Source organism: Vicia villosa, linkage group LG6, assembly GCF_029867415.1.
Source record: "Vicia villosa cultivar HV-30 ecotype Madison, WI linkage group LG6, Vvil1.0, whole genome shotgun sequence".
In the NCBI taxonomy this organism is placed as follows: Eukaryota; Viridiplantae; Streptophyta; class Magnoliopsida; order Fabales; family Fabaceae; genus Vicia; species Vicia villosa.
In genome coordinates, this window is record NC_081185.1 from 97498033 (window position 1) to 97570121 (window position 72089).

Sequence of the window (72089 nt, forward strand, 5' to 3'; positions counted from 1 at the left end):
AATTGGCCGGTATTCAAACAAGTCTTGCGGATTCGTCTTTTTAGGAATAAGAGCAAGGAAAGAAGAAGTGATGGATTTAACAAGAGTACCTTTATGATAAAAGTCATTGCAACACTTCATGACGTCTCCTTTAATTAGATACCAATACTTTTTGTAGAACTCCAAAGAGTATCCATCCGGCCACGGGCTTTTGTTTCCGTCACACGACCAAATAGCTTCCTTCACTTCATCTTCCTCGAAAGGTTTCTCTAAGGCCGATGAGTCTTCCGAAGATAAAGAGTTAAAGTTGATCCCTCTAGGCTCCGGCCTAATAGGAATTTCTTCTTTAAAGAAGTTTTCGAAATGCTTGAATGCGAACTCTTTAATGTCTTCTACTCCTTCCAATCTTCCCTCCGATGTGGCAATGGAGCAAATAGAGCTTCTTCTTCTTCTTCTATGTTTTAAGGAGTTGTGAAAGTAACGAGTGTTGTCATCACCTTCGGAAAGCCAAAGTTGTCTCGACTTCAATCTAAGCATGCCTTCTCTCTTATTAATCTTATCCCAAAAATCCTCCGCCACTTTTATTCTTTTTACTACTACATCTTCCGGAACGTTACCTGCAAAATGAACAAACATGTTATCTAAAGAATGCAACTCTTTCCCATCATTGTTGATTTTGAGGTCTATCCACCCATAGACATTCTTGTTCCACCAAGTTAACCGGTTTTTGAGAGTTTTCAACTTTTCTACCAAGCAATAATCACCTCTTCCTTTGATAACAATCTTCTTCCACTCCTCTTCCACAAAGGTATCCAATTCCTCATGTTTGAACCACATATTGTTAAACTTAAAAGGTTTGAGTCCCCAATCCTTTCTATTGTCTTTCAACCAAATAGGAGCATGATCGGACACATCCCTCTCACCAATATATTGGCCCTCCACCTTCCAATCTTCAACAAAACAATCCGATAGAAGAAATCTATCAATCCTACTCATAAATTTTCCATTACTCTTTATCCAAGTAAACTTGCCTCCTATAGTAGGAATATCCACCAACTCCATGTCCTCTATAAACTCTTAAAAGCTCGATATCTCCCTCCTATAGCTACGAGTAGATATCCCAATTCTTTCTTCTAAATAAGTGATAGAGTTAAAATCTCATCCAATGCACCAAGAGCCTTTAAAGTTGTTGTTTTTGAACTCACATAACCTATCCCAAGACCTTTTCCTCGTGATTATATCACAAGAAGCGTAAACATTCACAAAGTAAATAAGTTTTCCTTCCTTCTCCACGCAAAGACCTAGGAAACCCTCGCCTCGGAAACTAAAGTTTAGGTTGAAGAGATCCTTTTTCTACATCGTTAGAATGCCTCCCGACGCCCCGTTGGCATCCAAATGCGACCACTCCACTTGGTTATCACCCCACATTTCTTTTACAACATTAAACTCTATGCCACTTAACTTTGTCTCTTGAATGAAGCAAATATCAACATCCCCTTTTTGAACGTCGTATCCAACTCTCTTCCTCTTGGGTTGACTTCCTCCTCCTCTCAAGTTTAAGGAAAAAATAATCATGGGGGTGATCAAATATTGGTCCCCATCGTCACTACATCCCCTTTGGTGTCCCTATATTCCATTTCCTTTACTTTTGCTATTGGATCGAATTTGTCGGAAATGTTCTTGATGCCCAGTTTAACCATTGAATTCCACAGCCCCTCCGTCGCCTTGTTCAGCACTCCATTAGATATTCTTTTGTTACAATTTGTGATATCGGTACTTGAAATTGAATCACAAGTTAAAGGTAAGCCTCCTGACAAATAATTCGGCTTCAAAAAAAGCTTGTTCAGGTTGGATTGAGAAGAGGCTCCTACCATACATGTATCCTTCCCTTCTTGTAGTCGAATCTCAACTGGGTAGATGAAATTTTCTGCTCGTTCCCCTATATCCAACACCTCTCTATTTTTCTTCCTTTCCTTCTTGCAATTCTTCACCCTTTGACAATGCTCATCAAAGCATAAAACCTGTTTTCCTTTGTTCATATGGTCATTCTTCTTGAAATTTTTAACAACTTTCCTGATGGGCACAACAAATTTTTTTGATGCTTTTGTGTTGTTTTTGAGGGTTTGTGTCCGACCTTGCATGCATGCATAATCTGTTTCCGTAAAGCTTTTGGTATCATTCTCGCTCTGGCCCACCTTTAAAGATAAAAGGCCCATCTCCTCTAAAGGTACTTTGAAAATTGTACCTCCTCTTTTGTCGTTTTTCCCTTAACCATGGGGTCCACTTCATTTTCCAACATTTTTAATCTGTCTCTCTCTATTTCCACTTCCTTATTATTATTATTCTCCGCCACCTCATCAAAATATGAATCGTTTTTTTAATTGATTATTTAAAATAATCAATCCTCCCGGTCCCACCCTATCAACTTCTTTGTTAAAAGGGCTTTCCACACTTACGGCTTGCATCGTCTCAATCGTCTCCTTCACTCTGCAGATCATGTTCACTGAAATAGGATTTGAAGTACTGTGCTTGTCCGAAAGACTAAGGAATTTCTCCCCTAAAAGCTCTTTGCATTTAAAGTTTGCTGCAATTCCTCTTCTTCTCTGAAAACCGTCGCTTTCCTTTTGCAGGTTTTCCTCTCTGTTGTCAACATCACATTTATTACTTTGGTTCAGATTCCTAGGTATACTGATGTTCTGGTTCGTCCGGCACCGTGGTGATTCGTCTTCTCCGCCGTGGGATCCCTGATGTGAGGCTGAGTCGTCTCCGATCGTCGATGTGCTGCAAGAGGATATGGTATCTTCCGATTCTCCCGATGCCCAGGTCTGATCTTCAATAATGAGTATGTTGTACCAATCTCCATCTATACAAACCCTAGCTCTACTTCTAATTGATTCCAGATGGTCTGTATAAATCATAACTCTGAAAACATCCAAACGGTTCTCCTTTTGTTTCAGGGTTTGAGGGTTCAACATTTTCCCGTAATCTGCTAACAGGGTGTTCAAGAATCTTTCATTTCTGGTAAAACAGGGTACACCATAGATGGACACAGAACCTACTCTTGCACATTCAACATCAGATTTCTTCCACCTCCGCACTTCTTCAAACCAGAAGTCCAACCAATCTCTCCCTTCAAGAATCAATGTATCAAGCTCTCCTTCAGCAATCTCCTCTAGCAGACAGAGGCTTGGACCTAGTGTTGTTGCCGACACGGTGAAGATACCTTCCTCCAATAAGCTGTTTGCCACTGCGTAAGCATCTCCTACCCTTCTGGTGACGCCAACCTTTGCTTTGTTGAATCTCATCTTCTCTGTTTCATTATATGTGAAGAATAATGTTTGACTGGCTGTTTTTTCCTCCACAGGATTCGTCTCTTTGTTTCCTTTGATGATATCTGCGAAAGTTTTCGAAGAACCCTCACCTCCCCCAACCTTTGTGACCATAGAGATGGTTCTAGCAACATTAGTAGAAAAGCTTACCCATTTAGGTAATAGGTTCATCTCCTGGATCTTAGAATTAACAGGATTGTTGTTGTTCTTCAGTTCTTTCCTTTTAATCCTTGAAATGTTGGTACTTAGTTTAGAACAATCAAGCCAAACATTATCCATTTTTGTCTCCAAGTTCTTCTCGTCTGCGACATTTACGAATCTAACAAACCCGAATCTTTGACCGCGGCAATCTCTTTTTGGAGGGATCACAATTTCTTTAATCACACCCAAATCCTTGAATTCTATGAACAGGTCTCTAGCACACCATTTATCCCCGAAATTAGTAATGAAAATGGTTAGCACATCCTTCCTGTTTGACTCTATCTCCTTTCTCAGAATGTCCCATATAGGTCTCTCCACATTTCTGTTCCTCTTCCCTGTTACCCTGCGCCATTCTCCTTCCATGATTAAGCTGATAGAAAAGATAGAAAACTCAAAGAAAACCAATGCTTGGTGGAACTCTCTCACACTCTCTCTCTCTCTCTCTCTCTCTCTCTCTCTCTCTCTCTCTCTCTCTCTCTCTCTCTCTTGTTTCTCTCTCATTGTAAATTGCATGCATTTTATATCAAACAACAAATTAAATTTTATATCTTAAATAAGGAATATATGCAGGGTCTGTTTGATAAAAATAGCAGTTGACTGATAAACTAGTTGATAGCTTATAGCTTATGACTGATGGCTGATGACTAATGGCTTATAACTTATAGTAGATGGTTGAGAGTAATAGCTTATAAGCTAATTGAAGTGTTTGGTAAAATTAGCGGTTCAATTAACTTATAAATATAGAATGACATAAAAGATATTTAATATATAATTATTTTATTTTAAATTAAAATAAATTATAAGGGTTAAAAATGAATTTTAATTAAAATAATAACGATAAAAAAGGAAGAAAAAATAATAAGTTATAAGACATAAGCTAAAACACTATTTTAAATAGCGTTTGGAAAATAAGCTATAAACTAGTAAAATTAGCTATAAATTCGTGATGAAAAGATCACTATCAAACGAGTCTAAATTATCAAATGAGCTTATAAGACATAAAACATAAGCTATAAACTCGAAAAACATGTCTTACCATACAGAGCCGTAATCTCTAAAAATAAGTTTTAAAAAATCAAATCTAAAATTAACATGGTAACATTAACCGTTAAAAATAAAATAAAATTTAAAAGAATCTTTAATCAATCTTAAAAAATCAAATCTAAACTAATTTTAATTTGAATCTATACCTATATATGGAAGCGTATAATATGTCCATGGTTTAATGTTGAACCTAACTTTTTTATAATTAAGAAAATATTTTTTACTCTAAATATTTTATTATTATAAAATCCTAGTCTTTTATTTAAAGTAGTAAGGTTTAAAAGACTATATTTTAAGCTTTATATTATCTTTCATTTTAAATCCGTTTTTTTAAAAGACATTTTTAAGATAATCAAATATTATCTAGCTAGCTCGAATTTAAGTTTTTAGTCAAATTAAATCATATCTAATTTTTAAATAAATAATAACAAATTAATTCAAATTCAATTTCAAATTCAAATAAAAATACAGAAAATAAGATTTAAATCATTAAAATAAATAAATGATAAGATTTCATTCAAAACTTTAAAATTAACTTATATTATAATAATGACCAGCAATAATAATTATTTCAGAAAAAAATAAGATACAGAAACTCGTCATGTGAACATACCTACTCGAAGTAAATATAATTTCAATACTTATGTCCAGAAAGTAATAAACTCAAAGCATTATGATATTTATATCAAAATATAATTTGCACATGCAAATATAAGAAAGATGATAAAATGTAACCTTACCTAAAAATTAATAAGACTAATAAAGTATATAACATGATTAATTTATAATATTTTCGATATATTGATATATAATAAAATCTTCAATACTTTCACTAGACGAATAACAGACTTACAGAAACAAAATAAAAAACAAGAAAACCCTATAATAAAAAAAGAAGCCTTCCAATCTCAAAAGAGATAAAAGCATCGAGACATGCATATTCAACTTTCTTAAGAGTAAGTGGAAAATTACTCCAATCACTCAAAGTAATTTTCTTTGGTTTCTCAATCTCTATACCAGCAACACGAAGAGCTAATGTTTTAAGCCCTGAAAAATTCAAAACTTTGTCATTCATCTTTTTAGCCGCAAATGTGCGATGATCAACAAAGCTTGCAAGAAGTCTCTAAGAAGCTTGTCCACGTTGTCTTTGATTCCAACACCGACAAACTTGTAGTTTTTATTGCCCAAAAAATTAATGAGTGATTTTGGAATAAATGAGGCGTGTAAAATTTGAAAAATAAGACATTCTCCACCGACAAGTTGAAGGACAGCAGCCGTATTTGACATTGTCATTGTCGTTGAGGTAAGGCTTGATGCTTAAAAGCCATTTGTCGACCATGGAAGGAACATATTTGTAATCATTGTGTAAAGAGTTGAAAAAAACATTGTACTTGTTGTGTGTTTTGCAAGGAAGAGCGTAATCGAAATCGGTGATGGACATTTTCAATTTGTAAGGTATGTTATGCCCTAGATAGCTATTGAATTTCTAATCAATACTAGTAGTATATATAAGGCGATTTAGTCAAAGTATCATTTAGTATTTCTGATTTTTTAAAAATTAACATAAATATTTTAACAATTTATTTTGATACTATTCATTAATTGTTATGTCAAAAAGATATCTATTAATTGTTTTTCTAAATTTTTAGTCAATCCTAGGTTATTTTTAGAAATTCTTTATTTTTTATGAAATTGACATAAATATTTTAACAATTTATTTTGATACTATGCATTAATTGTTATGTAAAAAATATATCCATTAATTGTTTTTCTAATTTCTTTGGTCAACGTATCATTTGATAATTTTTTTTGAATTTGACATAAATATTTTAACAAACTATTTGTATTACTTTAATGCTATTCATTGGTTATTTTTCTAATTTTAAATTTTTTATTTAAATTTTAAAATTGTCATCAATTTTGAATTTATTATTTAAATTTTCCCGACAATGAACAAAATATTGGTTATATCCATTAAATATTTTATTTTATGTTTTATATTTTCTTTATTATTATTTTATTTAATTGAAATCATTTTTATTATATATAAATATGACCGATCTTATCCATAAAATCTTTAATTTAGATTTTTTATTTTTTGAATTGGTTTTATAACAAAACTTTTTCTACAAATTATAAATCAATTAACTAAATAACTAGTAAATAAAATTATAATATATTTTTTTAGGGTAATTAAATAAAAATTCAGTATTGATATTTTAAAAATAGAAGTCAAAGTATAATTAAATACTTTTGTTTTTTAAAAAATAGAAATAAATTAAATAGGCATTAAAATTAAATAGAAATCAATTTAATAGTAAATCAAATTACAAAAGTTTTTAATATTAATTGAATCATAGAAGTTTATTCTTGTTTTTATAAATTGAAATCAAGTGGTAATCAAGTATTTCTGTTTTTAAAAATAGAAATTAATTTAATAGTAATTTAAATTACAACAATTTTTTACATTATTCAAATATTGTTTTTTAATAGAAATAAAATAGTAATCAAATATTGTTGTTTTCAAAATTAGAGGTCAATCACATAGTAATTTAAACTAAATATTAATCAAATAAATTGAAATTGAAATTACAATATTTTTTATTGTAAGTAAATAGTAATTTAAATTAAAAAATAAGTAACTAAAAAGTAATAAATATTGTTGTATGATGATTTGGCAAAGGAATTATCCTTAGCAAGACTTTGTTTTTCTTTTCTTGTAGTGTTTTATTCTTTTGTCATTCTATATTTTGTACATTTTTTTATTTAGTAGCTCCAAATACCAAAATAAAAATGTAGTTAATTCTATTAAAAGGAGGTAATGATCCCATAATTAAGGGACATGACTCCTTCAACCGCTTAATCACTTGTAGAATTGTAGATGGACTTTGATAATTTTATTAGGCCTGGAATGAGTCAATCCAAAGAAGCATCCTAAAACATGAAAATACTCGTGTAAATGTTACCTCAAGCCGTCTGACTCATGGTTTATGCACACCTAATTCAACCCTAAGATTACCACTTTGTCCATCTCCCACGTATGGCAAAGCAAGCACTATGGATAAAGTCAGTTTTATCACGCCATAAAGAAAGGTAAACATCCTTCAACTTTGGTCTTCCCTCTACTCCCATGTACTTGTGGAGAAAGTAGGAGTAAATGATTTCCTCTCTATGGCCTGGCCAAATGGGCCATTTAGTAATACTTTAACCCAAAGAGATTAAAGGATGTTCTCAAGTTTCACAATATCAAAATATAGACCCTTTCAAGATCATAGTGAACACGGTCCTAAATATCATCATGCTTTTCGCAAGAAAAATTGACGCCCATTTTTGATAATCAGGACTAAAGTAATTACTAGAGTGTACAATTTATTCATTAAATAAGTAGTTATCATTAATTAATCAGCTAACTTTAGAGATTTTAGCATCTGTAAGATAAAAAAATTATTATAACTAATTAATTTTAATTTATAGTAAAGATTAAGTACGAATAAATTACTTATATTTAATATATTTTAAAAATATTTTTCAATAAAAATGAAAATAGTTAAGATATAGTAATTGTAGTATATATTTGAAACACAATACATAGATGAATATTTAAATATAAAGGGATATTGATATATTTTAGAAACATATTTGATAGTGGCGATAAAAAAAACTAGGCAAATATTTATCATTGATAATTATTAAGAAATATTGCACAAATATTTTTGATCGGTACACTAAAAAAAGTTCAAAATTTGTTTTTCATTGATAAATATTAAAAAAATTATTTAACATTGGTATTTTAAGAATAAATATTTATCACCGACTAATATAAAAAATATTACACAAAATTAATCTTAAGAATTTGGTGCATGATTTCAAAATCAGTTATGATGTTTAGGTGTTCAATTTAATTAAGTAATTTCTTTCTATTACATTTAAAGTATTTAGATGTTCGATTTAAATAAGTCTTATGTTAATTGGATTGTTTAATTTCAATTATATTAAATATATTTTACATGTTATATTTAACTAATTAATTGAATATGCTGCTCAATGCATATTTTACTACCATTTAACATTACAGTGATGTCTAATAGAAACCCTAACAAGTTTGAAAGGATGAGTTAGAAAAAACTTATATTTTAATACTTATAAAAAAGCAAGTCTCATGTATATTATAAATAGTTAATATCTTATTTCAGAATAATAACAGACAAGTTTGCTTATGCGTTAAAGAGATTTGATGATAATGATGGGTATAATGATAATGTTATCGTCAATAGTATCTTTCCAAAGAAGTATAGTGCGGTAAATATTAGGTTTGAACCACTTATGCATATAAAAAAAGAACAAGGTCGTAACGTAAAGCCATATTTGGTGGAAAGAATTTCCATGCAATGGAGGTAGGTCGAGCCGTAAAACCATATTTGGTGGAAAAGAATTCCAAGCAATGGAGGTAGGTCGTATAGTAAAACCATATTTTTGGAATGGTTTAGAATTTCGTCCCTGATTCTGTAAAATTAGACTAAAAAATAAGGAGTACTAGTAGGCGGTGGACGTTTGTTAATTGACTTCTGAGTTCTACATGGCTTGTAAAGCTCTGGTATTAATATTCACATGTGGTAATATCACCCCACATTTTTAATTATATTTTCATGTAATAAAGTATTTGGATCAGTTTTGAAGGAAGAGGTTTTGGCATAATACACCCATAAGTAGAGGTGTTCAAAACCAAACCGACCCAATAGAAAACCACAAAACTGAACCAAACCAAATCGAAATCGCAAAAAACCGCATTTGGTTCGGATTTGTTTGGGCCATTTTTTAACAAACCGCGCGGTTCGGTTCAGTTTACGGTTTGTATTTTACAAACCGAACCAAACCACATTATGTTACAACTCCCCAAACTTCAATTAACTTATATCCAACTCAAATTCAAACCTATTATGTCTTACCCTTATGATTATGAATGATTTTCTCTTCCTCACACTTAAGGTTTCAGTTTAAGTCTTCTCAAATCTCTCCTAGCGGTATTGCACCTTCTTCTCATCTTCTTTTTCAAACACATATCACATATTCTTTTCTAGTCTTTCATCTCTTAAGTTCTTTCTTTTTCATCTTATTCTTTTTATTCTAATGTTCTCTCTTTCAATTACGTTTTTAATGTTCTTCTTCTTATCTAATCGCATCTATTCTGCTCTTTCTTTTTATTCTTTTCTAATATTGCATCTCCTCTTTTTTTCTGTTTCATTATAATATTTTTGATATTATTTTATGCTACCATTTTATGTTTTTTATTCCACTTTTATCTAATATTATTTTTGTATATTAAATGGAAAGTTGTTATCAAAATATGATTAATTTTGTTGTTATTTGATAACGCATAAATGACTAAATACAAAGTTATGTTGTTATCAATATGTGTATGTATGGCTCAATAAATTTTTGTAAAAAAAACGAACTAACCGAACAAATCCAAACCGCATTGATTTGGTTTGGTTTTATTTCTAAAATTCAACCGAACCAAACAAAACCGCACACTTTTTCCTCTTACGGTTCAAATGATTTATTACGTCAAAACCACACCGCAAACACCCCTATCCATTATAACATCTTTACGTTTTAATGAAGACTTAGTTTGATTTCCGAAGCAGTAGTCATTACTTATCAACCGAACTATGCAAATACTTCATGGACAAATAAAGTTTTATAAATTATATTTCATATCCTAAATAAGTAATCTATGTAATTTGTAAAAAAGAGTTTTAAAAAACAAATCTAAAATTAACATGGTAACATTGAACCTTAAAAATCAAATCAAATTTGAAAGAATCCTTAATCAATCTTAAAAAATCAAATAATATCTAAGCTACTTTCAATTTAAATTTGAATCTATACCTATATATGGAAGCGTATAATATGTCCCGGCAATGAAATTTATTTGAGAAAAAAAATAAGATTGAAAAAAAACTTCAAAATTGAACTTATAACCTTGTATAATTTCAAACTTACGTCCAAAAAGTAAAAAACTCAAAGCCAACTTCAGCGTACTATAATATTTATATTAAAATACGACTTGCATATGCAAATATAAAAACAATGATAAAGTATAACTATAATAAAAATTAACAAGACTAATGTAAATAATATAATTAATTTATAAAATTCTCGATATATTGATATATAATAAAATCTTTAATACTTTAACTCGATGAATAAATGCTATGAAAAACTATTAAACCCTATAATACGAAAAAGAAGCCTTCCAACCTCAAAAGAGATAAAAGCGTCAAGGCATGCATATTCAACTTGCTTAAGAGTAAATGGATCATGATGTGACGTTGGATCAGTTTAATGGGGTTGTGAGTAATATTACTGCATGTAACAATTTGAGCTTCACTGATAAAGATTTGCCAGAGGAAGGAAGAAATCATAATTTGGCTTTACACATCTCTGTTAGTTGTAAAGGGGATTCACTGTCTAATGTGTTGATTGATACTGGCTCATCGCTGAATGTTATGCTGAAATACACTCTTGCTAAACTGTCTTATGGAGGCACGCGAATGAGATATAGCAATGTGATTGTGAATACTTTTGATGGATCAAAGAAGTCAGTAGTTAGGGAAGTTGATTTGCCCATTTGTGTTGGTCCATTTGTCTTCAAGATTACTTTTCAAGTGATGGACATCTTTCCGGCATACAATTGTTTGTTAGGACGCCCATGGATCCACAAAGCTGGGGCATTTACTTCGACTCTTCACCAGAAGTTGAAATTTGTGAAAGATGGAAAGATGTTAGTTGTGAATGGAGAGCAAGCTTTGGTGATTAGTCATCTCTCTTCGTTCTGAACTGTTGAAGCTGATGAAACCGTCATTGGAACTGCGTTCCAAGCCCTGACTATTAATGATGAGTTCAAGAAAGATGAAGCTTCCATTGCGTCTTTCAAAGATGCTCAGCAGGTGGTTCAGAGAGGACATTCAAGAGTATGGGGACAAGTGGTGAATCTGCAAGAGAACAAGAATAGAACTGGTTTGGGATTTTCTGCCTCAGACAAGTCTGTGATGAAGCCAGAATCTGCTTTTTGCCCGTATTAGGAGATATTTCGTAGTGCTGGGTTCCTACATCCGACTCCTCCAGAGGTAGATGCGATTATTGAAGATGAACTAGAGCTAAGCATACCAAACTTTGTGGCCCGTAGAAAGCTGATCAAGAACTGGATCACCATGGATGTTCCTGATTGTACTCATGTTTCAAAGTAATTTGTTTTTTATGTTTTTCAAAATCCTTTCACTCTTCCCAAGGTGAAAGTGACATTGTCGGGGCTCTTCCTATTTGTTCCAAACATTAAAATCAACAATAAAAGTCATTTTGTTTCTGCATATATATGCTTTTTACCTTTTTGCTTTTTCTGGAAAGTGGTAACACAAAAAACCTTAAAACATGTTTACATTTATCATAATATGCATGATTACATGTTTGCATATATCTTTCCTGAAATAATAATTACTTGTGCAAATTAATCAATAAAACCGTTGAAAGTAATGACCCTGCACCCTCTCCCAACTTCGAGTGTCCTGTGTTTGAGGCGGAAGGAGAAAGTGATGAATGTATTCCTGATGAGATTTCCCGATTGCTTGAGCACGAGGAAGACACCATTGAGCCATATAAAGAGTCGTTAGAAGTTACCAACTTGGGTTCTGAAGAGGATAGGAAGAAAGTCAAGATCGGGGCACTGCTTGGTTAAGATGTCAAGAAGAGGATGGTAGAGCTTCTTAAAGAGTATGTTGACATTTTTGTATGGTCCTATCAAGATATGCCTGGGTTGGACACATATATTATGGAGCATCGTTTGCCGTTGAAACCTGAATGCCCTCCTGTCAAGCAAAAGCTAAGAAGAAGTCATCTTGATATGGCGGAGAAGATTAAGAATGAAGTCTTGAAGTAGATAGATGCAGGCTTCCTTGTCACTTCTGCATATCCTCAATGGATTGCTAATATTGTGCCTGTTCCAAAGAAAGACGGAAAAGTTCGCATGTGTGTTGATTATCACTACGCCAAATTTGTCTTTTAGCAGCGCATCTACGAAAGCGCTTTTAGGAAAAGCATTTCTATAGGGCTCGCTAAAAACAAAATTAAAAAACAAGAGAAAAAAGCGCTGGTAAAGGGGGGGTTATGAAAGTGCTTTAGAAAAAGCGCTGCTATAGGGGTGTGATTTATGAAAGCGCTTTAATAAAAGCGCTGGTAAAGGGGGGGGGGGGGTATGAAAGCGCTTTAATAAAAGTGCTGGTAAAGGGGGGAGTAGTATCAAAGCGCTTTACTAAAAACGCTGCTATAGGGGGGTATGAAAGCGCTTTAGTAAAAGTCCTGGCGTAGCCCATTTAAAATTAAAATTTTTAAACAAAACTAACAAACACACGCGTTAATGTTGTTTGCCTCTCAGAACCCTAATTCGCGAACAACACCACACCACCACCTCTACCACCACCAGCTATCACCTCCTCGATTCTGTTCGATTGTCTCCGATTATGTTCGATTGTTCTGTTCCATCACAAAACACGTTAAGGTATTTCGATTGTCTCCGATTCTGTTCGATTGTTCAAGCTCGATTAAAGACTTCTAGAATTTCTTCATTTTTTCTGCAAACGCTCTCTCCGACGAAGAAGCTCCAGTCTCCATTGTCATACCCCAAAATTTGCCCATCTCATTTCACCATTCAAGCTCATATCAAAGTTAAAGACATAAGGACATACTCTCCTAAACAATGACCTCCTAAACTAGGGTTTTGATTTATCTGAAGAAAATTAATAAACAAAGGTCCCCAATGGATTTCAAATGACTTAAGATGTTTCAAACTATCTCCATGACAAAATTCAGGCTTCAATTCCAAGGATTGCCCAGTCAATTGCTCAGAAAGTCAATAGTCGACTAGTTTGACCTAAAAGTCAACTGTGGTCAAAGTGCAGTCAAAATTCTTGATTTTTTTGTCAACATCCTTATTTTGAAGTATCATTCATCATTTGATCAAGGATTGATCATGATTCATCAAGGAAAGTTCAGAAATCAACAAAACCAAAAGTTTCTAAATTAGGGTTTTTTTGACCTAAAGTCAACTGAACTTTGACCAGCCATAACTTTCACATGGAACATTAGAAATTTCCCATCCAAAGCTCATTTTGAAGGAAATTGAATTCTCTACAACTTTGTCTCTCACATGCCAAGTCTAAAAATGCTTCATTTGAGAGGTATGGACAAAAACATTACAGGTCATTTTTGAAAGTCAACCAAAAGCAGTTTTTTGTCAAAGCCCATATCTTCATGATAAAATCTCCAAATGGAAAAAAGCTTCCAAAGTGGCTTGTGGAGGACATCTTTAGGTTTCCAAAAAGTCCTAGAACTCCTCCATATCTTAAAAATTGAGGGAGATATGCCTTGTCAAAGTTTGATCATTTTAAGGGAAGAAATGTGAAACAAATAAGGTTCAAAGTGGATTTTTTTGCAAAGAGGCCCAACTTTTTATGGCCCAATCTTGTTCCCCAAGTCATCAAAGATACTAAATCTCAAAGCCACGAATTTGTGATGAATATTTGATTTTATTTAAATTTTTTATTCATTTAAAAGGTGATTAAAATTAAATAAATGATAAAATTACAAGGAGATTTGATTTGCCTAGATTTCCAATCAAGTTCAATATCCTAAATATCATATATTCTACAAAAAATTCGTGCAAAATCATATTGATGAGATTAGATTGAAATTGTGCCAATTTTGGAAGTTTTAAAACCATATTTCAATCAAATCTCCAATCTATGATTCAACAAGATTAAAACCAAAATTGTTGCCCTAATTCCATCTAATATAAGTATGCAAGCCATTCAGATCATAAAAGGAGGAATTCACAAGGATTGCAGCTTTAGGGAACACGTGAAAAGCTTACAAAATCTCAAGAAAGTGTGAAAATCGATTTGGGAGATTGAAGGAGATTCAAAGACTTTTGGAGGTTCATACACATTCCTGGAGTGTTCCTGGTCATTTCCTAGTTACTATCGGAGTCTAAAGCATCCAATATCGAAGCCTATAAGTCACGATTTTCTTCACTATCTTCGTGATCGTTTTCCTTAATTCACGCATTATTAATCGATTTTGATTACATATTCTGGTTATTTATTATGATTGCAACGTGTTTGAATGCTTCGACTTGAGTTTTGGGTCAACTATGACTATAGGCCATGTTTAGGGTTCCATGTTCTTGAAGTTGGGAACTCTATTTAGGAACGATTTTAGGCCAAATTAAGGGCACCGTTGGATTCACAAGGACGATTATAGTCGATCTGGGTTATGTTTGCATATTTGTATCACGATTTTGCAGGTTTCACCATGGCCAAACCAGAGGAGGAGTCACGAAAGTGACGATGAACAGTAATGGGCGCGCTGTTTTTTTTTTTAAATTTATTAACGTCGCTTGATTGTTTATATAGATCGTGCTCCAAGTTAATAACAGCGAATGATAACTGGTCGGTGTATCTCTTTTCTACCTTCAGTGGAACGTTGGTAGTTCACCTTTAGTGGAACGTCGGTAGTTCACCTTCAGTGGAACGTTGGTGTATTTTGTGATATCTTTACCGTCAGTGGAACGTCGGTATATCTCTTTTCTACCTTCAGTGGAACGTCGGTAGTTCACCTTCAGTGGAACGTCGGTAGTTCACCTTCAGTGGAACGTTAGTGTATTTTGTAATATCTTTACCGTCGAACGTCAGTATATCTCTTTTCTACCTTCAGTGGAACGTTGGTGTATTTTGTGATATCTTTACCGTCAGTGGAACGTCGGTATATCTCTTTTCTACCTTCAGTGGAACGATGGTAGTTCACCTTTAGTGGAACGTTGGTGTATTTTGTTATATCTTTACCGTCAGTGGAACGTCGGTATATCTCTTTTCTACCTTCAGTGGAACGATGGTAGTTCACTTTCAGTGGAACGTTGGTGTATTTTGTTATATCTTCACCGTCAGTGGTACGTCGGTATATCTCTTTTCTACCTTCAGTGGAACGTTGGTAGTATGCTGATACACCATAATTTTAAATCACTTTAAGTGAGAATACATTAGGCACATACATAAGTAATGGAAAGAAAATATAATAGTGAAGACTAATTTTAATGACTACAGTAGCGGCACTATATTAATTCCTTTTCATTTTCCTTTTGCCTTGAATCTATTTTGGCGGATATCACTACCATACAGAATGTCACCCATGTCATTAAGCATTAACGGGTGTCACCCTTGGATTGACGGGTGTCAATGAGAATGGCACACCCCTTTTATCACTATTATTCTTTTATTCCAATGTTGTTTTCCATTGTTTTCCATTATGCCCTGTTATGTTTGTTTTTTATTTCTATGTGCTTTGTTGTCCGTGGTTCCTATACTGTTACATTAGAAAACATATAAAATGGTATGAATAATGTAAACAAACCACGAGGATATATAATAGAAATAGAATTGAGTTGATAATTAATATAGATTGATATTATTTGATGATTAATAGTTGTATTAATTGCATTGAGCCGATTTGATTGGATTATGTTCGGACTTGGATCGATTATTCAGTTTATCGGTAAATTACGGTATCTTGAGAATTTGACCGTAATTGTGTATTGGCTTGAATATTTATGTTGAGAATAATATATTGCTATGTCAATGATGTTGTTTTGATAATGATTCTATGTGGGTAGCCGTATGTCATGAATCCTAGTTATTAGTTGATTGATTGTGAAAGTGTGTATTCATATATATTTGACAAATGTGAATTAACATGAGATAGTATGGTTACTAGTGTTAATTGGATTTTGTGAATCGTAATTGATTATTGGCCTTTATATGTGATTGATATCTATGTGTTTTGAATGTTGTGTACAATTGGCGGATAATTCATAGAGTTAGATTATTGTGGTATGCGGTAAGTTAAGATTGATGAGATAATCTTAATTGCATATATTATTGGTATTTGTACATACATTCATAGCATGGTCGGATTTATGGTGAGAGACGTTCATCCTTGAATGGAAATAGGTGTAGAAGATATGACCCTTCTGTTTGAATGTTGCCCTTTGTTGGTAACGTGCAGGTTCCGAAGCTTAGTAGTTCGTGCGAGGTTTAGTCGGGGAGCGTCCACGTTTGTTGGGTGATTAGGTAGTGAGTCAATGCTCTGGTAACACTGGGTTGAGATTAGTAGTATTGAACTCATATTTTATTTTGGATACGTATTATGATATTATCTTGTGAACATGTATGTTTTGTTATTTGTTGTTGAGAGGCCATGGTGCCGAATATCTTGGATATGACGTTATATTATCTTGTGGATTATTATTGAGATATGATTATGGTATGGGACATGATCATTTATGAAATACATGAGTATTTATTATTTCCGCTGTGAATGCATATTCTTGATGAATTATGACAAGTGAATAGTGTTAACTTGATGACCAGGTGTAATTGTATATTTGATTGATGAATGATATTGGTTTTTGAAAGCTTTTAGTTTTTGAAAACATCGATGTGACGCCCTTTATTTATATGTATGCTTATTTACTCTGATTATATGTTTAAATATTTGGGGTATTAGAAAGGGGTGTTACAGTGTTGATAAAGCGTTTTGAAATTTTTTGTTTTGGAAGCGTGAGGTGTGAAAATGATTTTTGAGTGTGAGCAAGCAATTAGGAGCATCTATCCACTAAGTATTGGTCTTTCCTATTCTATTATGTTTCCTTTGGTGATAGTATTATCCATGCCATTAGTTGGTAGAAAATCCTATCTATTGGATGTGAAGGGACATGCGTAGGATCATCGAATAGTCATCGAAGGCAACATTTGTAAGGATATCTTAGCATTCTCGAAGGGACTATCGTCATTTTGTAGGGTCATTGAGGGACTATGATCTTTTTGTGTCGAAGGGACGATGATGATTTATTTGTGAGCGTCATTTGCTAAGATATCCCTACGTTCGAGGAACACGACTATTGTAATCGTAAGGCATCAAGATAGATTACCCTAGAGGTGTATGTGTGAGAAGTGTGTTGTTTTCACTTTTATATATATATATATATATATATATATATATATATATATATATATATATATATATTTTAAAATTAGGTTAGCTATGTCCAATTTGTTAGTCTTTCCATGCACACCCTAATTACTAACAATTATATACAGTAATAGGCAAAACGAAATAAAGGTCCTAGACTATTACAAGGCTTCGGGAGCGGGGGTACATATAATAAAATGGGGAAAAGTAAAATCCTAATTAACTATTACAACCCAGGAGCAGATACAATAATTGGTAAAAAAAATGCGGGAAGATAAAATCTAAACTATTACAAGGCTTTGATTAACATATACAATTTCCCTAAAATGAATAATAGGCAGAAAAAAATAAAAAAAAAAGGAATTAGGGTTTGGAAAAAAAGTTTTAGGGCTTAAGTTAATTATTAGGTTAAATTAATAAAAATAGGACTTATTGTTAACCCCAATTGTTTAACCTAAACCTAAATATTTAAATGATTTGAAAAATTAGATTATGGCCAAAAATTAAGAATAACCCTAATTTGGCTTAAAAAAGGTTTTGGCCAAACATGTTAGAGATTTAGTGATAAAAAGAAGATCAGTGTCAGTAATTAAATGGAGTGAAAAACAATTGTAAAAAGGGTTAATGGAGTATAAAACAAATGGCCAAAAAAAAATTGCATGGGGCAGGACTTGAACCCACCCGCTTGAGGTCAAGGGATAAAGCTCCATCCACTTGGCCAATCCATAGAAAACCTATTCATAAACCACGGTTGCCCGAAATCACGAAGAACAAACCCTAGTCATGGAAATTCACCATACCTGCACTAATTCTCAAAACAAATGATCCAGAAACATTCTATGCATTCATACAAACAATAAGATATCATCAAAACATTTTGCACCTCACCTGCAATGTTCTGGTTGAGAAAACTACTGGAAAAATAGAAAAGTGATTAAAATAAAATCAAAATAATATAAAAACCTGATTATAAATCAAATAAAATAAGATCACGAACCTACAATTTTTTTTGGATTTTTTTGAAAATATGAAAATAGAAATTAAATCAAATAAAATAGAAAAAAAGAGGAATTTGCGATTTTGAGGGTCGAAATCTTTTAGAATTCTATCTAAAGTAGTATTGCTCCACGATTTTTTTCGGAACTTCTGAAAAAAATTCGGAGCAAATCAAAACAGTAGTTTCAGAACTCAGCTGATAGGTTGGAAAATTTATCACTATACTGCGACCGGAATTGCAACCATGAAAATCAATCAAACAAAATACAAAAAAACAAGAAAAATCCTATCAAGAACACTATACCTGTGGAAGGAGAATTAGGAGAGGTTTTGGAGGTGATTCTTGGTTCCTTGAATAAGGGTTGAAAATTGTTAGTTTGAAATTTTTGTACGTGAGAAAGTTAGAAAAGGAGGAGATTGTTAGTTCCCAAACTGTGAAAATAGAGTCCTATTTATAGATGAGAATTAGGTCAAGAGTTAAATGAAATTAATATATTTTTGGCATGGTTTTGAAGATTTGAAAATTGATTGAGATTTGATTCAAGTCTTGGTGAGCAAGATTATGAATCTGGATGGTTTTGTGACTGAGTGCAAGATTTGATTTGAAAATGTTTTATTTATTTTTTATAATTTTTGACTGTTTTTTTTTTTTGCATAAAATAATGATTTTAATGAAAAATTAATATTTTAAAAAATGCATTAATTAAAAATACGAAAATTGGAATCAAAATAATAAAAAATACGATATTGTGAATTCAAGATGTCAATGTAAATGACCCCAGGATTTTTTATAAAAATCCAATTTTGAAATAATTTTGAATATTTGAAGATGGTGGGTAAATTTTGGGGTACAACAAGAAGCATACTTGCTTCTCCAAAATGTTTGCGACTTGTGTTACACATAGTAACTCGTATATGATCTTCAGAATTTATCTTGATGGTGTTTGTTTGATCTGATAGCTTTGATGAACACCCATTAGAACATAAATAGTTCTTTTCACAAATACTTCATTGTTATCATCAAAAGACAGAGACGTATTGCAAAACTAAATCTTGTTCTTACAATCTCCCCCTTTTTGATGATGATAAAACTATGTATTTTGATAGAACATTTGAAATAGGGTAAACACTAGAAGGGGGGATTGAATAGGGTTTTCACTATTTGGTTCATGGGATACTTACCTTCCACTAATAGAATCCACTTATAATAACAATTTCCATTCTAGTATTGGAATGGCTCCTTTTGAAGCTTTGTACGGTCGGAGGTGTAGGACTCTGTTGTGTTGGTATGAATCCGGTGAGAGTGTAGTTCTTGAACCTAAAATTGTTCGGCAAACTGTCGAAAAGGTGAAACTAATCCGGGAGAAGATGAAATTCTCTCAGAGCAGACAGAAGAGTTACCATAATAAGAGTAGGAAAGATCTTGAATTTCAAGTGGGAGACCGTGTATTTTTTAGATTCACACCGGTGACAGGTATGGGTCGTGTCTTGATGTCGAGGAAGGTGACGCCTCAGTTTATCGGTCTATATCAGATTTCTGAAAAGGTGGGGACTATCGCGTATAGAGTGGATATGCCACCTAATCTTTTGAATTTTCATGATGTGTTTCATGTTTCGCAACTCCGAAAGTATATTTCAGACCCCTCTCATGTGATTCCGATGGACGATGTGCAAGTGAGAGAAAATCTTATAGTTGAGACGGTACGTGTACGGATCGAGGATCGTGAAGTAAAGAAGCTGAGGGGCAAGGGAATTGCTCTAGTAAAGGTTGTTTAGGGAGAAGAAGCTGGAGAGAATGCGACGTTGGAATTAGAGAGTAAGATGCGAGAATCGTATCCGGAGATGTTTGCATCAGGTAAATTTTCGAGGACGAAAATCTTTTAAGTGGGGGAGAGTTGTAACGCCTGTTTATTTTTATTCAATTATTTAATTAATTGTGTATGAATTATTTAATAGAATTGTGATTTATTTATGTCTAAAAGGGTAGAAACGTGAAGGTGTGGCTAGATATTGGTGTTTATGCTATTTTATTAGAAGTTAAATAATAATAATAATAATAATAATATAATAAATTATTATTTAATAAGTTGGGCCTATGTTGTGTTAGCATGAAAATAGTGGGGGTGTTGTTGTTAATCCCATTAGTGAGGTAGAAGTTAGTAAGGGGTTAACTAAAAATAAGAGAGAAAAAGAGAATTGGGAAGAAAAGTTAGAGAACGTAAAAAGAGAAGTTACCGTGAAAGAGGATAAGAGGCACAAAGAGGTTAGGACAAGGAATCTATTGTAAGAGTATAGAATCACCCATCCAAGGTAAGGGTGGGGTTCCAACTTTATAAGGTTAGGTATGATGATTAGTAGATAGGAATGGGGTTTTGAGTCTATGTTGATATTCTTAGGTTTGGAATGGGAATTTCATAGAATTGATGACTGATGTATGTTTGATGACAATTTGTTGTTGCTATGTGTTACATATGTGTTGTATTGCTTCTAATTCATGAAATTTGGTCTTGTTGGCTTTCGCAAAGTTTCGTGTTTTGATCGTAAATTCAGTGTCGAAAGTGACGTCATATAATTGCGTTTTTATGAGCCCAATAGATGTTATATGAATAGAGGAACATGAATATATGATCATTTCGTAAAATTAGACTATTTAAGATGGATTTTTAGTGCAAAAAGTGGCTTGGGAGGTAGCTAGCCGTAGTAGAATTTTTTTCTGCATAATCGATAGTCCGCTTAGCGAGCCTTGGAAGAAAAAGTTTTATATTTTTGAAAACTAAATTAGGTCTTGGATAATAGTGATTTATCACGAGTTTTAGTGAATTTTCCGTAATTTACTGAAATCATTTGAATGGTCTTTGAGTCGAGTTTTGATGAAAACCGAATACTTGAATTTTCTAAGTTATGCATTGTATATATGTTTGAGAAAGACATTGTAACCTTGTTTTCTGATTGTTGTTTGTAATTGTATGATGTGGCTGTATGATGACGATGAGGTGATGGCCTATATTGGCGTTTGTAGAAGGCTTCTGCCTTGTGGTTGCATAATTGTATTGTTGCATGTCGGTGTCGCATACATTGCATTGTTGAGGGCTTATGCTCTATTGTTGGCCTGGATTGGCGAATTGTTGAAGGCTTATGCCTTGTTGCTGCCTCTATTTATGAGCATTATGTTGAGGGCTTATGCCCTTTTGGTACCACATGCATTTTAGTCGATGTTGGTCTCATCGCATTTTATAACCCATGATGTGATGGTGAGTTGGTTATTGTTGAATACTTGTATATTACATATTGATGGATGATGATGATGATTTTGTGAAGTTGGTGAAATGTGTATGACTTAATTCTTCACATACTAATTATCATATGTTTCCCTATACTATTATGATATCTCACCCCTTCTGTTTGAATGTTACCCTTATGTTGGTAACATGCAGGTGATCATGAGTGAAGGATGTTTACCTTCAGTTAGTTCGAGTTGGCGCCGTTGCTCTGATACGTAACACTGGGGGGGATGAATGCTTATTTGTTTTCTTTGTTGGATTTTGAATAACTATTGAGGCCTTCTCAAATATTGATGTTGGCAATTGTTGAATTAAGTTGTCATGTTGGTTTTTAATTGAATTATGAATATTTTCCGCTGCGTAATAAAAGATGTTTTGAAGATTATGTTGTTTTGATCGGTTCATCCGACTTAAATATGTTATGTGTCCGTTAATAATTGCGAGCAAATGTTTATGTGCATGAAGAACGTGACATCCTAATTTTGTGATGAATACTTTAAATGAAATTTTGCACTCTAATTTTATTATTATTCGCCGGGGGTAAATTAGGGTGTTACATTATGGATTCTCACAGAACAAAAAGGCGAGTTCTGGATTCTCACAAAACAAAATGGTGGATTTTGGATTCTTTCATAACAAAAAGATGGATTCCTGATTCTCTCAGAACGAAAAGATGGGTTTTGGATTCTCTCAGAAAAAATGGTGGGTTTTAGATTTTCATAGAACAAAACAAATGGCATCCGGAAATCCTCGGATTCAAAAAGCAAGTTACGATATCCCTCGTAACAAAATGGAATAACATGTGAAAATCCTCGGATTCAAAAAGAAGGGTTACAGAACTCCTCATAACAATATGGTGGATTATGGATTCTCTCATAATGAACAAAATGGCATCCGGTAATCATTAGATTCAAAAAGCTAGTTACGACATCCCTTGTAATAAAATGGTGGGTTCTGGATTCTCACAGAAAGAACCAAATAAAATATATCAATCCTTGATTTCCAAAAGGTAGTTCCAACAACCCTTGTAATAAAATGGCGGGTTTTGAATTCCTAGAGAATGAACCAAATGACATTTGACGATCCTTGGATTCAAAAAGTGTAAGTTATAGAAATCCTCAGAATATACAAAAATATATGGAAATCCTTGGATTCAACATGCCTATAAATTTGGTTGGACAAAAAACTATCCTTTGTAGGTGTCAAACAATGATGGGCTTTGATCCAATGGTATAATGTAGATCACAGCCGGTCTTTGAGAATGTAGATGAGTGTCACACATGATTAATTCTATTCATAATCAATATTGGAAAAGTTTTCTACATCATCTATCTCCACACATGCTACTTTCATTAAAGAGGGTCATTATTTAAAAAAAAAATTATAAGAATTAAAACCAAATTTAAATTGTTTATAAAGACCAAATTTAAATTATTTATAAAAACAAAAAAAATATATTTAACCTTTATTAAAATATGCCGATGGTGTGACAGACTTGAAATAATTTTTAAATGGTTCGTGGTTTGGCTTATTTTAACAAAATAGATCAATAAAGCTTTTCTATTAAAAATAAGTTATAGGTCGGTGTAAGCATCTATACTTTGGTGTGTTGATCAATAAAGCAAATTGGTAGCAATAAATCAAAATTATATTTCATATCTTAAATAAGTAATATATGTAATCTCTAAAATAAGTTTTAAAAATCAAATCTAAAACTAACATGATAACATTGAACGATAAACATAAAATCAAATCTGAAAGAATCTTTAATCAATCTTAAAAAATCAAATCAAATTTAAGCTACTTTTAATTTAAATTATACCTATATATGAATGCCTATAACATGTCCCGATTTAATGTTCGACCTAACTTTTTTTATAATAAACTTTAGTAAAAAATTATCTTTCACTCTAAATATTTTATTATTATAAAATTCTCATATTTTATTAAAAGTAGTAAGGTTTAAATTTATATTATATTTTAAGCTTTATATTAGTTGAGCCCATATATGAAAGATAAACTGAGTTTTTATGTAGTTTCTTTCTTTCAATTTTACTATTTATTTTAAATCCGTTTTTTAAAAGACTTTTTATAAATAATCAAATGTTATCTAACTCGAATATAAGTTTTTAGTTAAATTAAATCATATTTAATTAAAAAAATTAAATTAATTCAAATTCAAATTCAAATTTAAATAAAAATACAGTAAATAAGATATAAATCATTAAATTTATAAATGATAGGATTCCATTTAAAATTAAATTATGTTATAAAAATATTATTTAATTTGAGAAATAAAATAAGATAGAGAAATTTGTCGTGTGAAAATACATACTCTAAGTAGATATTGATGTTAATATAAAATTGAAACTATAACCTTGTATAATTTCAATACTTATCTCCAGAAAGTAAAAAACTCAAAGGCAACTTTACCGCATGATAATATTCTTATCAAAACATAATTAGCAAATGAAAGTATGAAAACGATGATAAAATGTAATTTTATAAATTCTTAATATATTGATAATATATAATAAAATCTTCAAGGCTTACAGAAAATAAAATTAAAAACAATAAAATTCCTATAATAAGAAAAGAAGTCTTCCAACCTCAAAAGAGATAAAAGCATCAAGACTCGCATATTCAACTTGCTTAAGAGTAAGTGGAAAATTACTCCAATTACTCAAAGTAATTTTCTTTGGTTTCTCAATCTCTATACCAGCAACACGAAGAGCCAATCTTTTAAGCCCTGCAAAATTCAAAGCTTTGTCACTCATCTTTTCAGCAGCAAGTGTGCGAAGATCAACAAAGGTTACAACTTGCAAGGAGAAGTCTCTAAGAAGCTTGTCCACGTCGTCTTTGATTCCAACACCAACAAACTTGTGGTTTTTGTTGCCCAAAAAATCATTGAGTGATTTTGGAATAAACGAAGCGTGTAAAATTTGAAAAATAAGACATTCTTCACCGATGCAAAGTTGAAGGACAGCAACTGTGTCTGGCATACCACGGCGTCTGACGAGGAGACGTTCAACATCTAAGCCGACGATGACGTTATTGTTGTCATTCAGGTAAGGTTTGATACTTAAAAGCCACTCGTCGACCATAGAAGGAGTATTTGTGATCATTGTGTGAATAGTTAAAGAGTTTAAAAAAATATCATACTTATTGTGGGTTTTGAAAGGGAGAGCATGATCAAAAGTGGTGATAGACATATTGAATTTGCAAGGTATATGGAGCCCTAAGAAACTAATCAATAACAGTATATATAACATGTTTTTGGCCAAAGTATCATTTAGATATTTTGAATTTTTTTTAATTGACATAAATAATTTAACAAATTACTTTGATACTATCCATTAATTGTTAAGGTAAAAAAATCCATTAATTGTTTTTCTAATTATTTAGTCAACGTATCATTTGGTTGTTTTTTGAAATTGACATAAATATTTTAACAAACTATTTGATTTACTTTAATACTATCCATTAATTGTTTTCCTTTTTTTTTATATAAATTTTAATTTTTTTTGTGTAGTTAACTTAAATTTCTCAACAAACTATATATAGTATTTAGATTATATCCATTAAAAAAAATTTATTTTATGTTTTATATTTTTAATTATTATTATTTTGATTAAATCATCATATATTTTGATGTTATCCATTAAATTTTTCATTTAGATTTTTTTGAATTGGTTTTTTATCAAAAATATTTCTACAAATTATAATTAGATTAAATAGTAATTCAAAGAATAAGAATTTTTTATTGTAATTAAATAGCATTTCAGTATTGATATTTTAAAATTAGAAATCAAAGTGTAATCAAATATTGATGTTCTTAAAATTAGAAATCAATTAAATAGGAATTTAAATTAAATAGAAATCAATTTAATAGTAATTCAAATTACAATTTTTTTTTAATATTAATTAACTAATAGTAATCAAGTATTAATCAAGTGTTGTCGTTTTGAAAATTAGAAATCAATTTAATAGTAATTCAAATTAAATAGTAATTCAAATGACAATAATTTTTTATAGTAATCAAATATTGTGTTTAAAAAAATAGAAATCAAATAGTAATCAAATATTGTTGTTTTTAAAATTAAAGATCTATCAAATACTAATTTAAATTAAATATTACTTTTTTTATGGGAAACAAATTTTATTAAATGGGACAAACTCCCTTGAGAAATACAAAGCACAGCTCCACCGCAGGGTAGCCATTAATTCAAGTTAAGGGATCTACAAATGAACATGATAGAAGCGAAACTAAAGCTAGAAAGAAGTAACCGGCAGTCCGCAGCTATAGGTTCTATCACCTCATCTGCCACTATTCCATTGATACAATCAACAACAGAGAGAGCGTCAGATTGGATTAAGTTGCAGTGCAACTTCAAGTCTTTTGCCAATTGGAGTCCCCATCTGATCGCAAGAATCTCCGCCACTACCGGTTTGACCGAAATGAAATCCTTCTTGCTTGCCGCAAGGGTAATCTTCAAGCTGGGATCCTTTATGGCGCAGCCCAGAGAAACAAAACCTTCCCTAAAAACTCCAGCATCAACCTGCAAAAAATGGAAGCCATTCGGTATTGACTCCGCAACTGGAAGCACCGAACCGTATTTCCTAAGAGCTGACCTCTAATTTGCTTTATTAAACTCACACACATTATCCAAAGCATCCACAGCCACTTTCCTTGGGTCTATACGCTTTTGTTGGAAACATATGAGATTTCGGGAATTCCATATTTGGGCAGCCATGGTACAAATCAGTTGAATACTCAGAGGATCACTACACGACAAAACAAGAAGCTTCCAAGAACAGATGTCCAAATCGGGCGGGACACGATAAGAAAGAATAGAGGAGAAGAAGACATATTTAGAAAACTCACAATTTAAAAACAGATGCTCAGCTGATTTAGGGGCAGAAAGGTATAGGGGATATCTAGTATATATCACAATTCCTTTCTTTGCAAGATTCACTTTTGTAGGCAAGATGTTCTTTGCCAATCTCCATAGAAAATTCCTGTTTTTATTGTGTAGATCCACCTTCCAAATCATTTTCCATCTGTCCAACCCAATGCGCACCCGTTTCCCATTACCAATCCTCCACCGAGAACCTTTCTACACCATGCTCCTAGCACTGAGGATACTCCTCCAAGCATAGCTTGGAGCAAAACCAGTACTACAATCTTCTATGGTCCCTCTTGGGTAATACCTCCCTTTGAAAACTTTTCTGACCAAGGAATTTGCATCATTGAGGAGCCGCCAGTAGTGTTTTCCTAGAAGGCTGGTGTTAAAATCGCTTATGCCCCTAAAACCCATCCCTCCCACACCTTTTGCACGCGCCATCTTCTCCCAACTCAGCCAGTGGACCTTTCTTTCTCCATTTTTCAAGCCCCACCAGAAATTTGCCAGCAGTTTTTCTATCTCATTACATGTAGCTTCCGGCAGTTTGTAACAGCTCATGATATAGGTGGGTATTGCTTGCGCGACAGCTTTTATCAAAACTTCTTTTCCTGCTCTAGACAGAAATATTTCCTTCCACCCTTTTAGCTTTTTCCACACTCTATCAATGACCATCGCAAAAATATCCTTTTTCGATCTTCCAAACACAACCAGCAAACCTAGGTATTTGGAGTGATTCTCTACTGTCTTAACTCCCATCCTTAACCGGATCATTTGTGCATCAGCTTCACTTATGTTTCGACTAAAGGACACCTCCGATTTGTCTAGATTCACCAATTGGCCTAACGATCTTTGGTACTTCTGTAAGACCCCCATGATACTGTTTGATTCCTTGGCATTTTCTCTCGTGAACAGTAGGCTATCATCATCAAAAAATAAATGTGTAATGGCTGGAGCCTTTCTCGCAAGTTTTACTCTGTGAATCACATTGTTTTTGACTTCCTTTTTTAATAGACCTGAAAAAACATCAGCACACAAAATAACGAGGTAAGGTGGGAGGGGATCCCCTTGATGGAGTCCCCTTTCAGGTGTGAAAGATCTGCTCGGCTGGCCGTTAATCACTGTTGATGCTCTGCTCTGTATTATTGTCTGATTGGCATTTATGTTTGGCTAAAACATATACTAGCAGCAAAAGGCATTTGTATGTATAAGTCTTGCAATCACAAAAGAAGAAGTCAGGTACAAAAGCAAGATGTTATATGGAATGTCATGACTTCAACCATGACATCGCGCCTGCAGAACTGGAACTGGAAGATTCAGTCTAATACACAAAATATTCTTGGAATATTTTGTAATCCTATGTGGCGCAGATTTAAAGGTCAAAAGAATCGAATCAGAAAATTGAAGATTCAGCAGTTTCTAATTTAGGAGATAAATTAGGAAACTTGTGATTAAAAGACCTTGATTGTAGCAGAAGATATCTGCTGATTTGTAACAGCAAGGAGTGTTGCGATTTGTAAGCCCAAGTCCAATTGGGAATAGGTTATAAATAGAAACCTTTGTAACCTGGTTTAAGGGGGAGCTAACCGAGTATTAACAAGATGTAGTTTTTAGGGTTAGCCGTGTAAGTGAACCACCCGGTTTGTGGGATGGTCACTGATTTGTTCCTCGAAGCCTGTAGGCAAGAGGTTTATTTTACTCACTCAGAAGCTGTGAAACAATGAGTGCAGTTTTGTTCTTGGAGGAAGCTTTGAATCAACTTCAAGTTTTATTTATTTGTGTGCTTAGAATGTTGGAAATTAGACTGTCGATGCAGTGGCTGAGGTGTTGACTGCTAGACATCATTGCTATGATTGGGAGTGGAATGAAGATATTCCATATTTAGGGAGAACCTAGGTAGAAGGGCCATTGGGTAGTGATTAAGTGAGGAGTTGTAAACTGGGAGTTTAGCTCTGAATTGATACTGCTAATAGTGGACTTCATCCCTGGCTTGGTAGCCCCCAGAGTAGGTTGTTAAACCGAACTGAGTGAACAATTCTGTGTGTTATTTATTTTCTGCACTTTTATTTGTATTCATATCTTGTCTAAATGTCAGATCAGATGTCATGACATCCATATATGACATCTGAGTCTGTTATACCAAAATTTCAATCATCACTTTGTAGGAGACCGTGGAGATACATTTCTTTATGAGATTAACCATGCTGCTAGGAAATCCCATTGAGGACAGCACTTCCGTAACAAAACTCCACTCCAATCTATCCTAGGCTTTTGACATATCCAGTTTAAGCGCCATCACACCCCGCTTTCCTTTTGTCTTTTTCTTTAGCCAATGAAAAAATTCCTTAACAACTAAGGCATTATCCGAAATGAGGCAACCTTTCACAAACGCACTTTGCTCTTTGTCCATAATCTCATGCAGAAAGTGTTTGATTCTATTTGCTATCGCCTTTGTTATTACCTTCATCACTACATTGCATAGGCCGATAGGGCGGAAATCCTTGGCAGAAGAGGGATTTTTACACTTAGGTATCAGCACTATGTGAGTATTATTGAACAAACCAGGGTCCTTGTTGTTATTCAACACCTCTAATGCAATATGACTGATATCTGGTCCCCCTGTACTCCAATACTTCTGAAATAAAAGAGAGGGTAAGCCATCTGGACCCGGGGCCTTGAAGGGGTTCATTTGGAAAAGAGCTTATTTAACCTCTTGATTCGTAAACTTGTTCTTTCACCACCTTATATGTTTATGCTTTAGCCTTCTTGAAATTCTAGTATAGCACACCCAGATGTAGGATAAACATGTCGAGACATCTGGTCTGTTATGAACAACATATGCAAGATAAAGACAGTTAAAGTAGTTACTGAAAAGTAAAGTGCACACAAGAGTTGTTTACCCAGTTCGGTCTAACTACCTACTCTAGGGGAATACCAAGCCAGGAAGGACGTCCATTATTAGTAGTATCAATTCATAGACCCTACAACCAACACACCCGTTGACGATCTAATCACTTAATCACTACCAAATGCAACTTCTACCTAAGTTCTCCCTAGATATGAGAAATCACCATCTCACTTCCAAACACCGCAGTGATGTCTAACAGTTAACACCTCAGCCACTGCGTCAACGACCTAATTTCCAACAACTCTTCAAACACCTGAAGAGTATAAGACACACTTCCATGATGAGGAGACACACTCCTATGCCGGGCAGGAGGCCGCACTTCCCTACATATTCAGTCTTGACTCTAGACTAAGAACACCATCTTGGAGTTGCTTAAAAGCTTCCTCCAAGAACACAACTCAACTCATTGCCTACAGGCTTCTGAGTGAGAACATGGTGACCATCCCACAAACCGGGTGGTTCATCGACCAACACAACCCTTATAATTTACATGGTGGATGGCTTAGCTTTCTAGGTTACAATGCTTCTATTTATAACCTATTACCCAACTGGAATTGGGCTTCTAATTACAACAAATATGCTGTAACAAATCTCCAAAAGATTCTCCTACAAAATAGGTCTTCAATCAAATCTTCCTATTAAATCTCCAAAATTAGAAAGTCTTCATTCAAACATATTTTGATTTGATTCTTCCAGATCTTTCATGCGCCACCTATGATTGCATAATATTGGTTAGTAATATTCTGCATTGCTGTTAATTGTTGAGTCAGATTCAATCAACAATTCTGATTCAGGCGCGATGTTGAATGGCTTGCATAGGACATCTTCTTCGACATGTTGTCTAGATGTTGAAACATATCAACTCAACATATTTCTTTGTCAAATAGAATTTTCAGCTGCTTTCTCTTACATGTTATATATCCTGTTTAACTAATTGCTACTATATTAGTTTTGCCAAACATAATGCCAATTCAAATTATAGATAAATAACACTTCCTTTAACCACTGAACATGTTTCCTGCACATTTGAAGGGGAAGAAGAAGTAAACAAATCAGAAAAGTAGTTGACCATAATCCTCTCAAGATGATTATGACCTCTCCACCACCGCCCATTCTCATCCTTCAGCTTGTGAATAGTATTTGTCTTCCTTCTTTGATCAGCTTTTCCATGGAAGAATTTGCTATTCTTATCTCCATGTTGAAGCCACAAAGCTCTACCGCGCTGCCTCCAAATCATCTCCTCAACTTCCATCAACTTATTTCGTTGCTTCTCTAGAGACTTGTAAGCTGATATGTCCTCTTGAGTTGCATCCCACCTTATATCCTCCTTCAACAACTCATCAATTCTCCTAAGTTTCTTGCTTACTGCACTGTGCTTGTACTCTTGGAAGATAAAGTCCAACTTCTTCATAGCTTCGCACTTTCGGTAACCATTGGCTGAAGAGTTTTACCATAGCCGTTCTACCATTTCCCCACATCTAGGATCCTTGCTCCATTCCTCCTCAAACCTGAACATGTGTTTCCCTCTTCTCCTACCTCCTCCAGTCTCGGCTTCAAATTCGATTCTAATTACTGCATGATCGGAGCCAAAACAAGATAAATGATACACTTTTAAAGGTGAAAACTTATTTATGAAACTACCGGTTGCCAGACATCTATCTAGTCTGCACTGCATATTATTGTGGTCTTTCCTCTCATTCTTCCAAGTAAACGGATAGCCCTCGAAGCCTAAGTCGATAAGTCCACATAGCTCCAAAGTCTGTCTTCCCCAAGATACCTGTACTTGAGTTCTACTCTTCCCACCCTTCTTTTCGTTATCACAAAGCACGTCATTTAAATCCCCAAAACATAGGAACTTCTCCCCACCTCTCTCTGCTAGTTCTTGAATGAGAGCCCATGTATTCCTTTTGTTGGTGTAACACCCGTAATGTGACTAATTATTTAATTTAGTTAATTTTGAGTATTCATCGGGTATTGTCGCGTTTTGAGTTGTCGGGTCGGGTATTTTAATTGAGTAGTCGGTCGAGTGCTAATAGTATTATTTAGCATTTTTAGTATTAAAATATTAATAATTGGAATATTGGTAAAATTAGGAGATAGGTTGCTAGTTAATAAATTAGTCACATTTAACATAAGGAAATATTAGGAGGTGTATTTCATTTTAGGTGGGCTAGTATAATTGGTGAGGTGACTGTACGGGATAAAATTGTTAGTCTCATTTGAGTTATGAAACAAAGTGGAGCTATTGGTATAGCACTTAGGTTTTGGAAACAGAAAATAGAAAATAGAGGCATAGCAGAAGTGGGTTTTAAGAAGAGGTACGTGAAAGTTGCAGTCAAGGGGCACAAGGTTGGAAGCTAAGGCGGGGCTAAGTCGATCGGATAATTTGACCGACCGTAAAACCAAGGTAAGGTTGGGGTTCAAATTCTATAACTGAGTTTATGATAAATCTTATGTGGGATTAGATTGTATGAAATTGCGATGGATTTGTTCTGTTTATTTCGTGATACTTTGGTCCTATGGAATTGGTTGAACTTGATAATTGTTGTTTGTATTATGGTGTTTCCTTTGTTGTGTGAATTTTTGGAAATCTATGATGATTCACATCTCTGTTGAAATTGGATTTCTGTAAAAACCTGTTGTTACTTGATTTGGATGTGTTTGATGTTTGTGTGCTGGTGAATACTGTATCACTGAATCGTTTTTGGAATTGAGTGTTAATGACCTTGGAAAATTAGTCTGGAAATTATTATTAGAGGATTAGTAGAATGAAAGAGTAGTGGATGGAGAAGAAAGGAATAAGGGACGCACGTCCCAGGTTATGCTAGAGGAAAAATTAGTGTGACGGGGGCCACACCACTAAGGGATAGGCGCCCCAATTAAGGAAGGTGGACTAAATTTTGTTGTTTTCCTTACTTAATTAACTAATAGGAAATAAGTACCATAATAATATATTTTTACATGGAAAATGAACTATGGATATTGGTTCAGCCTATTATGAAAATATAGAATGCAGGGTACAATTTGAGAGATATACCTGTTGAATACTCGAGTGATCCACATAATTAAATGAGTATCAGCATAATAAATAAATCAGTAGGACATGTTGCAAATAATTGGCACAGTGGTGGGAACTTAAATTAACAAAGTGTGGAACATAGCAGATTGAATTAGGTTTTTCAGTAACTGATTTCGGAGGAGTAGCTCTTAATATCAATGTAGGTGCTAATAATGGAACAGAAATACCATTAGCAGAGTAGAAGTAGATTTAACTGTATAGGTGCTAGACTGAATGGAGATAAATAATGATGTAGCAGGATGTAACATAAAGGTACCTTAAGTAATTTTAATAGCAGAAAATGATTATTGATGCTTAGTATAATTTTAGGAGGGACCGTTTTGGGGATATTCCATTATGCTGCTATTTTCTTTGTGATGTATCATGATATTGTGTTGCTACTATTTGTCGAATTATGTGAAGTTACAGGTGTTGTGAATTGGTGAATTGCCACCATTGATTGGCAAGATAGTTATATAGGCTTTGTGGCCAAATGTTTGCATTACCGTTGAATTGCCGTGAAATAATTATGTTTATTTATGTTGTTGTGGATTTGTTGTGATGCGTTGATACTAAGTTGTAGGCCTATGACCAGTGACTATGTGATGGATTGTTCTGTTAAACATTGTGAAGTGTAGGAGACATTGTAACTATTAATTACCTCTATTTATTGGTAATAGCTGCGATATAGGCGTATGCCTCGTGACGATTTAGTAGTGATTGTGTTTGTGATATTGCATTCATCGGTCGCATATGATTGCATTTTTGTGACGGCCTGGATTGGAAAACAGTGACGAAGGCTTATGCCTGTTTTGATACCTCTATTAACTAGCAATTGGCGATGGGGCTGGAGCCCTGGGTACCACATGCATGTGAATAGTAATTGAGTCGCATTTCGAGTTGTAATTATTGAGTTGTTGTGATGATGAACGAGTTGTGTTAATAAGTTGGTGATTGTGTTGTGATTTTATATGATCCTAATTCTAATATACTATTTATCATGCACTTGTTTATATATTTTGATATCTCACCCTTTATTTGTTTGGCCGTTGCATTTATACTGGTAACGTGCGGGTAATCAGGAATGAAGAATTAGTTGCTGTTAGTTCGAGTCGGTGTTGTCGCTCTGATACGTAACACTTGGGGGAATGAATGATTGTATATAATGTTGTTTCAGTGTTGTTATTACTTAAGTCGTTGAATTACTAAGTTGATATTGTTGAATACTTGATTACGTGGAAGTTGTTTTAGTGAATGGAGTCGTTAAACGATTAAAATTTTAAGATGGGGATTCCGCTGCGTATTAACGAAAGTGGTTTTACTTTAAAGATTAAATTATGTTATTATTTGTTCATCCGTTTTAAAAGTGTTATGTATCTGTTTAGATGTGATTATATGTCGTTATACTTTAGTGTTATACTTTAGTTGTAAATGTAATATCCCATGTGTTGTTAAATTTTTTGGAACTCTGATTTTATTATAAATGCTAGGTAGATTTGGGGTGTTACCTCAGAAAATCCATAAATAGCATTAAAAGACCATTCCCTCTGATTACAGTCATCAAAGATGGAACCCCCTATATGATTTAAGGAATAAGAATTGATGTTGACTTGAACATTCTCCTTCCACATAAGAAACAACCCACTTGCTCTCTCCCTTCCCCTCCCCTACAATCTACATCCACACACCCATCAAAGCCACACCTGTATTTAATACTATGAACCTCATTACTTTTAAGTCTTCTTTCCATAAGAAACAATAAGTCTGGGTTTTTACTCCGATTGAGCCTAAACAAGGCTCAAACTGCTCGGGGACTCCCCAAACCCCGGCAATTCCAACTAATGATCTTCATTGACTTAAGCGGTGTTGGTCACCCAACACCACCTTTGGTACACTTGTTGGTATCTCCACTTCAGTTCCAAGATTCGTTTGCTTGATTAACTTCTCCTTCACCTTCTCTGTCATTGCCTTTCATGTCACATTTGCTTTGCCCAGAAGATACATTGAACAGAGATTTGCTGCAGGAGCTTGAGGTAGACTATTTTTTCTTTTGTTCCTCTAATATTCTCGGTAAAGGTGATGCTCGTAGCCATGCCCCATAAGATAGGTCATGTTTTTCCAACTCTTCGAATCCCTCCTCACTAAGGTCTCCCACTGCATCGCAATCCTTCAATTGATGCCCTATCTTGCCACAGACGAAACAAAAAGTCGGAAGCCTCTCATATTTGAAAAAGACCTTGAGCTTTTTCTCCTTGAATCGTACCATTGTTCCCCTCTTTAATGGAAGTTCCAGATCTATCATCACCTTTATACGCAGGAACCTTCCATTTCGATGAGCGTCCTTCTGATCCACTTCTTCAAAAACTCCCAATATCCCTCCCAGCTTTTTTGCCATCGTCTCCGTTCGGAGCATGGGTGGTAATTCATACACTCTAGCCCAGAAGCTGTCGTAGTGCATGTTCAGGGCTGAGGGTTGCTCCTCACATGACACTCGCGCCAGAACCAGAAGATTCCTATCAAAGCTCAGTGGACCATTCCTAATCACATTCTCCAAATCCCTTTTCGTCGTGTGTTAAGTGCCAAAATGTAGTTATTTTGTATATATGTTTTGTTGCACTTATCGATACTTTTTGTTAATACCGTTCGAATAATACCCCGTTTTATGTATAAATACGTATACTTTGTGAATAGATGTATTTTCATACATTTTATACTTTTTGATAGTTTTCTACTCTTTTTATATGTATTCTTGCGTATTTGGAGCATGAGCAATGAAGTGTCGAAGACACGGCTTCAAACGCGCGATTTTGAGCGACGGAATCAATTCATTCGGTGGTTAAGGCTCAAAATGAGGATGATAAAAATCATCAATTTGACTGCCATTTATTCATTGTTAGATAGGAAATTGAATAAGCTTTCCAACGCTTCGAACCAGGCGCAAATCGGAGTTACGGTTCTTAAGTTACGCCATTTTTACTAAAAGCTGTTTTTTCAAGTCAGCAGGTTGGACGCGATGCGCGCTCCTGCGCGCGACGCGCGCTATACAGAACTCAAAATTGCATAAATAGGCAAAAATCAGATTTTTTAGGTTATGTTTTGGGTATTTTTGAACCCTAACTCATCCTAGGTCATTTTTGGGTAGATTTAGCTTGGAAACACCATTGGAGCTTGCAATCGGATGATCGGAGGTCAATATTCTCATCGATCGGAGTTGACAAACCAAGAAATGTTTGGTTCCTCTTCTTCTCTTCTCTTTGTATTTCTCTTTTGGTGAGTTTGTATGTAAATACTCTAAACCCATGGATGTTTGTTACTCTTTCTACTAGTTGTATAAAGTTTGCTTTACAAATCTTAATCGGTGTTTCCTTGATCTTTTTGCTTAAATGCTTTGGATTTGTGTTATTGTAGAAATAGACATCACAAATCTTGATTAGGGGGATATCTGTTAGCTTTTGATTCTAGACATAGGATTAGGGTTAACATCCACTTAATATCTAAGTTTAATGTCTCTGTGTTGTTCGATCGGTTGAGACATCGTCGAAAGAGCAATATAGTTGAACTCTCGTCGGCGTTGCAGAAATGGACATTGATGTGAGGGATATGTGGTGATTCTGACGAGTATTGTAGATTGAGTACGGCGGAGTGATAAATCTAAGTTTGTGAGGAGTAGTTTAGATTCAAACCAGATAAGCTATTCTCTATCAAGAATGAATTTATTTTATGTTCATATGTTATATTTTCCTTGTTTACTTTCAACCCATTTAACCCGAACTCAAGAACTAAGAATCCGTCGAACGACAATTCGGTATCACTAATCTCTGTGGACACGATAATTTCCCGGATAAATATTTCCAAAACTTTTGTTGCTTGCCGCTTTACCGCTTCAACATCGTGAACCAAAAAAGAAAGAGGTTTTTACTCAGTTCCTGACACTCCATCAGATTCGTGAGCTTCCAGGCGCTTATCAACGTGTTAGTGAAAGCTTTAAAGTTGAAGTTGTTATCGATCCAAAGCTTTCATGCTTGTGTACGCTGAAAGATCTCATCTTATCCGACCTCCTCCACATCCGCCGCCACCCCTTCTTCTTCATCCTTCGATAGCGAAAACTCCTTCCATTGCTCCATCATAATGCACTTCAATCTCGCAGACGTCAGCCAAAGAAATATATACTAGGATAAAAAATGACCTCCACCGAAGAGGAAAGGAACCAAATTCAAAAGATTTGGAGATAAACCAGAGAGAAAACTGGGGAAAGAAACCCTTCAAAACCCTATAGTTGAAAAGAGGTGAAGTCACGATAATTTTCTAAAAGAAGTTGGAGCTTCTCTTTCTAAACACGTGGAACTTAGAACATATAAATTAAATATTAATCAAATAAATATAATTTCAAATTAAATATTTATTGTAGTGTTTTATTCCTTTGTCTTTCTATTTTTCTCTATTTTATACATTTCTTGATTCAATAGTACCAAACATAAAAATAAAAATATACTTAATACTATTAAGAGGAGGTAATGACCCTATAATTAAGGGACACGACTCCTTCCACTGCTTAATCACTTGAAGAAATATGGTTGGACTTGGATAATTTTATATAGATTTGGATGATTTTATATAGGCTTGAAAATACTCGGGCAGTTGGTAACTCAGGTCGCTTGAGGCTTATAATCGCCTAATTCACACTTAAGATTACCACTTTGTCCATCTCTCACATATGGCAAAGGAATCGCTAAGGAGAAAGTCAGTCACATCACACCATCAAGGAAGGTTAACGTGCTTCCAACTTAGGAGGAGGAATTGGTCCTCCCTCTACTCGCACGTACTTGTGAAGAAAGTAGTAGAAAAATGGTTCCTCCCTATGGCCCGACCCAAGGGTCCATTTATTAATACTTTAACCCAAAGGGTTGAAAAGATATTCTCAAATCTTACATAATTAGAATCTAGACACCCTTTCACGATCATACGCGTGAACATGGTCATCAACATCATTGTGCCTTTTCAAGTAAAATTGGTGCCCATCGTGGGGCCTCAACAAAGCTAACCTAGGCCAAAATAATGATCACATCACAAGCCACCTTAGCCATTGTCCTCGACATGGTGACAAGACGAGGAACCTTAGAAGCTAGCAACCATGTTGGTGAAGACAATCCTAACATAGCAGAGATGAGATTTGCTATGGACCAAAATGTGTTGTTGCAACCAAACCTTAGAATAAAATTTTATAAAACATAAAAAACAATAGAATGAGGTCGATCCCAATGAAAAGATGAATTTCCTGGATTCCCAACCTCTCTCTAACGAAATTTAGGACCTTGGTACTTAAGAACTTTAAGCGTTAACCATTGATGAAGTTTGATAGAAGAAGAGACCCTTAGGAGCTTCTCGCCTCCATTAACACCCAAATCGCCATCATTGGCACTAATGTATCTGTAACACGGTGGGAGAACTGACTTTTTAAAATGTTGCGGATAGCAAGAGTCGCCACCGACTTTTATTTTATCAAATATATAGAAAGGCTAAAAGAACAGGAAAAGGCCTTTTAAAAAGATTTTGAGTTCGGGGGGTAGGTTATACAAAGGGAAGGTGTAAGCACCCTTTGTATCCATGATTATCCATGGGCTCTTAATTGCTTAGCTCACTTGTTTTCAAAAGATTTTGTAGTGTGGTGTGTGAATAGTAAAAACTTTTATTAAGGACTTTAGCTTGTAAATAAGCGTAGCCTTGTTTGAAAGTATTTGAAAATAATGTGGAAAAAGGTTTTTAGTTTAAATCAGAGAAAGAAATTAAGAGTACCTACCCTCAATTTGAAGAGTTTGTACTTTTTGCTTTTCAGGGTGAAGGGGCTATCCATACCATAAGAGGGTAGGAGGTCCTTTCATTGGATGTTGAAGGGTCATCGAAGATCGTTCGCCATAAAACTGTCCCTACCACGTAGAGGTAGGTAGTCTTTAGGGAAGGATAGAATAGTCATTAATCGTTTTAGGCATCATGCGAGGATACCTTAGCAATTGGGACAATCATCGTATTTTTCCGAGGCAGCATCGAGGGACTAGATCTCATATGATGATTTCAATAACTTTAAAGGCAGCCTTTGCTTTAGGTATCCTCGGAATCGAGGGACTTGACTATTTTCCACAAATAAAGGCAACAAAAGATAAGGCAACAAGGCAACAAATAATAAGGCAACAGGCAGCAAGAGAGGTTACCCTAAAGGTGTGTGTGTGTGTGCAATCAATCACGTGGTTCAGTTCAGTGATGTTATCTTATAATTAATGATTCTATTTTAATTCAGGGTTTGCACTCCCTAAGATTACTAACCACGCAGTTATAAACATATAATACAAAACCTAACTATTACAAGGCCTCGGGTGGGGGATTACATGGCCAAAAACCCGTTGGTGCAGAAAAATAAAGGCAAAGAATAAAGGTAGAAGATAAGAGGGAAAAATAATTAATTTAAATATCTCGAGCCTTCATCGCTCCTTAATCAACCCTTAAAATTACGAATGAAGAAGAGAAAAGTTAGTGCATTAAAGATCTATTGGTTATTTAACAAACCCTAATTTAAACCAAATAGGCAAAACAATTAATTTAATATTTTAAATAATTTGTTTAGAAATTAAGGAAATTGAATATGTGATTAAATATGATATTTACATGGTTTTAAATAATTATGATATTAATTCTAACTAATTAATTAATTTATAAAAAAACATATGAGAAATAATATCCTTCTTTGTTATAAAAGAATTATTTTTAATGTTATAAAAAAAATCGAATCTTCGATTAAATTAAATAAATAGTTATATGAAATTATTATAATAAAAAATGTTTAAATGAAATAAATTAAATAAAAATAAGAAAAAGAAATAAATAAAGAGGTGTATGTAATTAAAAGTAAAAAAATAAGGAAACTTAGCTCTGTGATTAGGTGTGGCATAGCTGAGAAGGACCATGGTGTATCCCTGCTACCAGGAGCGTTGGATCTGAGTTTGAAAGGATCTGAAGACTGGTGGCTGGAGGCGCATGATAGTCCTTGGCAAGTGGTGTGCATAGGATCAGAAGAATTGAAGTTTCATAAAATATATGAGAGAGTGAGGGATCGAACCCACTCCCTCACGCGTGAAGACCCTCAAACGCTCCCTGCGCCACTCAGTCACAATTCGTTCGCTGTCGTTAGTACACTCATTAATTAATATATAAAAAAAAACAAATTAACCAAAATTCAAAACGAAAATGCGCGCCCTGGGAACTTCATCTTCTTCGCTGGATTCAACCTTTTAGCCAAGGTTTTACCCAACTTTAACCACGGTTTTTTCTTGTAGCCATAACCTGCAAATCCTAACCTCAAGATACAAATACAATAAATCATAAACAAGAACCCAGATCAACTAAAAACAACACTGCGAATCTGATGAGCCCATCAATTTGGCCTAAAATAGTCCCTACACAAAACCCCCATTCGTGAGGCATAGAACCCTAACCATGGCGTATTGCTATCTTTGCATCAAAGTACGAATTAAACGATACAGAAAAGATTGCAAACTTAATTCTAAACACAACCATGGATTCAAGTATGACTTATGATGCGTATATGAATGAATTAGAATTTAAAATATTTGGATCAAACCGTGAATTGCAGGGCCGAGTTTCTGGGTGCGTTTGCGCCTTGTGATGACCTGGAATGCTTCAGGGAACCCCAAGGAATGTATTGCAATGCTTGGAGCGCTTTGAATCTTTGCCAATCTCCAAAACCGAACTTGACTTGTTCTTGAAATTTTGGAAGCTCCAAGGTGTTCTTGACTGCAAGCCTTTGTCCCCTCAGGGTTTGGATGTGTTATGTACTTATAATAGAAGGGTTTAGGTCAACAAAACTTGGCAAAATCTCCTTGAATCTTTGATTTGCTTTTGAGAAAATTTGATTTGAAATATGGTTCAAAATCTTTCCAAAATTGGTCTCAATCATATCCAATCCATGTATGCACGAAATTATATTGAATATGGGGGTAAATGATGATTGGATTTGATTCAAATTGATCCCTTAAACCATATATTTGATTTTCTATTGATTTACTTAATTTTAATCATTTTTAAATGAATAAAAATTCATAATAAATCAAATAAATCAAACAATTTCGTGGCAATTGAATTTTGAGGCCTTGGATAACTTGAGAGTGAAGATTGGGCCAAGAAAGATTGGGTCCCTTTGCAAAAAGATTCATTTTGGAGCCTTTTATTTCACATTTTTCTTCTCAAAATTGTCCAACTTTGACAAGGCATATCTCCCTCAATTTTTAAGATATGGAAGACTTCTAGGACTTTTTGGAAACCTCAAGATGTCCTCTATAAGCCACTTTGGGAAGCTTTTTTCAATTTGAGGAATTTACCTTGATGATATGGGCTTTGACAAAAAACTGCTTTTGGTTGACTTTCAAAAAGGACCTATAATCTTTTGATCCATATATCTCAAATGAAGCATTTTTAGACTTGGCATGTGAGAGACAAAGTTGTAGAGAATTTAATTTCCTTCAGAATGAGCTTTGGATGTTAAATTTCTGATGTTCCATGTGGGAGTTATGGCTGGTCAAAGTTTAGTTGACTTTAGGTAAAAAAACCCTAATTTAGAAACTTTAGGTTTTGTTGTTTTCTGAACTTTCCTTGATGAATCATGATCAATCCTTGATCAAATGATGAATGATACTTCAAAATAAGGATGTTGACAAAAAATCAGGAATTTTGACTGTACTTTGACCACATTTGACTTTTAGGTCAAACTAGTCGACTGTTGACTTTCTGAGCAATTGACTGGGCATTCCATGGAATTAGAGCCTGAATTTTGTCATAGAGATAATGTGAAATATCATAAGCCATATGAACTCTATTGGAGACCTTGATTTATTAATTTTCTTCAGAGAAATCAAAACCCTAGTTAGGAGGTCATTGTTTAGGAGAGTATATCCTTAAGTATTGAACCTTTGTCTGAGATTGAGAGGTGAAATGAGATGGGCAAATTTTGGGGTATGACAACTGCCTCTGTTCAATCTTCTTAAACTTGAAGATGTAGAGTGGTTTGTATGCCAATCTGTATCTGAAGGTGGAAGAGGATTGAACACTAGAGTACCCAGAAATTTGTTCCATCGGGGATGGGCTTAGAGATGACATCCGGATGTTGGGGATATGAAGTGGGCTTTAAGATGCCACCTGTCTTGATAAGTTTTGAAAGTCAGAATGAGTCGTACGTTCGACTATATCTGAACTTAAAGTGTTGAGAAGTAGTTGTTGAATGTTGATCGTGTCGTCACCGTTCGTGGTAAATGAGATCTTGGAAGGTCGATCGTGTCAGCACTGTTTGTAGTAACTGAATTAGATCTTTGGAAAGATGACCATGTCTATACCGTTCGTGATGATATAATTATATCCTTGTATATTGATCGTGTCAGCACCGTTTGTAGTAACTGAATTAGATCTTGGAAAGATGATCGTGTCTACACCGTTCGTGATGATAGAATTAGATCTTTTGAAAATTGATTGTGTCAGCGTCGTTTGTAGTAACTGAATTAGATCTCGAAGAGGTGATCATGTCTTCACCGTTCGTGGTGATAGAATTAGATTTTTGAAAATAGAATACCATAGCGGGTCATACATTAGACCATATATGATAGAGGACGTCAGAACGAGTCATGCATTAGACCATATCTGAAGGAGAATATTAGATCATATCTGTTGGAGGGTGTCAGAACGAGTCGTACATTAGACCATATCTGTTGAAGGATGTCAGAACGAGTCGTACATTAGACCATATCTTAGGAAGAATATTAGAACGAATCATACTTTGGATCATATCTGATGGAAGACGTCAGAACGAGTCGTACATTTAGACCATGTCTGTTGGATAATGCCAGAACGAGTCATACATTAGACCATATCTGACTGAGAATACCAGAATGAGTCATACATTAGACCATATCTGATAGAGAATGCCTGCTTGTTAGAGTTGATAAGTTATTTGATTAAGTTTTGGAATGTAAAAAGACTTGTCAGAATAAATCTTCAGCTTGATTATATCTGGGGGGAATGCTTGTCGAGATGGAACCTGAAAACAAAGTTAGAAATATGCAATGTCACGATGCATGGTATGTATTATATAATGATTGATTATGAATGATGTATGTATGTCAAATGTTGTCAATGACGATAGCAAATTATAGCAGTGCTGGGCGGGGAAAATAAATCCCTGGCTGTTGTGGAGAATACGGAGTATAAATCTTCCACTGGGGATCTTTGAATTCTGCTTGGGGATGAAAGCAATTTGAATGGTTGATCTTGATGTATCCTAATTGGGGATAAGAGAGATGAATCGAATCCCCAATGTTCCATCAGACTCAGCTCAAGTGTGAGTGCCAACCTTTATGGAGATGGTGGATTTAAAGAAGAGATTATTCGAAGATAGCTTCCTGAGGACTACTATATGGGGATATGCTCCTGTGAAACCGGCTCTGTGGGAAGAGGGAGATGCCTTGACCATTTCCCCCAGCGATTATAGTAACCGTCGTTCCTGGACTTGTATTGATTGGGAAATACCAATGAGTGTTGAACCGACTTTGCATAAATTTGCCCCATCTAGTAGGGAACTTGAAGATATTCGCCTCGCGAGGGCCTTATGAGATGTGTACTATGGGTGACATGCCCCTAGTAGCCATAAACTTAGTATGATGCCTCTTGACTGATGGGGAAGTAGCTTCAGACCCGTTTGGGTGCATGCCCCTGATTGTTCGGCATTCTTGAGAGATTCTTAAAATCTTGATTTGATTGCCCTAGATTGATTGGACAAAGCATATCATGCTCCTTATATTTATTGACTTCTAATCAACTGAGTCAGGTGTAAGAGATGTTGTTGCTGAAGTGGTTTCGTCTGTCGGGATGACTTTTAGTCATTAGTTGTACCCTGTGCAACTTCTTTCTAATGCTAACATTTGAGATTATGTAGCAGAATATGTTTAATAATGAATTCATGAGATGCAACGCATATGTCTGTCTTGATTTTTGATAAACATTAAAACAAAAGATGTAAAAGCGTAATATTTGTAAGAACGTGATATAACCTCAGCGTTTATGGCAAACCTTAAGGAGTCAGGATACCCTTTGGGTGACAGTATGCTTTTGAACTAACCATGCTTCAGTTAGGACTTTCAAGGGTTATAACGTAGCTTGGTTCACGGTTTAAGAAACAAAGGATAATGGCTCGAAGTTTATTTGTACCCATCCCAATCTTCGTGATGTTCTTCGATCCTATGCTCAGTTAACTTTGCGCTTAAGTCCTAGCATAGCTTTGAAGTCGTAACATTGACATTTGATGATGGTCAGAAGTTTAATTTGGACAGGCGGTCATCCCTTTTTGTAATATTTCCTTTTTGTAATATCTTCTTTTTGTTAGAACAAGATTTGTTCTGATCAATATTCTTAGTTTTGATGATAACAAGGATATGAATTTTGTGTGAGATAATGTGGTACTCTAATACATTGCAAATTCCCTTTCAGGAAATATATAAAGAGTATGCACAAATCAGCGCTCAGAAGCTTTGTCTCAGAAGGTTCAGCATGCAACATCAGAACATGGTCTGGCAAGACATCAGAAGATGGTCAAGGCAGAATCAGAACATGGGTCTATGGAAGCATCAGAAGAACTTGAGATCAGAAGCAGAAGCACTGAAGTTCTCATGGTATCACGCTCAGAAGCACTTCAAGGTCAGAAAACAAGAAGATGCTATGCACCAAGCTGTTTGACTCTGATGATATTCAAACGTTGTATTCACAAACATCAGATCAGAAGAAAGTACAGGTGGCAGGCTACGCTGACTGACAAAAGGAACGTTGGAAGCTATTAAAGGCAACGTCAGTAGACACAGCGTGAACAAGGCTCGAGGTAGTTGACAAAAGTGTGAAACATTAAATGCAATGCTGTACGGAACACGCAAAGCATTAAATGCTCCCAACGGTCATCTTCTCAAGTGCCTATAAATATGAAGTTCTGATGAGAAGCAAGGTTGACGATTTGCTAACAATTAACTTGCTGAAACGCTGTTCAAACTCAAAGCTCAGAAACTTCATCTTCATCAAAGCTCACTACATTGCTGTTGTAATATATTAGTGAGATTAAGCTTAAACGTTAAGAGAAATATCACTGTTGTGATTATAGCTTTTCAGAAGCATTGTAAAACTCTTATTTGATTACATTAATTTGTAAGTAACTAGAGTGATCAAGTGTTGATCAGGATACTCTAGGAAGTCTTAGCTTGTGTCTAAGCAGTTGTAATTAGAGTGATCACGTGGTGGTCAGGATACTCTAAGAAAGTCTTAGCTTGTGTCTAAGCATTTGTTCCTGGAGTGATCAGGTTGTGATCAGGATACTCCAGAAGACTTAGTCCCGGACTAAGTGGAAAACCATTGTAATCTGTTGCGATTAGTGGATTAAATCCTCAGGTGAGGTAAATCACTCCGTGGAGGTGGACTGGAGTAGTTTAGTTAACAACGAACCAGGATAAAAATAACTGTGCAATTTGTTTTTATCGTTCAAGTTTTTAATACTACACTTATTCAAACCCCCCCCTTTCTAAGTGTTTTTCTATCCTTCAATTGGTATCAGAGCGCCGGTTCTAAGGTGCAAGCATTTAACTGTGTTTAGAAAAGATTCAGGAAGAGAAAAACGCTTAAATAAAAGATGGCTGGTGAAACTCAAACAAATCCAACTGCATCTACATCTGGCTCTGCTGAGCAATACAATGGTAACAATGGTTATACTAGACCACCAGTATTCGATGGTGAAAACTTTGAATATTTGAAAGATAAACTGGAAAGTTACTTTCTTGGTCTGGATGCTGATCTATGGGATCTTCTGTTGGATGGTTACAAAAATCCTGTTAAAGCTACTGGTGTAAGGCTCACGAGAAGCGAAATGACTGATGATCAAAAGAAAGATTTCAAAAATCATCACAAATGCAGGACTGTTTTGCTAAATGCTATCTCTCATGCTGAGTATGAGAAGATATCTAACAGGGAAACTGCCCATGATATATATGAGTCATTGAAAATGACCCATGAGGGAAATGCTCAAGTCAAGGAGACTAAAGCTCTTGCTCTAATCCAGAAGTACGAAGCCTTCAAGATGGAGGATGATGAAGACATTGAAAAGATGTTTTCAAGATTTCAAACTCTGACTGCTGGATTAAGAGTTCTGGACAAAGGCTACACCAAGGCTGATCATGTAAAGAAGATCATCAGAAGCTTGCCCAGAAGATGGGGTCCAATGGTAACAGCATTTAAGATTGCAAAGAATCTGAATGAAGTTTCTTTGGAAGAGCTTATCAGTGCCTTGAGAAGCCATGAAATTGAGCTGGATGCAAACGAGCCTCAGAAGAAAGGTAAGTCTATTGCATTAAAATCTAATGTTAAAAGATGCACTAACGCTTTTCAGGCTAGAGAAGAAGATCCTGAAGAATCAGAATCTGAAGAAGAAGATGAACTGTCCATGATCTCCAAAAGAGTAAATCAACTCTGGAAGAGCAAGCAAAGGAAGTTCAGAGGCTTCAGAAGTTCAAAGAGATTTGAACGAGGAGAATCTTCTGGTGACAGAAGATCTGACAAGAAGAAGGCTGTCTGCTATGAGTGCAATGAGCCTGGACATTACAAGAACGAGTGTCCAAAACTTCAGAAGGAGAATCCCAAGAAGAAGTTTCATAAGAAGAAAGGTCTTATGGCAACATGGGATGATTCTGAATCAGAATCAGAATCAGACTCTGAAGGAGAGCAGGCCAACTTCGCGTTGATGGCTACAGAAGATGATGGATCAGAATCTACATCAGAATCAGATTCTGAAGAGGTATTTTCTGAACTATCTAGAGAAGAGTTAGTTTCCAGTTTAACAGAACTTCTGGAACTCAAGGCTCATCTTAGTATCAAATACAAAAAGCTGAAAAAGCAGTTTGAATTTGAAACTAAGAAGCTGGAATTGGAAAATTCTGAACTGAAGGAAAAAGTTTTAAATCTATCCAAAGATAGTGGATTTCCTTCTGAATCAGAAAAATCCATTCCTAGCATGAATCATATTCTGAAAGAATATGACTCGAGCTTCAGAAAGTTCTTATCTAGAAGTATTGGCAGAAGTCATCTTGCTTCTATGATATATGGTGTTTCTGGAAACAGAAGGTTTGGTTTTGGCTATGAGGGTGATACCTCACATAAATTTGAACCTATTGATGATCTGAAGATCACATACAAGCCATTGTATGATCAGTTCAAATATGGCCATGCACATGATATTAGGCTCACTTCACATGCACAGAAGTTTAACACTGTTCACACCAAGAAGCATGTGACACATCCTAAGAAATATCATGCTGACAAACCTAAAGAATATCATGCTGTTCCTCCTGTTAAATATTTTGCTAAACCCAAGTTCAATCAGAACTTGAGGAGAACTAACAAGAAAGGACCCAAGAAATTGTGGGTACCTAAGGAGAAGATAATTTCTGTTGCAGATATCCTTGGCGGCAAAGAGGAAAAAAAGCAAAATGTCATGGTACCTGGACTCTGGGTGCTCGCGACACATGACGGGAAGAAGGTCTACATTCCAAGACCTGGTGCTTAAACCAGGTGGAGAAGTCAAGTTTGGAGGAGATCAGAAGGGCAAAATCATTGGCTCTGGAACCATAAGTCTTGGTAACTCTCCTTCCATATCTAATGTACTTCTTGTTGAAGGATTAACGCATAACTTATTGTCCATAAGTCAATTAAGTGACAATGGTTATGATATAATCTTCAATCAAAAGTCTTGCAAGGCTGTAAGTCAGAAGGATGGCTCAATCCTATTTACAGGCAAGAGAAAGAACAACATCTATAAGATTGATCTTTCAGATCTTGAGAAGCAGAAGGTGACCTGTCTTATGTCTATTTCTGAGGAGCAATGGGTCTGGCACAGAAGATTAGGTCATGCTAGTTTGAGAAAGATTTCTCAGATTAACAAACTAAATCTGGTCAGAGGACTCCCAAATCTGAAATTCATATCAGATGCTCTTTGTGAAGCATGTCAGAAGGGCAAGTTCTCCAAACCTGCATTCAAGTCTAAGAATGTTGTTTCTACCTCAAGGCCGTTAGAACTCTTGCACATTGATCTGTTTGGCCCAGTCAAAACAGCATCTGTCAGAGGGAAGAAATATGGATTAGTCATCGTTGATGATTATAGCCGCTGGACATGGGTAAAGTTCTTAAAACACAAGGATGAGTCTCATTCAGTGTTCTTTGATTTCTGCACTCAGATTCAATCTGAGAAAGAGTGCAAAATCATAAAGGTTAGAAGTGATCATGGTGGTGAATTTGAGAACAAATTCTTTGAGGAATTCTTCAAAGAAAATGGTATTGCCCATGATTTCTCTTGTCCTAGAACTCCACAGCAAAATGGAGTTGTAGAGCGAAAGAATAGGACTCTACAAGAAATGGCCAGAACCATGATCAATGAAACCAATATGGCTAAGCATTTCTGGGCAGAAGCAATAAACACTGCGTGTTATATTCAGAATAGAATCTCTATAAGACCTATTCTAAATAAGACTCCTTATGAATTGTGGAAGAACAGAAAGCCCAACATTTCATATTTCCATCCTTTTGGATGTGTATGCTTTATTCTGAATACTAAAGATCATCTTGGTAAGTTTGATTCTAAAGCACAAAAGTGTTTCCTTCTTGGATATTCTGAACGCTCTAAAGGCTACAGAGTATACAATACTGAAACATTGATTGTAGAAGAATCAATCAATATCAGGTTTGATGATAAGCTTGGTCTTGAAAAACCAAAGCAGTTTGAGAATTTTGCAGATATAGATATTGATATATCAGAAGCTGTAGAACCAAGAAGCAAAGCTGCAGAAGCTGGCAGTCTCAGAAGCAATGGATCAAAAGATCAAGTTACTGCATCTTTAGCGAATCTTAGGATTTCTGAAGAACCAACAGTCAGAAGATCACCTAGACTTGCCTCAGCTCATTCAGAAGATGTGATCCTTGGGAAGAAAGATGATCCCATCAGAACAAGGGCATTCCTTAAGAACAATGCAGAATGTCAATTAGGTCTTGTTTCTTTGATCGAGCCAACTTCTGTTGATCAAGCTCTAGAAGATCCAGACTGGATAATTGCCATACAAGAAGAACTCAATCAGTTTACAAGGAATGATGTATGGGACTTGTTTCCTAGACCAAAAGGATTTAACATCATCGGCACTAAGTGAGTATTCATAAACAAGCTGAGTGAGAAAGGTGAAGTGGTAAGAAACAAAGCCAGACTGGTGGCTCAGGGTTATAGTCAGCAAGAAGGGATTGATTATACAAAAACCTTTGCACCAGTGGCCAGGTTAGAATCTATTCGCCTATTAATTTCTTTTGCCACTCAACACAACATCACTCTTTATCAGATGGATGTTAAGAGTGCCTTCTTAAATGGTTATATAGATGAAGAAGTTTATGTCCATCAACCTCCTGGTTTTGAAGACTCCATGTCTCCAAATCATGTTTTTAAATTAAAGAAATCATTATACGGATTGAAGCAAGCTCCTAGAGCTTGGTATGAACGTTTGAGTTCTTTCCTTCTGGAAAATGATTTCACTAGAGGAAAAGTGGACACTACTCTCTTTTGTAAAACATTTAAAAAGGATATTTTAATTTGTCAAATATATGTTGATGATATTATCTTTGGAACATCTAATGCTACACTTGGAAAGGAGTTTGCTGAGTCTACGCAGGCTGAATTTGAAATGAGCATGATGGGAGAACTCAAGTATTTCCTTGGGATTCAAATCAACAAAACTTCTGATGGAACCTATGTTCATCAAACGAAGTATGTGAAAGAACTTCTGAAGAAGTTTAATCTTTCTGAAAGCAAAAAAGCCAAAACTCCTATGCATCCAACATGTGTCCTAGGTAAGGATGAGGTAAGTAAGAAGGTAGATCAGAAGTTGTACAGAGGTATGATTGGATCTCTTCTATACCTAACTGCTTCTAGACCTGACATTCTCTTCAGTGTTTGTTTGTGTGCTAGATTCCAATCAGATCCGAGAGAATCTCATTTAACTGCAGTTAAGAGAATTCTGAGGTATCTGAAAGGTACTACTAATGTTGGTTTAGTTTACAGAAGATCCAAAGATTACAACTTAGTAGGATTCTGTGATGCTGACTATGCTGGAGATAGAATAGAAAGAAAGAGCACTTCTGGAAGTTGTCAATTTCTTGGAAGTCATCTGATCTCATGGTACAGCAAGAAGCAAGCTACAATTGCCCTCTCAACAACAGAAGCGAAATATGTTGCTGCTGCTGGTTGTAGCATACAAATGCTCTGGATGAGAAGTCAGCTAGAAGATTATCAGATATATGAGAGTAACATTCCTATTTTCTGTGATAATACTTCTGCTATATGTTTATCTAAGAATCCTATCTTACATTCAAAAGCTAAACATATTCAGATTAAACATCATTTCATAAGGGACTATGTTCAGAAGGGTGTTATATCCTTAAACTTTGTGGATACAGACCATCAATGGGCTGATATCTTTACAAAACCCCTTGCTGAAGATAGGTTTAAGTTCATTCTGAAGAATATCAGTATGGATTTATGCCCATAATGAGAAGATGAGAAAATCTTATGTATGAGTATCTTCTAAAATGAGATTGGATCAGTCTTTTATAAGAAGTTCTGATTGTAATCAATTAGAAGTAGTGATTCAGTTATTACTAACGTTTCATTGTCTAAGTTGACTCAGAATCTCTTTAAAAGTAAAACAGCTGTAACTGGCTATCCAGATGGTAAACACGTGTTCACTATTTCTGGACAAACGTGCGTGCAGTTGAGGGGACGCCTACTTAGGTAACTGTGCTAATCACCTCTTTTGTCATTATTATCTCTCCTCACGTCATGTAACATTAAATGCTATCCATCATTTCCTTTTATTTCGTTTTCTTTTAATACTCTTCAAATGTTTCTTTTCCCTCTTATATTTCTCTCTCTCTTGCATTCAGTTTCTTTTTCGTTCTCTCTCTCTTTGCATTCATATCATAAACCCTAGCAGTTTTCACTATCTGCAACTTCATCATGAATCCCTCGTCAAGCTCTGGAAATCAAGAAACTGATAGAAAACAAGAGAAAGGCAACTGATGAACCAGAAAACAAACCAAAAAGAGTAAAGATCACCTATGACCCTCTCAAGGTGAATCCCTTTGAAGCTATGATGTCTGGAAACTACTCTAGACGTGTGTATCAACCCCTTGACGGTACCCCTGAATCACCTCCCTCTTCACAGACTTCCACCACCTCTTCCTCTTCATTCATCTCTTTGGAACCACCTTCTTCACCATCTGATATCTCCTCTCCTTTAACCCATCCCTCAGATATATCCTCATCTCTCTCACTCCCTCCTTGAATTCATGCATCTCTCCTACAGTGGAGGTTCTAGTCTGGACAGGCATGCAGAGTTTCAAGCTTTCATGGCTGAACAAACTGAGAAGACCGCAGGGATTCATGATATGTTAGCTAAGATTATGTCTAAGCTAGGGTTGTAGTCCTTAAGTCTTTGTAGTTTTCCTTCCTTGTTGCATCTGTTATTCTGCATACATCCTTTGTAATCCTGTTTGTTTAATCAATGAAAAGTTTATTTCTGTTTCTTTCCTTTGTCGTTTTCTACATCTGAATCTTTTTTGATGTTATGACAAAAAGGGGGAGAAAATATATGATAAATGATCTGATTAATATTATCATTTACTGGGTAAAAAGGCCCCACATTACTAACAGAACTTGCAAAGTTCTATTCGTTAAGATGTGTTGTTGCAGGAATTGAAGATTCTCTTTAAAGTGCAACATAAGAAGCAACAAGATGATGAAGCAATTCTTTAGAGAATCAAGCTCTTGGATTCTGGAAGCAAGCTGAGTGCTATGAAGCTTCAGAATCAGAAGCAGAAGCAGAAGCAAGAATGTTCAGATATTCTGATACATTCTATATGGCTTATATGGCTCTGATACATATTATGTGTTCTGAAACATATTTTATGTTCTGATTCATTCATGCTGACTTTTGTCGTTTAGTTTTGTTCTGTAACATTTCAGGATGTAGAGATGCTCTGATGAAGCTCTGGTACATTCAACAATGTTCTGATACATTCTAGCATGAAGTGATGTAAGAAGAAATTCAAGCTCTGAAGCTGTCCAAATGGAAGCAGAAATCAGAAGCTGTGAATGTTCTGAAGATCAAAGAAATTCAAGTTCTGAAGCTGTCCGATGGAAGCAGGAATCAGAAGCTGTGAATGTTCTGAAGATCAAAGAAATTCAAGTTCTGAAGCTGTCCGATGGAAGCAGGAATCAGAAGCTGTGAATGTTCTAAGGATCTAAAGAAATTCAATGTTCTGAAGCTGTCCTATGGAAGCAGAAATCAGAAGTCATGAATGTTCTGAAGATCAAGCACTGTGAACGTCTCTACCGAAATAATCAGGGAAGTCTTTTATTATTAAAATTCTTCTAGTATTAATTTCAGGGGGAGATTATTCATCTCAGGGGAGATTGTTAATCTCAGGGGGAGACATATTCACATGCTTATGCTATAGCTGTGTAATTTGTCTTTAGCCGTCTGCTCTTTCTGATCGCAAATTCATATCATTTATATATGTTTTTGTCATCATCAAAAAGGGGGAGATTGTTAGAACAAGATTTGTTCTGATCAATATTCTTAGTTTTGATGATAACAAGGATATGAATTTTGTGTGAGATAATGTGGTACTCTAATACATTGCAAATTCCCTTTCAGGAAATATATAAAGAGTATGCACAAATCAGCGCTCAGAAGCTTTGTCTCAGAAGGTTCAGCATGCAACATCAGAACATGGTCTGGCAAGACATCAGAAGATGGTCAAGGCAGAATCAGAACATGGGTCTATGGAAGCATCAGAAGAACTTGAGATCAGAAGCAGAAGCATTGAAGTTCTCATGGTATCACGCTCAGAAGCACTTCAAGGTCAGAAAACAAGAAGATGCTATGCACCAAGCTGTTTGACTCTGATGATATTCAAACGTTGTATTCACAAACATCAGATCAGAAGAAAGTACAGGTGGCAGGCTACGCTGACTGACAAAAGGAACGTTGGAAGCTATTAAAGGCAACGTCAGTAGACACAGCGTGAACAAGGCTCGAGGTAGTTGACAAAAGAGTGAAACATTAAATGCAATGCTGTACGGAACACGCAAAGCATTAAATGCTCCCAACGGTCATCTTCTCAAGTGCCTATAAATATGAAGTTCTGATGAGAAGCAAGGTTGACGATTTGCTAACAATTAACTTGCTGAAACGCTGTTCAAACTCAAAGCTCAGAAACTTCATCTTCATCAAAGCTCACTACATTGCTGTTGTAATATATTAGTGATATTAAGCTTAAACGTTAAGAGAAATATCACTGTTGTGATTATAGATTTTCAGAAGCATTGTAAAACTCTTATTTGATTACATTAATTTGTAAGTAACTAGAGTGATCAAGTGTTGATCAGGATACTCTAGGAAGTCTTAGCTTGTGTCTAAGCAGTTGTAATTAGAGTGATCACGTGGTGGTCAGGATACTCTAAGAAAGTCTTAGCTTGTGTCTAAGCATTTGTTCCTGGAGTGATCAGGTTGTGATCAGGATACTCTAGAAGACTTAGTCGCGGACTAAGTGGAAAACCATTGTAATCTGTTGCGATTAGTGGATTAAATCCTCAGGTGAGGTAAATCACTCTGTGGGGGTGGACTGGAGTAGTTTAGTTAACAACGAACCAGGATAAAAATAACTGTGCAATTTGTTTTTATCGTTCAAGTTTTTAATACTACACTTATTCAAACCCCCCCTTTCTAAGTGTTTTTCTATCCTTCACTTTTGTCGAGGATTTTTATCAACCTCTTTTTGACTTTGTTATCCCCTAACTTTTTCCTGAACTGTTTATTTTGAGGTTACAGTCAGCGGGATGTTTCAAATTTTGATAAGTCTCCTTCATAGGTTTTGACTTAACAGTTTTTCTTTTTGATGGATATTGACTGCCTGACTTAATGGTTACGGGAACCCATCATTATTTGTGTAGAAAATGACTAGTATGATTGAGTTAACTAAGTAACTACCCTGCCCCAGGTTATGATTTAGGGTTTTAATTTGTATGAGAAAGAAAATTTCTACTTCTTAGGCTCAAAGGGGGTTTACGAGGGATTAACATCCTTATATCTCCACTGTTTAGGAATTGAAACAATGCCTGTACATCTTCAGCATAGTCTGTTCAAAAGCATACTGTATGAGGTTGTGGTATCATTTTCGTCATCCTCCCTTAAAAGGCTTACAGCTTAGTAGGAGTTGAATATCACAAAACATATGCAAAGTAAAGACATAATTTAAAGTGAGTGATAGCGAAATAATTTATTCAAGACAAACATATGGAATGCACTGATGATGATTATTAAAATAGATAATGTATATCATAAGTCGAATGTTTAAATAAACAGAAAAAGAAATTGCAACTGAAAGTAAAACTAATGATCTTAAGGTCCATCCTTCTAGTTGTCTACAGTATTAGCACTCTTGTGGTGATTAGGCATGGTTGCAGGAGGGTTGAACTCAATTTCCCCAGCTTCGATCATATCCCGGATCTTGTTCTTCAATGGCCAACAATCATTAGTGTCATGTCCAATGTTATCGGAGTGATAAGCGCATCTTGCATTGGGATTATATTGATGAGATGAGGTATTAGGCTTCATAGGAGGATCCTTCAAGGCGATCAACCCTGCTTTCAGCAATTGTTGTAACGCTTCAGCCAGAGTCATGTTGATCTTTGTGAATTGTCTTTTAGGTGCGCCTTGTTTACGCTGGTTGCCCTTTTGTTGTACTAGCACTTGATTAGAGGCTAGGACTACTCAAACAGTGTTGGATTCATTCCTCTCATTGTGCATATTCTTTGTGGTATTAGAATATGTAGCCACTTGAATTTTACCGCTTCGGATACCGCTTTCAACACGTTCCCCAATCAATATGAGGTCAGTGAAACCAGAGGAGGAACTTCCCAGTAAGTGGCTGTAGAAAGGACCAGTTAGTGTACTCATGAACATATCAACCAATTCTCTGTCAGCTAACGGAGGTTGCACTCTTCCAGCCAGGTCTCTCCATTTTTGAGCATATTCCTTGAAACTTTCTTTTGGACATATAGACATGCTTTGTAGTTGCATGCGAGTCAGCGCGAGGTCAACATTGTATTGGTATTGCTTATAGAAAGCGGTTGCCAAATCTTCCCATGTATGAATGTTGGCACCATCTAATTGATAGTACCACTCTAGTTGAGTTCCAGATAAGCTCTCTTGAAAAAAGTGGATCCATAGCATCTTGTCAGCAGTATGAGGCTGAATCTTCCTCACATAGGACTTTAAGTGCAGTTTAGGACAGGAGACTCCATCATACTTAGCAAAGGTCGGAGTCTTGAATTTTGGAGGAATGACAACCTCTGAGATGAGTCCTAGCTCTTCAAGATCCAGCCCAGGTACCTTCTGAACTTCCATGGCTTTCATACGTTCTTCCAGCAGCTTGTATTTGTCATCAGGATGTTCGTCCTCATAGTAGTAGTCCTCTTCTTCCTCAGAGGGCTTGACAGAATCATGGATGCTTTTCGCATCAGTTTTGACACTAGCGTCGTCCTTCTTTTCATCGTCATCCTTTTCGGAAACCTTGACTTCTTCAGCTTTCTTGAGTGGTCCTCGGAATCTTCTTCCCATGTTAAGGACACCCACAGATATTCTAGGATTTTTCCCCTTCTTGGTCAATAGGGTTTTCAGATTGTCTTGCCCCTTGGCCAAATTCAAAATCAAGGCTTGGAACTCAACATTCTGGGTTTGAAGGTTTATGACTGATTGCTCGAGATTCATGATGCTGAAATAATGATAACACGAAAATGTATCACATATTTGGCTTGATTTTCATATATTATTTCCCTATTTTATCTTAATTATGTAGCTTTATGTCGGTATTATGCTGGTATTTTCATTGTTTTAGGTTTTATGTTCGTTTTGGAGACTATTTGTGAAAAGGAAAGAAATTGAGCTAAATTCATTGCTATTTATGCCAAAAAGATGAAAAAAGGGTGCTGAAGTAAGAGAGGGGTGCAAAGAAGACCCAATTGTGCAAAGTGCAAGCCCAGCCCATGAAGGAGCTAAAGCTCCCACTATGAAGAAGCCGAGACGCCCGTTTTAGGGCCCAATTGCATGGAGACGCCCGTCTCCAAAGTCCAAGGGCCACGTCATCAAAGGAGACGTCCGTCTCCCAAGTTCACCCACGTCCACTGCCACGTCTCCAAGCTCCAAGCCCACTAAGAGACGCCCGTCTCCAAAAGTACGTGGACCCCGCCACTTTCTCCATTAATTTAGTGGGCAATTCCAAGTCTTCCTATATTTTCTCAACTTCCCACGCATGATCTCCAATACTTCTCACATGATGCTGAAAGGAACTTCCATTTCCATTCACTATAAATAGAGGCTGAGCATTCATTTGAGAGTATCCAAGTTTTAGGCGCGGAAGCGCTGTTCATAGTTTTAGGCATAAATTATCACTTTGTAAAAGTAGTAGTTTCTCACATTGAGGAACTACCACACCATTAGTTTTAGGCCTACAATTTATGTACTCTTGGATCACAATCTTGCCGACATTATTTCAAAGCTTCATTCAAGTTTCAAGATTTGTTTTGTTCGCAATTTAATTCAAGTTTATTTCGTCTGCTTTACTTCCAGGTTTATTTATTTGCAATTATTTTAGTTTTATGTTCTTATAATATTGTTTTATCATTATCACTATAATATGGTTAGTAATTATAATTTCATGTTTAATAATTATAATTCCATGTTTAATAATTATAATTTCATGTTTGTTTCTTTAAGTATGTCTGGCTAATTTATTTAGATGTCGGTATGTAGAGTAATTTAACTGTAGGGATCCGAAATAAATTGGCTTAATTATGTTTTATTAAATATCACTTGTTTTTGGTTTGTATGTCTAATTTAATTAGTAAGTCTTAAAACCAATAGAGCGAAAGTTTGAGGGCTTAAGACGGTTAAAGGTTAAAATCAATAGAGCGAAAGTTTGAGATCTTTAACTGGATAGTAGACATAGGACATTAGTTTTAAGGATGGCGAAAGCGTATTAGAACTAATTAGAACTTATTTATTTTCAAAAAGTGTTTTTAAACCCGCGCAGGATGGCGAAAGCGTACGTTAGGGATATTAGCATGTTCCGAGTCAACAGAGCGAGAGTTTGAGATTAGGAGATTTATGTAGATAACGACTTCATAAAACAAGCATTTTATTAACTATGCTATTTCCAAAAAGCGTTTCTAAATCTGGTGGGATGGCGAAAGCGTACATTAAGAGTTAGGATCGTAGTCTGAATCAACAGAGCGAGAGTTTGAGAGGAGGACTTTTAAACAACATAGTTAGTAAAGATCTTTGATTTAATTAGAATCTGGCCAATGGAACTTCGGATCACCTAAGTTAGATGAAATACATACTGATATCCGTTTGTTATTATATTTTACCTAGATTTAAGATTTTAGTTTCCCCATTTATAAAAAACCCCAAATATCATTAGCCTTAGCTTTACATAGTAACTTTAGATAACGGTAGGTCGATTTATAGTCCCTGTGGATTCAATATCTTTTAAAACTACACGACACGACTGTGCACTTGCAGTTATCCCGACTAATAGACACGCAAAGTCGCGATCAAATAAACAGCGAGGGAGGATGAGAAACCTGTTATGCAATGTTATGAATGCAAATGCAATATTTTCAAGAATTTTTAGGAAATTTAGTTTGCGACATTTAGAAATTGATCGATCACAGCTTTGTTTGAAGAACTCGGATTTTTGCCTTGGGACGTCCTTCTTTGGGAATCAAGCTCACAATATCGAGTGGGTCATCGGCTCTGATTCGGGATATCTCTAAATTTGAAGGTACATGGCTAGAGGAAAATAAATCCCCTAGCCCCTTGATAGGTACCGAGTCTCTGAATTGGAAGGTATGTGGCCAGAGGAAAATAAATCCTCTTGCCCCTTGATAGGAATTCAGTCCTTGATAAGAGCACCTGAAATTGTGCGCCCTAAATCCCTAAAATCCTTGAAAGGGTTAGTTAACATGCAATGTTATGATTTTATTATGTCATGATGTCATGAAGATGTAATGCGTTAGGCAAAGCGTAAGATAATAAGGACAAGCAAGTCCTACTACAAAACCTGCATGGAAATCAAGGGGTTAGTAGCAGACACAAGCAAGTCACACAAGTGTCCTTAGGTTTAAAGGCTTGCGTGAAGTCTGATCGGGTAACTACCCTTCCCCAAAGGTACTTATATGGATAAAGAGATTTAGTAACAGGGTTCTACCAGTTACTCAGAATTATCGGCCCCTCTAAAGCACCCTCGGACATGATGCATTCGCATCATGCAATGATACTTTAAGAAAGAACCTATCTGAGTTATAGTATCGGGTAGCGACTAGGCCCTCTGATAACACGTAATTATATCGTATATTAGGCTTGATTATAACATAAATTATTTCGTTATTTTATTATAATTATATATTATTACGGTATTATGCTGGTATTTTCCTTTGTTTCAGGTATTATGTTTATGCAAGAAGCATTTGGCAAAAGAAGAAGAAATCGAGAAGAAATCATATTAAAAAGGAAAAAGAATCAAGTTGGAGGTACTGTAGTGAAGTGAGGTGCAAATAGAGGAATCCAAAGTGGAACACGCGAGGCCCAGCCCACGTGAAGCTGAAGCCCCCACGTCTCCAAGTGGGAGACGGTCGTCTCACCCTCCGCAAATCAAGGGACGCACGTCCCTATCATTCAAGCCACGTCACCCACGTCTCCATAAAGGGAGACGCCCGTCTCCACCCCTCTACCCATGAGAGACGCACGTCTCCAACGTCTCCTAGAATTTTTCAAACATTGAGACGCCCGTCTCCTACTTTTGAGGGCCCGTCTCCATTTCTTTCGCTTCATTTGCAGATGACTAATACCAAGACCTCCCACATTTTACAGAACGGAAGTTACAAAGCAGCACTATATAAAGGACAAGATGTTCACGTAAAAGGGGTTGGGCCATGCTTTGTCCCTGCCATAATTTTTCTTCAGCATTTTTATTCCAGCATTTTATTTTCAACAATTGTTTTCTATTCCGTTCACCTTTTCTCACAACAATTTCTACACCGGAAATTGTTGTGAACTTTTAGCTGGATCTAACCTTACGTTAGATCATAGTATTTTAATTCCTTGTTTTTATTATTTGATCGAAGAATTCTAAGAACAGATCCAACCGGCTTGTGGTGGAGTGTTCTCTATTTCAAGATTCAAGAATTAATTCAAGTTATACTTTCAGGTTTTTATTTTTATTATTTATTTAATTTATAGTTTTATATTCCTTGCTTATAAATTATTGAATATGTCTAAATATATTAATTATGATTGTTTATGCATGTTTAATTTAATAAGTATGTCTGGCTAATTTAATTAAGATATCGGTATGTAAAGTAATTTAACCGTAGGGATCCGAAATAAGTTGGCCTAAATAATGTTTTATTAAAAATCACTCGTTTCTGGTTTTGTGACTAATTTAATTTGCTAAAGTTCTAAAATCAACAGAGCGAGAGTTTGAGATTTTAGAACTGATAAAGGTTAAGATCAACAGAGCGAGAGTTTGAGATCTTTAACTGGATAGTAGACATAGGATATTAGTTTTAAGGATGGCGAAAGCGTATTAAAACTGATTAGAATTTATTTACTTTCAAAAAGTGTTTTTAGACCCGACATGGGATGGCGAGAGCGTACGTTAGGGAATACTAGCATGATCCGAGTCAACAGAGTGAGAGTTTGAGACTAGGAGATTTAAGTAGGTAACGTCTTCATGAAGCGAGCATTTTATTAAATATGATGTTATCAAAAAGCGTTTCTAAATCTGGTGGGATGGCGAGAGCGTACATTATGAGTTAGGATCGTAGTCTTAATCAATAGAGCGAGAGTTTGAGAGGAGGACTTTTAAATGACATAGTTAGTAAAGGTTTTATGGTTTAATAAGAATCTGGCCAATGGAACTTCGGATCACCTAAGTTAGAGGAATTACATACTGATATTCGCGCATTTATATTTCATCTAGATTTAAGATTTTAGTTTCCCCTTATAAACAACCCAAATATCATTAGCCTTAGCTTTACATAGTAACTTTAGATAACGGTAGTTCGATTTATAGTCCCTGTGGATTCGATATCTTTTAAAACTACACGACACGACTGTGCACTTACAGTTATCCCGACTAATAGACATGCAAAGTCGCGATCAAGTTTTTGGCGCCGTTGCCGGGGACTATTCAAGTCGATATCGTAACTCGCTGTTACACCGTAGAGACTAAGGCATTTTTTTATTAGTTACAATGTATCACCCAAATTTTTTCTACAACTCCCAGCAACAGTATTTCGAGGGATACCAAGAATCCCATAAATCCGACCTCGAATTACTGTTGGAAAATTTCAATGCGTCACAAACTCATTCTCACCCAAACTACCTCCCCAACTATCAATCCCAACATTTTGAGGAGTCGCAAGAATTTTATAATTCCAACCAAACTTATCCTCAACCGAATTTCCCCTACAATCACCACAACCAATATTTTGAGGAGTCACCAGAATCCCATAAATCCGACCTCAAAATAATAATGGAAAATTTTAATGAAACATCTATGATGACAAGGCACTTTGTGGAAACACAAAATGCGATGCTAACCTACTTCGAGGAACCACAAGAATCCTATAATTCTAACCTCGAAGCATTAATAGAGGATTTCAATGCAACGCAAACTTATCATCAACCGAATTTCCTCTACAATCACCACGCCCAACATTTGAGGAGTCGCAAGATTATCATAAATCCAACCTTGAAATCTTAATGGAGGAATTTATTGAAGCACAAACTCTCTCTAGGCTAGAATCTATGATGACGAGGCACTTTGAGGAAACACAAAACGCAACACTAACTCCCTTTGAAGAACCTCAAGAATCCCATAATTTTAACTTTGAAACATCAATGGAGGATCCCGACGAGACGCTAACTCACTCTAGATTAGAAGCCATGATGGAGCACTTTGTAGAGACACAAACCGTCCAAAACCAAGAGTTTATCAAACAAAGTCTTCAAAACAATGAAACCCTTAGGCAACTGACCACTATGGTTGAGTCCCTCGCGACCCACAACATGGCATTAGAGACTCAAATCTCCCAACTTGAACAAAAACCACTAGGAGACTTACTTGAGGAGTATATTGACACAACCATTAGTGAAAAACAAATTGAAATTCCTAAAAAGAGTGATAATGAGATGGAGGGAAATGATAATGAGATTGAGGAAAGTGATAATGAGATTGAGGAGAGTGATGATGTGGTTGAGAAGAGTTCTAGTGAGAAAATAGTGGAGATTGAGAAAAATCCACCAACACCAATTGAAAGGGAGGTTGTAGAAGAGGTAGAGAAGGAGGCACCTATAGTTATTCCTCTTCCCTATACCCCGCCGATTCCTTTTCCGTAAAGTTTTATGGAAGCTAAGGTAGAATCCCAATCCAAAACGTATGTGGAGGTATTGGAAAATATCCACACAAATGCACCCTTGTTTGAAGTCTTGCATAAAAAGAGAAATTTAGAGGACCATGAAACCAAGGAGATCATTAGTGTTAAGATGGTGAGGTCAACCTTTGAGGCAGTGGATGAAATTACTAATCCTAAGCTTGAAAAACTAACACTTAGGATAGATCCAGAACCACCACCACGAGTTCAAAAGAATAAACCACCCCACAAAAAAGAGAAGTTAGAGAACCATAAAACTAGGAATATTACTATTGTTAAGAAGGTAAGGTTAACCTTTGAGGTGGTGGATAATATCACTAAGCCTGAACTCGAAAAGCTGATACTTAGGATAGATCCAGAACCGCCACCACGATTTCAAAAGAATGAACCACCCCACAGAAGAAAGAAAAGAAAAGGTGAGGGATATTTGAGATGGATTGATAAGTGGCCATGGAAAATGAGGTTTGCTAAAAGTTCAACTGAGGAGTCATTCTCGAGAGAACCACCTTGAGTGCTTGCTCTCTTAAGCCGTCGAGCTATCGACGTTAAACAAAGCGCTGCATGGGAGGCAACCCACGAGTTTTCAATTTAATGTTTTCCTTTTATTGTTTGAATTTGCAAAAAATAAAGATATGGATTACCTGTCACGTCTTGACCATATCTAGGCAAAAAATCTATAGACGATCGTCTCAAAGATGAGAGGGTCTCCGTGCACATTCCTACGAGTGTTGCTGCTGGTGGTGACACAATTGATGAGTATGATAGGAAAAGGTATTTCCCCCGGACGCGGAGTGGATTTGGTCGTGATAGCCCGCCAGTAGCATCCATATAGGTTTTGTCTTTTCTTCTCCACCTTGGATCGAAACATTGAGGACAATGTTTGGTTTAAGTGTGAGGGAGAAGCTTTTCCGCTTTCATTTGTTGCTTTATTGTTTTCTAGTTATGTTGTCAAGTCTTTATATATGATTTTCAATTGTTATCGAATTTCCCCAAAATTTGAAAATTTTAACCTCCAACAAAATTTTGAATTTTGACGCAATGCATACACACTCTGAAAGTATAGAGGTTGTCACACTTTAGGCATTGTTAGAAAGACTTGGAGATGTTTCAACAACATCGATACCGTCCTAACACCCTAAACCCCTCATTATGTGATATCAATTTGGATGCCCATTATGTCGAGACGTTAGGCTCAAGTTTTCAAAGTAGCTCTAAAGTAGTTTATATTAGTAGTCGGTGCCATCTTAAGCACAAACTACATAGGGAGTCGATGAATATAAGTGAATGATCCTGTTTTTAAATGATTTAATTGAAGAATAGCCTTCTAAGTTAGGTGACCCTCACCCGGTCATTTGACCCAACGGTTGTTAAGCCAATAAGGATTTAATAATTAGCACCCACTGTTGGTTGGCCTAGAGGTCACTGGTACTGGGCTTGGTAGGGTGGACTACACTCCGATCCCCCACAACCGCAGTTGGGAAAGATGGGGTTTCACCATTTAAAAAAAACCAGAACCCCGTGCTAAAGAAAAGAAAAGGATCATAGTCGCTAACCGATTTCCCTACTACGTGCGTGTACGGATAACAGGCTTAATGTGATTGCGCTTCAATGAAAAGAGTGAAAGGAAAAACGAGATTTATAGGTTGAGTTATAATGGCATAATTCGAATTGGTTTGTATAAAGAGGGAGTTTTTGAACATTGTGTCATTACGGTATCCTTGGGGTTGATATCTATTACCTATCGATGTAACATTTGCCTAATACAAATATGATTAGGAGTCGTATCATGCCCTTGTTTCGAATCGAGCTTAATTATTTCTTTTTACCGTGATGGTTGATTGCTTGAGGACAAGCAATGGTTTAAGTGTGGGGATGTTGATAACACGTAATTATATCGTATATTAGTCTTGATTATAACAAAAATTGTTTCGTTATTTTATTATAATTATATATTATTACGGTATTATGCTGGTATTTTCCTTTGTTTCAAGTATTATGTTTATGCAAGAAGCATTTGGCAAAAGAAGAAGAAATCGAGAAGAAATCGCATTAAAAAGGCAAAAGAATCAAGTTGGATGTAACACCCCATACATAATTGACTAGTATATTATGCATGAATGTTAAAAATTGATATTGAGTACATACAAAAGCTATCGTTATAGAAAGATCCATATAAAATACAACATGAAATTCTACTAGGAATAACAAAACATGTGTCTTCAATGGATCTGCACAGCGGAAGATGAGATCTGATGAGGTCTCCGAGCCATCACCACTTCCAAGTCTTCAGTCCAAACCTGCTACTGACCAAACTCTACTAAACTGTACCTGAAAAAAATATAAGTTGATTGGGGTGAGATTACTAAATCTCAGTGAGTCCTCCTATCCTATGGGTCCTCTCGGTTCTACAAGGTACATGCATCAACAGAACCGAATCCACCATTGATCCGGGGTTTCTCCTCACATCCGGTACAAGTACGGAGCAAACACATGAATCGTCCACCATAGGAGTCATCGTATCACAAGTACACAGACAGTACAACAAACACGTATGCAGACCCTTACCCATGTACGGGGAATCCAGAAGCAGTAACAACCAACTACCAAGGCTGCACACACACCCTCAGTGAGTAACCAAGTACCTGTCGTCAAGAAGACTCGCACAAGACCCATCGCTAGATGAAACAGATAGATCCTATGTGGCATTCCATCCGTGACGAGTTATAGCGGTGACGTTGCCTACACGGCGTCACGGCCTCATCATCATCCATACGCAATATGGTATCCACAAATGCGAATACACCTAATTGACTGTACAAGCCCATCCGGTTAGGAGCCTAGTGGTGTAGCCTACGTGGCACCACTATAGGTGAGTTATCCAAGTTGTATCGCCTAATTAGCATCACAACTCCACCATACCAAACACGCCGATGTATCACGCCTTTGGGAAACGCCCTGAAAGACCAAGCAGGTACATCGCAATGATAGCTCAGGTGTGCAAATCATACCAAGAACTCCAATGTATCACGCCTTTGGGAAACGCCCTGAAAGACCCCGCAGGTACATCGCAATGGTATCTTTGGAAACTAGTCCATACACAATGGTGCCTTACCACCTGGTATTGGCCCACTTCGATTCTAGCATACCACACGCATAACAAGCGTCAATCACACAATACAATCAATGTCGATCGTTTAACCAAAACGACGGTGTCAACAGGATTTTCATGCACATCACTTAGTTGCATATCATCTCAAACATGGATATAATATTCGTAATAGAAATAAACATTCTACTTAATGCATGATATAATAATTAATAACAATCGGAAAGACATAAATCCTCGTGATAAGTTAATATTCTGGTTTGGGGACCAATTTTATTAGAAATTACACGTTTCTAGCTTTCCAACAATATAAAGTTTGCACGAAACGGACTTATGACGCAAAAGTTACGAATTTCTAAAGTTTGCTGATTTTTGCACTTTTGCCCAGGGTAACCGGTTACCCAGAGTCCAGTAACCGGTTACTGGCATGAAAAATGCCTAGTAACGCAATTTCTACAGAGTAACCGATTACCCAAATGCCAGTAACCGATTACCCTGAAGCAGAATCAATTTTCTGCATTTTTTAGGGTTCTAAATCAGTCCCATGCACTCCTAATCAATTCCAAGCATCACAATTTAATCCTAAACGAATTCTAACATGCAGCCATGATCCAAGGTACACATTACCCTCATGAACATAATCTAAGTATTAAATCAAGCATGCATTACATAGAATTTACCAAATAGCAATTAATCATATTCATCACTATTGATTCATGGATTTATCACTCACACCCAAAACCCCAACATGCAATTTCCCACAAATTTTCCCCCAAGTCTCTAACTAAGGACTCACCTTGCTAAAAGGAGGTTGAGATGATGATCATGCAGCAATTGGACTTCCATTGATGCCAAAACTTCACCTCTAACATGATCAAACCCGTAACCAATCTTTAACACACAATCAGCATGTATGTCCCAACTTCAAGCTTGCTTTTCTCCTTCAAAACAGAAGCTATGAACGCGAACCATATGTGCAAATCGAAGAGAATTTCGTTAGCTTTCCAACGAGACTAGAATCAGCTCAAACGGAGTTACGAGCAGAGAGATATTACCTTTTTAGTGAAGGCTGTTCTTAGAGTGCGAAAATGCAATTGATGAAGATGAACATAAGTTGTTATTCTTTCTCTCTTGCTCTTAAGTCCTTCCAATAAATGATTATCCCCCAAGATATGAATTTATTCCACCAAACATGTCTTAAGGACCATGCAACAAGGTTTTATGTCCAATATGCCCTTCAACTATGCTGCTATTACAAGTTTGCCCTTCTAGTTGGTTTTTAACAAAACACTTGGATTCCAACAATTTGGTTCCTTAACTTATGTTCTTATGCTTAGAGAAATGGTATCAGAGTCAGACCTCTTCCAGTACGATGTGGTTCGAGGACGAACCATGCGGAAGCTGGTGGGCATGTAACACCTGAGGCCAAAGAAGGCGAGGGGTGGTTGCACCGCATGTAAAACTTGAGGCCTAAGATGGCTAGGGTGGTCGCTACATCGGAATGAGAGGTATCCTAAAGCCGTGCAGGTATGGGACTGCATGGTTGAAGGAAAGCTTATAAGGATTGATAGGTACTACCTATACCAACAAGATGCATCTTCTTTTCGGTAGCTCATCCCATAAGAACTCCATAGTTAAGCGTGCTTGACTTGGAGTAGTATTGGGATGGGTGACCTTCTAGGAAGTTTCCCGGAAAGCGTGCGAGTGAGGTCAAAGCATGCTGAGAAGACCCGTGTTGGTTTGTGGGGTTAGTCGATCATCCCGAAAGCAGTCTGGGGCGTTACATTGGAGGTACTATAGTGAAGTGAGGTGCAAATAGAGGAATACAAAGTGGAACACGCGAGGCCCAGCCCACGTGAAGCTGAAGCCCCCACGTCTCCAAGTGGGAGACGGTCGTCTCACCCTCCGCAAATCAAGGGACGCACGTCCACATCATTCAAGCCACGTCACCCACGTCTCCATAAAGGGAGACGCCCGTCTCCACCCCTCTACCCATGAGAGACGCACGTCTCCAACGTCTCCTAGAATTGTTCAAACATTGAGACGCCCGTCTCCTACTTTTGAGGGCACGTCTCCATTTCTTTCGCTTCATTTGCAGATGACTAATACCAAGACCTCCCACATTTTACAAAACGGAAGTTACAAAGCAGCACTATATAAAGGACAAGATGTTCATGTAAAAGGGGTTGGACCATGCTTTGTCCCAGCCATAATTTTTCTTCAGCATTTTTATTCCAGCATTTTATTTTCAACAATTGTTTTCTATTCCGTTCACCTTTTCTCACAACAATTTCTACACCGGAAATTGTTGTGAACTTTTAGCTGGATCTAACCTTACGTTAGATCATAGTATTTTAATTCCTTGTTTTTATTATTTGATCGAAGAATTCTAAGAACAGATCCAACCGGCTTATGGTGGAGTGTTCTCTATTTCAAGATTCAAGAAATAATTCAAGTTATACTTTCAGGTTTTTATTTTTATTATTTATTTAATTTATAGTTTTATATTCCTTGCTTATAAATTATTGAATATGTCCAAATATATTAATTATGATTGTTTATGCATGTTTAATTTAATAAGTATGTCTGGCTAATTTAATTAAGATATCGGTATGTAAAGTAATTTAACCGTAGGGATCCGAAATAAGTTGGCCTAAATAATGTTTTATTAAAAATCACTCGTTTCTGGTTTTGTGACTAATTTAATTTGCTAAAGTTCTAAAATCAACAGAGCGAGAGTTTGAGACTATGAGATTTAAGTAGGTAACGTCTTCATGAAGCGAGCATTTTATTAAATATGATATTTTCAAAAAGCGTTTCTAAATCTGGTGGGATGGCGAGAGCGTACATTATGAGTTAGGATTGTAGTCTTAATCAATAGAGCGAGAGTTTGAGAGGAGGACTTTTAAATGACATAGTTAGTAAAGGTTTTTGGTTTAATAAGAATCTGGCCAATGGAACTTCGGATCACCTAAGTTAGACGAATTACATACTGATATATGTGCATTTTTATTTCATCTAGATTTAAGATGTTAGTTTCCCCTTATAAAAAATCCAAATATCATTAGCCTTAGCTTTACATAGTAACTTTAGATAACGGTAGTTCGATTTATAGTCCCTGTGGATTCAATATCTTTTAAAACTACACGACACGACTATGTACTTGCAGTTATCCCGGCTAATAGACACGCAAAATCGCGATCACCCTCAACATTTGTCAAGGCTAGCCCCCCTCCCCCCCACTACGTCCTAAAGGCCAAGATGGGTTAAAGGGTAACTAAAGGTCCTTAAGCTCCGGCACACCCAAAGGTATATACATAGACCTCCCTCATTTAAGCAAGGTGTGTATATATCTATGGAGTCCTAACTTAAGTGTGAACTTCATATTGACTCATCTCCCACATATGTGAAAGAGGTCGCCATGACTATGCCACTCCTATCTTAAGTGTACTTGAATCTGGGTATAGGATTCGTCCTTCATTTAATTCCCAAGCAACCTTTAAAATAAAACAATCAAAGCAAACAATAGAAAACATTTAAGTGATCCTAAACTTTAAGGTAACCCCTCTTTTATTCGAAAAAATCCCCAACAGAGTCGCTAGTTCTGTAACACGGTGGGAGAACTGACTTTTTAAAATGTTGCGGATAGCAAGAGTCGCCACCGACTTTTATTTTATCCAATATATAGAAAGGCTAAAAGAACAGGAAAAGACCTTTTAAAAGGATTTTGAGTTCGGGGGGTAGGTTATACAAAGGGAAGGTGTAAGCACCCTTTGTATCCATGGTTATCTATGGGCTCTTAATTACTTAGCTCACTTGTTTTCAAAAGATTTTGTAGTGTGGTGTGTGAATAGTAAAAACTTTTATTAAGGACTTTAGATTGTAAATAAGCGTAGCCTTGTTTGAAAGTATTTGAAAATAATGTGGAAAAAGGTTTTGAGTTTAAATTAGAGCAAGCAATTAAGAGTACCTACCCTAAATTTGAAGAGTTTGTTCTTTTAGCTTTTCAGGGTGAAGGGGATATCCATACCATAAGAGGGTAGGAAGTTCTTTCATTGGATGTTGAAGGGTCATCGAAGATCGTTCGCCATAAAACTGTCCCTACCATGTAGAGGTAGGTAGTCTTTAGGGAAGGATAGAATAGTCATTATTCTTTTTAGGCATCATGCGAGGATACCTTAGCAATTGGGACAATCATCGTATTTTTTCGAGGCAGCATCAAGGGACTAGATCTCATATGATGATTTCAATAACTTTAAAGGCAGCCTTTGCTTTAGGTATCCTCGAAATCGAGGGACTTGACTATTTTCCACAAATAAAGGCAACAAAAGATAAGGCAACAAGGCAACAAATAATAAGGCAACAGGCAGCAAGAGAGGTTACCCTAAAGGTGTGTGTGTGCAATCAATCACGTGGTTCAGTTCAGTGATGTTATCTTATAATTAATGATTCTATTTTAATTCAGGGTTTGCACTCCCTAAGATTACTAACCACGCAGTTATAAACAAATAATACAAAACCTAACTATTATAAGGCCTCGAGTGGGGAATTACATGGCCAAAAACCCGTTGGTGCAGAAAAATAAAGGCAAAGAATAAAGGCAGAAAATAAGAGGGAAAAATAATTAATTTAAATATCTCGAGCCTTCATTGCTCCTTGATCAACCCTGAAAATTACGAATGAAGAAGAGAAAAGTTAGTGCATTAAAGATCTATTGGTTATTTAACAAACCCTAATTTAAACCAAATAGGCAAAACAATTAATTTAATATTTTAAATAATTTGTTTAGAAATTAAGGAAATGGAATATGTGATTAAATATAATATTTACATGGTTTTAAATAATTATGGTATTAATTATAACTAATTAATTAATTTATAAAAAAACATATGAGAAATAATATCCTTCTTTGTTATAAAAGAATTATTTTTAATGTTATGAAAAAAAATCGAATCTTCGATTAAATTAAATAAATAGTTATATGAAATTATTATAATAAAAAATGTTTAAATGAAATAAATTAAATAAAAATAAGAAAAAGAAATAAATAAAGAGGTGTATGTAATTAAAAATAATAAAATAAGGAAACTTAGCTCAGTGATTAGGTGTGGCATAGCTGAGAAGGACCATGGTGTATCCCTGCTACCAGGAGCGTTGGATCTGAGTTTGAAAGGATCTGAAGACTGGTGGCTGGAGGCGCATGATAGTCCTTGGCAAGTGGTGTGCATAGGATCAGAAGAATTGAAGTTTCATAAAATATATGAGAGAGTGAGGGATCGAACCCACTCCCTCACGCGTGAAGACCCACAAACGCTCCCTGCGCCACTCAGCCACAATTCGTTCGCTGTCGTTAGTACACTCATTAATTAATATATAAAAAAACAAAATTAACCAAAATTCAAAACGAAAACGCGTGCCCTGGGAACTTTATCTTCTTCGCTGGCTTCAACCTTTTAGCCAAGGTTTTACCCAGCTTTAACCACGGTTTTTTCTTATAGCCATAACTTTCAAATCCTAACCTCAAGATACAAATACAATAAATCATAAACAGGAACCCAGATCAACTAAAAACAACACTACGAATCTGATGAGCCCATCAATTTGGCCTAAAATAGTCCCTACACAAAACCCCCATTCGTGAGGCATAGAACCCTAACCATGGCGTATTGCTATCTTTGCATCAAAGTACAAATTAAACGATACAGAAAGATTGCAAACTTAATTCTAAACACAACCATGGAATCCAGTATGATTTATGATGCGTATATGAATGAATTGGAATTTAAAATATTTGGATCAAACCGTGAATTGCAGGGCCGAGTTTCTGGGTGCGTTTGCGCCTTGTGATGACCTGGAATGCTTCAGGGAACCCCAGGGAATGTATTGCAATGCTTGGAGCGCTTTGAATCTTTGCCAATCTCCAAAAACGAACTTGACTTGTTCTTGAAAATTTGGAATCTCCAAGGTGTTCTTGACTGCAAGCCTTCGTCCCCTCAGGGTTTGGATGTGTTATGTACTTATAATAGAAGGGTTTAGGTCAACAAAACTTCGCAAAATCTCCTTGAATCTTTGATTTGCTTTTGAGAAAATTTGATTTGAAATATGGTTCAAAATCTTTCCAAAATTGGTCTCAATCATATCCAATCCATGTATGCACGAAATTATATTGAATATGGGGGTAAATGATGATTGGATTTGATTCAAATTGATCCCTTAAACCATATATTTGATTTTCTATTGATTTACTTAATTTTAATCATTTTTAAATGAATAAAAATTCATAATAAATCAAATAAATCAAAAAATTTCGTGGAAATTGAATTTTGAGGCCTTGGATAACTTGAGAGTGAAGATTGGGCCAAGAAAGATTGGGTCCCTTTGCAAAAAGATTCATTTTGGAGCCTTTTATTTCACATTTTTCTTCTCAAAATTGTCCAACTTTGACAAGGCATATCTCCCTCAATTTTTAAGATATGGAAGAGTTCTAGGACTTTTTGGAAACCTCAAGATGTCCTCTATAAGCCACTTTGGAAGCTTTTTTCCATTTGATGATTATATCTTGATGATATGGGCTTTGACAAAAAACAGCTTTTGGTTGACTTTCAAAAAGGACCTATAATCTTTTGATCCATATATCTCAAATGAAGCATTTTTAGACTTGGCATGTGAGAGATAAAGTTGTAGAGAATTCAGTTTCCTTAAGAATGATCTTTGGATGGGAAATTTCTGATGTTCCATGTGGGATTTATGGCTGGTCAAAGTTTAGTTGACTTTAGGTCAAAAAACCTAATTTAGAAACTTTAGGTTTTGTTGTTTTCTGAACTTTCCTTGATGAATCATGATCAATCCTTGATCAAATGATGAATGATACTTCAAAATAAGGATGTTGACAAAAAAACAAGAATTTTGACTGTACTTTGACCACAGTTGACTTTTAGGTCAAACTGGTCGACTGTTGACTTTCTGAGCAACTGACTGGGCAATCCATGGAATTGGAGCCTGAATTTTGTCATAGAGATAATGTAAAATATCATAAGCCATATGAACTCTATTGGAGACCTTGATTTATTAATTTTCTTCAGAGAAATCAAAACCCTAGTTTAGGAGGTCATTGTTTAGGAGAGTATGTCCTTAAGCCTTGAACCATTGTCTGAGATTAAGAAGTGAAATGAGATGGGAAAATTTTGGGGTATGACAGTATCCTTGAAGTGTAATATTCTTCCCAACACCTTCAAGGATGCGGCGTTAAGGAGGTACATGAATCGGCCAAGCCTCTAAGTGACTAGTTATAAGGATCTCGTAATGAAATTGATCCATTAATTCTAAAAAAAATAAGCATATGAAGGTATCAACCACAAGCTTGTTTAAGGTCCGTCAAGGGTATTGCGAGTCCTTTAGGGAGTATCTCTTCCGCTTCAAAGAGGCGACCATCAATGTTATGCACCCAAACAAGGAGATGTTCATATGAACATTCCATAGTGACTTGAGATTCGAGTACTTCAAGGAATCCCTGACCCAAAAACCATTAGTTTCC

At 35.7% G+C, this 72089-nt stretch overlaps 2 protein-coding genes across 2 annotated transcripts; both read right to left on the minus strand.

Annotated features, from left to right (window-relative positions):
• Window positions 1–24489: 24489 nt before the first annotated feature.
• On the minus strand, window positions 24490–25032 carry LOC131614188 (uncharacterized). The gene has a single exon (XM_058885810.1). It carries the CDS (start codon window positions 25030–25032, stop codon window positions 24490–24492), a length of 543 nt encoding a protein of 180 aa, XP_058741793.1.
• Window positions 25033–27024: 1992 nt separating this feature from the next.
• Window positions 27025–27684, minus strand: LOC131614189 (uncharacterized mitochondrial protein AtMg00310-like). The gene has a single exon (XM_058885811.1). It carries the CDS (start codon window positions 27682–27684, stop codon window positions 27025–27027), a length of 660 nt encoding a protein of 219 aa, XP_058741794.1.
• Between the last annotated feature and the right edge of the window lie 44405 nt (window positions 27685–72089).

What these genes read in the sequence shown, in the direction of transcription:
- LOC131614188 (XM_058885810.1), bottom strand. Translation starts at nt 25,032, where the DNA reads ATGATCACAAATACTCCTTCTATGGTCGACGAGTGGCTTTTAAGTATC.
- LOC131614189 (XM_058885811.1), bottom strand. Translation starts at nt 27,684, where the DNA reads ATGGGGGTCTTACAGAAGTACCAAAGATCGTTAGGCCAATTGGTGAAT.